Here is a 72089-nt window from a genome sequence, read left to right on the forward strand (position 1 = left end):
GGGAGGAGGAACAAGTGTTGACAGACTGGAAAGCAAGAAACCTCAACAACATACCAAGGAAAGAAGATCTGAACGGATGTGAATGCTACAGAGGCATCACACTACTGTCAGTACCAGCAAAGGTTTTCGACAGAGTTGCTAAACCGAATGAAAGATTCAGTAAACGACCAACTTGGAGATCAACAGGCCGGATTCCATAAGGATTGGTCGTGCACAGACTAAATCGCGTCAGTACGGATAATCGTTGAACAATTAATTGAATGGAACGCGTCACTATACATCAACTTCCTTGACCATGAGAAGGCGTTTGATAGTGTGGGAAGGAAGGTCTTATGGAACCTTCTTCGACACTATGGAGTACCTGAGAAGATCATCGACATCATCCGTATTTCATACAACCGACTACACTGAGAAGTTGTGTTTGGGGGACAGCTGTTAGACGCACTCCATGTCTACTCTCCTCCTTTCTCTTTCTTCTGGTAGTTAACTGGATTATAGAGAACCTCACATATGTGAAGTACAGAATACAATGGACAGTTTGCATCCAACTAGACGATTTGGACTTCACGGATGACCTAACCATTCTATCCCATATACATCAACAAATGATGGTCAAGACAAAAAATGTAGCGGCAGTCTATACATAGACAACACGGAGAACACCAACCAATTACACATTATGCAGAAGCTCTCGATTAAGCGGAATATCATCATCATCATGAAAAACGAGGATCTGATGTAGAGGTAAAGCCTTGTGAGTTTCTCCGTTTTTTATTTTTCTTACCCTGAAAATTTTACAATTTCATACTCCTTCATGTCCTTTGATTTGCTATTAGTCCTTACTTTCTTTAAACTATTAGCTATCTTCATAGCAGTGTGGTTTACTAAATGGACATCTAACCCATAATACAAATTCGTTAACTATCTGATTTGCTTGTAACATGGAACTAGTAGACACAGTGTATTCCAACCATGGACTTTGATTAAAGCTGTATTCATACTTACCACAAACGTAAGAGAGCCTAACATCGCGAAAGGAGGGAGGGTGGCGTTACTGACCAGCAAACATTATGGTGGGTAGATAACTTCAATCCACCCATGTCTGTGGGGCAGTACATCTTGTTTCATTACGGCTTCTTATGGTCTAGTGGAATGTCACGAACTAATGGTATTGATGCTGATTTATCATGCAAAATACCTCATTAAATCGTGTTTACAACTCTGAATTAGTTTCACTTCTTACTCAGTAATCCTATTACAAGCAAACTAGACAATTCACTAAGACACGAAGCCTACTCAAGACCCTATAAAATCTATAAAAAACTGTTATATAAATAAAGACTCCAATAGCTTCGAAAAAATGGAAGATAGCCAATTGTGTATCACAATACTGTTCTTATCACTATATTTTATGACTAGACATAATCCCATCCTCTCAGCTCCTTTCTGAACCACCTCCGTTTGTCAGCTGTTCATTCACTCATGCATTGCTCACACTTATCTTCTTTAACCTACTAGAATGCTCTTGCTTAGTAAATACTCTAATAAAAGAAAATTAGACTGAGTAATCATACCTTAAATTTTGTTTCATGAACATTGGCTGCTCTGCCTCTCGCCTTTTCTTTTACTTGCTCCCTTTTTCAGCCCCTCTGAGTTATGGAACGGATGACTTCATCCTGCATCATCCTTAAGGCCTCAGATATTCAAAAGGGATATAAGATTACGATTTCTATAAGCTCCCAACATCAATGAATCTATCCTTGACCAACTGTTGCACGTCGCGACGCAACATTCATGAAACGCGCCAACTGTGGTACTGAATAAAACTATCTACATTCATATCTTATAAAATACCAACCCAGCTTAGTAATTTACTACAGTGAAAATTGTATCATTTATAACAATTTGATGTTGCCTGTAAACTGGCATGCCTCATGTAACAAACCGTTATTTGAGAATAAATTATTGTTATTAGTGAAGGTGAGGATTGGCGAAGTAAGGGCGGTATTCATACAGTTGAAGAAAATAAGCAAATCACAAAATTGTCAACCAATACAAAGTCAGAATCCTCATAGATAATGTCAAGAAATTTCCAATGATGGTTGCTGAATCTTGGCGAACTATCAGAACAATCATCAAAAAGTTAACGATATTTATTCAGAATTTTCTGCGCAAGATACTAAATGTTCATTGACCGGACACCATCAGCAACAGCCTACTGTGAGGATTACCTATTAAGATTATTAAGCCACCGGACCGCGACCGAATAAATTCACGGCTGCCGTCAATCCACGTTGGGCCTGTCTGTATCTGTTTCAAGAGAATTGTGTCACCACTGAGGTTGGACTGTAACAATATTGTGGCTTTCTAGATATGAGGTGACGTAGATCTTGAATAGTGTAAGAAACAAATCGAGAGTTAGCATGAGCAGTTAACTTTGGATTATGTTAAGAGCAAAGCAGGCTGTGGCTAAACCTCTCTATTAGTTGTTACTTCAGATCAAGTATCCTGTTTGCAGCCGACCTGAGTAGCATCCGACCGGGGTTTTAAGAGCATTACAGGTGTAGTGTAGTGCTCACTATGACAGATACTCTGACCGTTGCCCTGTTTGTGGAAGACCAAGACACATCACATGTTGAACAAATGTATCGCATTTTTGCTATGCTATAAGTGTAGAAGACTACGAGCCAGTTGTTTGGGTTTGCTCACATAAAGACCAGTCAATCTGAAAGAAAAATAGTTCATGATTGAACATATGGTGCCAAAATTTTATGGGCAATTGCACTCTTGACCTGCTACACTACACCTGTAATGCTCTTAAAACCCCGGTCGGATGCTACTCAGGTCGGCTGCAAACAGGATACTTGATCTGAAGTAACAACTAATAGAGAGGTTTAGCCACAGCCTGCTTTGCTCTTAACATAATCCAAAGTTAACTGCTCATGCTAACTCTCGATTTGTTTCTTACACTATTCAAGATCTACGTCACCTCATATCTAGAAAGCCACAATATTGTTACAGTCCAACCTCAGTGGTGACACAATTCTCTTGAAACAGATACAGACAGGCCCAACGTGGATTGACGGCAGCCGTGAATTTATTCGGTCGAGGTTCGGTGGCTTATTATTCTCAATAAGTAATAATCGTTGCAGAGCACTAAGCTTATGACTGGGATCTCAATAGTTAGGTTATGAGAAGCATTGAAAAAATGTGTATTGAGCAGACTTTGCTAAAATAATGTGATGACATCTCTGCTTTAGGTATATGAAATTCAGCAATGAAAAGACTCGTTGCTCATTGTGCGTAACAAGTTTTGGAAAAACACGACACTCATATGACAGCCGTCTTTCGCCAGTTTTGCGGCTTCTAGATAGAACCTTCCTACATTTGTTTCGGATAGTTTGGTATTCACAATCGAGCGATACATGATCCGTTGTTAAGAGCGAATTTCGAAAATGTTTCCCGTGCCGACTAATCTGTTGAGATACCACAACCTATGATTGTCGGAAATTAGGCTCGCTGAGTATTCGCACGCGTGCAGTGGAAAAATATTAACACTGTCTGAGACCTTACGTACAATCCACTTTGATCACCGTTCAGAGGTAGAGTTAGTTACTGAATATCGACAATATCGTCAAAGTGGTGGGTGAAAGCTAGGTCTGACAATGACGATCTATATTCTAAATAAATTTGTTTTGTGTTGCAACACACTTAACAAGTGCTCACTGCATATTAGTTTGCTGCTGGGAAATATATGCTCTATCAAAATAATGGGTGACACATTGGAATCCTGAACATGAGAAAACAGTTGGCTTTGCTCCGTGTACGTATGCGGATGTTGACTGATGTAACTGGAGAACGAATTGCACATATGATGTGACACATTTCTGTGGCAAGAAATATGTCAAAACTTAATTATTCCACCATTGGGCTTAACCTGGACGTTGCGTTTTAAGACAAAGAGCGTTTTATGAATCATTCGTTCTACCCATACAGGCTTCAGAAGCGTTGACATCCAAGATACAGCTAAACAAAAACATTGAGAACAGAGGTTTGTCTCATTATTTTGTTTCTAAGTTTCCAAATCGTTGAGAGCACCCTTCTTCACAGTTAAATCCCCTGATGATCAATATGGCTGGATAATAGAATCTCGAGTAAGATTTTGCATTTGTGAAGTAATTTAACATCCCTTTTTCACATTACTTCAGAGTACTAACCTTAAGTTTCTCTGTATTTTGGCTTCGCTCTCAACTCAAGACTTGTTCACTTGGTTTTATGTACTACTATATAAAAATGTTCGAGAACGGTACTTTTAACGATAGTTAAGTCAACTGAACGTCCAAAGGTAAGTGAGTCTAACTGTAGGGTGATAAACGGAAGAACGGTAAGTATGGATACACGGATATACATTGACGAAATAAGATGCACTCAGCCAAAGACATGTGAAGAGTATTTCAGGGAACCAAATATCAATAAAAGCGTTAAACATAAGCTTTAATCTAGCTTTAATCTGACGCAACATAAATCTAATATTTCAGAACGTTGGAAAATTCGTTTTATTCACATCTTGGGTTCGACTCTTGGGTGTCAGACTGTGTACGCACTTCTGAGGAGTCTTTAAGACCAGCGGAAACGTTTTTAAATATCTTCAAGGTTTACAGTGATTGTTTAGTTACGATCAGTCCGTGACCAAAACTATGAATATCAGTCAGTGTGAAAGAAATGATTTTACCACTTTGCATTGCACAATTGAGTGCAAAAGCTTTTTAAATCTTTGATATGCCACAATAACATTGTCAACCTAATGTTAGATATTGTATGTTTTGTTTCACTCGCTGAAAATCGGAGGGATTTGAAAGTTCTTTATGTTACTGCGCTAGGTTGATGTGATGTTCTCGCGCTGTGGAAGTATCAAGAAGTCAAGCTCACATAAAATATCATGCGAAGGATCAACCTCAGCAAGTTTTAAGCAGTTTATTTATTTTCTCTTTAAAGGATATAGAAGGTTACAAATTCTCGTATGTACGATACATCTGTGTAATTATTGGTTGTATCCTAAGTGGTGGACTTCTACGGTTACTGTTTCACTGGTTTCCTCATTGGATGCTACGGTGTACACATAAAGTCTGTGATCTCAACGAAGCGAACAAAGTCGAGATAAAGGTTTGGGTACTTTTATTTTCAAAATGTTCTCTTAATTTTAATAGGATATTTCTGGTATCTATATCCATAAAGTTCAATATCCTACACGAGGAAAGCCAAGGTTAAGTTACTACTTGATTCATATTACTGTTGCAAATTATGGGCTGTGTGATAAGTAAAATGAACCTTTATTCTTTTTAATCAAGGTCACAATATGACAATTCGACAACGGACGGTTTTCTTGAAAACCAAACTGAACGCCCATATATCATACATAAAAAGCTAAAGTACATCTGGAACTTTGAGTCTGAAAATTTCGAGCTACTACAGTGAGTACAGTGCTTTAATAAACCGAAATATGTAAAATTTATATTTCTAAAGCAAGTAGTCTACTTTGTAACTAATTTTACATGTCAAAGTCTCTATAGTGTCGAATTAATGGTACTGTTAGTGTTTTGTCAGGTAAAATCGTGCTTGACGTTCTTTCACCTTCATATGTGTTCCGCACGTAGTGTAGGATATTTGTGTACCAAAAGTATGTTAGTCGCCTTTCCAAACGTTCCGTTTTGTAGTTTTACTAGATAAAGCATGAATTGAACAGAGTACATATCACTACTTGAGAATCACACTTATTTGCACATAGTTTTATTTGTTTGAAATCCCAGGGTTTAGTTTTGATGAAATAATCAGACTATGATTATGTACACTTTTCAAGAAATAAATTATACCTCGTTTTGTTTTATACAACTAGTTGAATTCTCCTGAAATATTGTTGAATTTTCTTTAGAAACTGGGATGAGCGTCCTTACGATGAAGTATTAAATGCACCCACCTTAACTACGGATCTAATTGAAACTCGTCGAAACTTGTATGGAATTAATAAGATAGATGTCAGTCTTACACCCATAATGAGGCTTGTTTTGAATGGAGTACGTTAATGATTTTATTACAAATCCATGTTTTTTTGGTTTTTATAGTATATAAAAAATAAGTGATAAATTATCCTGAATCTGGTATCAACTTAAAATGAATACTTCATAAATATCATCTTAAGAAGACATGTGTATATTTCTAATCTACAAAACACATTTGTGGCTGTTAGTGTATAAAAAAAGCCGTCAAGATGTAAATGTTAACTAATATACATATGAACACACAACTTTTCAATAACCAAGCAGTATACAAACCAAAATAATATCGAACAAGTCTTATGTTCATGGGGTTACTTCATACAGCTAATTACAAAATTACATTTTTGGTGCAAGTCAGTATTAAGTATGTACAAGCATCTGTTTATTTATGAACAAACCAGATTCGTACACACAAAATCTAGAAAAACATATCAAAGAGACTTGTCCGTGAGACAAACTGGTGACTTGAGGTCGTTTGCTTACAGTGATTCGCGTACCCAGCTCTTGTATGCTCTACAAATATAGTATGCTAGACGGAACATAACTAGCGTTTAGGGTTTTCTGATAGAATTTATTTCTAGAACATCATCTTTGTGAACTCGTGGTCATTTACTACAGTCAACTTGTTTTACTTTCATTCCAGTGTCTCACCCCGTTTCACTGCTTTCAAGTGTTCAGCTGTGTAATATGGTTTTGTGTCGAGTACGAAATATATGCAACGTGTATTGCTGTGTTCTCTGTAACATCACTTATTTTTCAGGTTTACGAGCTTCGTAAGGTAAGGAAGTTTACTCATGTCGCATTCAATATTTTCACCACAAAAATACCAAGCTAACCAAATCAAGGTTATATTATTTAAATGTGGTTTTACTAATCAAAAACATTGTTTTCAAATTGTTCAGTGTCCTTGTTATATATTGTTACGATATCACATAAAGCAAAAAACAGGGCTTACCTGTTGGTTAAAATACACAGAACTCATTTGATTAAAGCAAAGAGTTTTACTTCGTTTGAGGCTAAACCTAATGTACGAGGGGCGGTTATAGCATGTGGAATACACAGCTAAACTAGCTGTTGCGGTTTCCTGTGCTGGGGCTCATCGGTGAACATTCGATCATTTAGAACATTAGGCTATAGGAAATTCTATAGTTTACTGAATTGACATTTTTGAAAATATACAAAGCCAAATTATAAATAATGTAATTATCTCGATGTAGACATAAACAGATAAGTAGAAATAATGTAGCAACCCAAACAAATCTGTAGAACGCCGTAAACTAAGAGTTAACTGTTTCTGGTCTATGAGGAGAGGTAACTACAATTAGATTGTAAAAGAGAGGGTAAAAAGATCCCTAATTCCTATAAGATCTTATAGTTTAACGTTTACTTCATCGTACTCATAACCAGCTACTCCTACCTCAACGCGCATTAGGTTAGTTTGACGAAAGACCGGAAGGACTACGCAAATCAATTGTTAATATCTGAAATGAGCAGCGCCTGTAGTTGCAGATCTATCGATACAAGAGTTATAATATTTGAAGATCACAGTATCTCGTCTACATTTATTCTTTGCCTCACTTAACTTTTGGCCTGCAGGCTTCCCATTTTTTATGAAATTCGTTTCTTTTGGACTGATCTTTTATGTTTTCTTTACTACTGCAACCAAAATTGTTTTGGCTCTTTTGTTTCTCTCTTCGTTAATTATTATTTCTTACTTGCCAGTGCTGGGTGTTGTGACGTGGATCAATATACCTTTGTAACAGGTTCCATACTGTCTAAGACTAACTGCTGAAGTATATACTCAGGTCACTTACGTTGTTCAGATTTCGACTTTTCGTTTTAGCTACGTTATTGCACGATAGCTCATGTTTCCATTTTTATGGACAACACATGTATAGCCTAGCTAGGAGATTCTAAAAAGATAGTTTCAGTAAACCGACACACCTGTGAAAAAGTCTCTTAGTGGTGTTGACTGTTGCCATGATCCTAGGAAACTACATATATATATATATATATATATATGAAAAACTCGGATGTACTTGATCTTTTATTATTTTAACGCCGTTTCATAATCATATTATTTTTAAGAAGATTAAATTATTGTACGTTGTGCATTTTCAAAGAATATCAGTAGTCCTTACATTTTATCAAATAAACCAATCCATACGTAAAATTTAATTTATGGAATTTTAATTTTTTCATTTCACATGTAACTTCTGTTAAAATGTAGACTAAAATTAATTCCTTCAATTTCCTAAGCCACTCAAGACACTTAACCAGTTTTATTAATCTTATCGTATTTCCGTTCTCATTTGTCATTTCCGGGTTCAATCAAATTGGTGTATTAGTTTATATAGTACTTTTAACCTGAAGTTGAGTCAAGGGCATCTGAAGACTCCCTTCATGTCATTAAGTTAGCCTTTGCAGCCATATTCCATTCAATTAAAATAGTAATTCATCTTGTTATTGACTGTTTGTTAACATTAACAGCACCTAATTTTATTGGTTTTTGAATTCATCACATGCAATAAATTGGTTGTCGGTTTTAGGAGTCAACTAAACAAGACTCAAATAATAAATAAAAATGATTATTTATGTATGTAATGATCGGTAATTAATACTAGTTAGCTATGTAAATAGTTCATGCTTATTTTGGAAATTTTCCTGTGCATCTTTTAACATTACATTGATGCAACAACCACTTATCTATGTCAAGTGGCCAAAACTAAGTTCAGATGACAATCATACCACTTATTTTTTTGTAAACTGAATTTGTACCGACATCCCGATTGATTTGTGTAATGTAACACTGGACAATTATTTTCTGAATGAGGAAGCTGTCACCGAACGTTTCTAACTCAATAAAACTTTTAATCAGGACTTTGAGATTAATGGTTCTGCAGAGTTACAGACAATACGAAACACATTTTTACGTCAACTAGTTTTGATTATTAAACTCGTTAAATGGATATGTTTAGGAATTAGCATCAATTTATTCTTTATCCAATAACTTAGAATGAACGAGCTTTAAAGAAAACTGTATGCATTTCGTCTAAAGTTACTGTATGCAGACGTCGTGACGGGGAAGATGGTAAGTTTGAGCGAATTTCGAAATTTTATTTTTGATATCAAGATTTAAATACATCTTTAATGTACTTGTAATCGACTTAGTTTCTCTAAAACTCTTGAGGTACACAATCGTTATCTTTGTTTGATGTCCTCTCAATCTAAAGACATTTTTGGTATTTCACGTGGTAGTTTCGCTAGCACTGCATGTACAATATGTTTCCTAGTATACTGATCGAGATGATAGGCTTTGTAGTTTATTCCACTGCTACTCACCATCTGTCTCTACTTATAATGCACGTAACTTAAGGTAATATCGAGGCAGTGTGCACATTGCACAAGCTAATGTCTATCTGGACTCAGTCGCTAAGTGAATAGTGCGATTGCATTTGAAGCGAACAGTTCTAGGCTTGAGTTCCGGAGTGCACATGAACTCTGGGAGTCAGGTACAGCTGACGAAACGCGAGTTCTGGATTTCATTACTAGCCACCACCCATCTGCTTATAGTGTACTTTATCTTACCATAATCTGGTAACTAGTGTTCGTATTTCATGCATATACACAAAACAAGGTTGAATATTGAACCTAATTTAGAATTTGCTGATTTTTACACTAAGCAAATTTTAAAAAGAAGTTTGTGAATTTTAAAAATATATTTCCTTATGTTCAGGGAAGTTACACAAAAGTAATCATGCCGAAATTGTACATTGATTTGCAGATCTTAAAGTTTTTTGGTTATTTTTAATTAAACAAACCACTGAAGGTGGCGAAGTGTTTAACTCTAGATTGTTTATTTGTTCCGAAGTGTGAGTTGTCATACGCTACACATTTATGCAGGTCGATAGAATTTGTCACGGATCCATCAGTTTTAGTAACCAATAACTACATCTCTATTTACTATCTAGAGAATAGCATCTTTCGTCCAGAAATTTAGCTACTAAGAAAGTCTTGTTTATTGAGTCTAATAATTACTTGTCGCTTTCAATTAAAAATAATTTCATAGATTATATGAAGTCCAGCCAGATATACTTTCTATGGAGCCGTATTGAGCGGTTGCACATTTGATGTTTCATATGGTATTATTTCAACACTTTGACGACTTAAACCTTTTTGATCTAGTAAAAAATGTCTAACTCCACTATAGACTGGATGCAAAACCTGAATAAACTAGAAAGGAATTCTTCTACAAGTTTTCCTATCCTATGGACCAGCTGATAAATTGTTTTAGCTTTCATTCAGCCGAACATATTTTCCTCTTTAATTCGTATAAATTTTTTTAGAATTGGGTTTAAATATACTGATGTGAAGCTGGGTTCATTAAAGTTGAAGTATTCACTCACTTAGCAGTGAATTTAGAAATACAGATATGAAGGTTTTTGCTTTTGTTTTTCAGACATTGAATAGTATATAAACTATTCCACCAACTCACGTTTTCAATCATTTTGGGTTTCAATCGATCATGTTTTAACGACAAAATTAAATAAAAACGTGATATTTTGTTTTTGGCACCAGAAATGAAGTAGTAGTCTATTCCGAACATATGAAAAATGCTCCATGAATTTAATTTCTACTGAAATACTATGCATAATTGCAGTTAGATTTTAACCTTACTCAAGTGAATCACTCCTACAATTTTAGAGGTCACATAGTTTAACCGAATTTTCTATCGATCTCGTTAGCTAAAAAAGGTATTCTGTTATTATTTGTTATCATAAGATGTTTACGGTTCAAAGTATGCTAGTAAATAGCTGTAACCTTTAAAGTACAAGAAGAATCACTTCGCAAGTTTAATTAAGTACTGGGAAACTAATATACTTGAAACAATTATCATTAACAGTAGTGCCTGAAGGAGTTACCTTATTAGCTTTAATTACTGTTTAATGTATCTTGTTTAATAAGTCCTTTTTACGAAATTTTAAGGAAAAGAGTAAATTGGAGAACTCTGTAGTAATAAGAAATTTATCTTTTCATACCCGTCTTTCACTGGGTCTTTATCACTGGTTCTATAATATTCATGCCGTTACTTAAAACAAACAAAATATATCTCATGCTGTCAAAGTTTCTTCTCGATCGTCTTGTGATCTAGTACAATCTCTCATTTTGGTGGAGTTTTGTTCTCTGAGCTGGATGGTTTGGTCGTGGAGCTTTCATCGTTCTTCTGAACGACATCATCAGCACAAACTTCAGATAGAAGTGAAGTGTTCGAATTTCTCTCATTTAATAAGTTCACTAGCTTGACTTTCATCGCTTAACAATTTGTCTTAATGGGATCAATGGTAAAATCATAGATTTGTGGCCACTAGATTTTAAATCCTAGTCAAGTTAGTTTTACTACTTTTGAGTCCTATGTATTTTAAATGACCATTCCTTAGCTTTCCGAACAGTGAGAATAACTGGTAGATGCTTAGATAACTGAGTTCTGAATTTGCCTGCTAGATTCGTATTAGTTTAAGAAGAACCTGTCTGGTCAGTATAGATAATTGTGTTGATATTTTAAAATATTTTACTAACACCGCAATCAGAGACATTGATCTACAGTAAAGTTCTTTCCGTGTTTAACAAAAGGTGCTATAATTAAAAGCTTACATGATGTAGAGAGTAACAGATAATTTGCCTTGCAAAATGTGCATTCAAATTTAACTCTGTATTTATATGTCTTCATCTGTGTTTGCGACCGGTTGTTTAAGGTACACTGGATTTATTTCACTGAAGAAGTAGAAGTGAATGTACTTTTACTGGCTTCATAACATTAGCTAATTTGGAAAGCGCTAACTTCCTCAAGCAAAAGCTATCTGCTATCTTCACTGTGACTCTAGGAAACACCAAGTGTTAATTTGACCAAATATAGTGTATTATGCGACTGCTTTCTCTAAACAAGGCTAGGGAAAACGATTTATGTATATTTTTGTTCTCTAACGGTTAGATTTTATGCTTGTCGACTCAACCGAATTGGTACCAGGAGATTTAATTGCTATTCCGAGTAGTGGATGTTTGATGCAATGTGATGCAGTATTATTGATGGGGAACTGCATCGTGAATGAAAGTAGCTTAACAGGTAGGTCTTAAAAAATAGTAATTTTCATATCCGTTTAAAGTTGCCTTGATTTTAAGTTCATCATAAAAGTTTAAAATCGTTTTATTCACTTGTGTTCTAGTTTTTCTTTCGTTTTTAAGTCTAAAACGTAGCTTCATCCTTGTTGGTAAAATGCTACTATAGTCTTCGCAAGAAAAGGGAAGCAGACCGGCATTTCAAGAAGCCTGTTTTCACAGTTTATTTGGACAAGTACAGAAGACTGTCTCTTCGTAGTCTCTATCTACGCTACCACCGACTGCATGTCGGACAGAGTAAAATATGAGTTTTTAATTGTTGAAAAATTCAGATTATATTAAAACACATATGAACGGAAAATATTCTTTTCAATAATTTCTCATCAGGTTCTACAATTATAAATCCATAAAACTGGTCAGATTTAAGGCAGAGTACATCATTTCTTCAGTTCTTGATTCACATATTACAATTTTAAATTATTGAAAAGAATACTCTTCGTTCATATAATTGTGTATTAATATGAGTTTTGTTGATAGATATTAACCCTTTAAAAGCTAGACGCTCAGATGTAGTAATTGTAGCCGGTAATTTTAATGCCTGATTGTGTGATCTCAACCGTATCGAAAGACATTTAAGTGTGCACTACAGTGTCTCAGCTCAGCAAACAGATAATGCAGACCGGGTGCTTCTACTGTCTAGTTTTAGCGAGAACCAAATTTAAACAGAATAAAAGGCATCGTCCGGCCTGAAAACTTCGAAAATCGACTTAGTGGTGGACCCAAATAGACCTCATTGCCACTAGTCATCATTAGACAGAGTTTGTATAAGCCTGTCTCTCATCTTGGAGTACACACCTAAAGTCTGGTCACACTTACAAAGGCCTGTTTGTCTTAATGTTACTAGACATAGAAGAGCCACATAAAAAACCCACTTGATAATGAAAACCCAAGAGTGTACTACAGTAACAACTGGAGAAGCAGTTAGTCGATCATTAAAGTAATGTTCAGCCCTATGTATGATGGCTTGATGTCTGAGCGGCATATACCAAAAGTTGAAGAGATATCAGTTGGTTTCGGTTTCATTTATTGAACTCATAGGTGCTCAAAAGCTCATCGCGTTAGGGTCCGAACACGATAATTAGCGAAAGCAACTAAAATTCAGGTTGACAAAAGGCTTGTGTTTGGTTGTGAGTGGTGGTGGGTAGCGAATTTAGAGATGGGAAAGACTGCGGCTAAAGGTAACAGCAGACAACTCTTCAGACTTATCAAAAACCAGTGTTCAGAAAGTCAGGTATCAGTGAGACTACATCCAGAATAGATGAGACCTTAATCTACTCTCAATTCAGACTGTTGGAATGATGCGCGAACACGTTAAAGAACAGTTTAATTGTTTTCCAGTTACGACTACAAATAACCCAGATGGGAGATTCGACTTAGCGACATCTAATGAACATGAAAAAGCCTGAGCTAGTCTTAAGCGAGAATGAGCACCGCAGTATGATAGATTAACCTCGAAGACTACTTCTAATACTGCTAAAAAATTGTTTGTCTTTCTATTTCTAATCTTTTGAGGTATTTCTTTTCAATTTTATCTCGGTGTCCTTAGTTTTTAGCAAAATGTTGACAATATTTAGAAATATTAAACCATTTATGTTCACTCTATGGAATGAATATTTTGAAATAGTTCATTATACTGAATATCTATGGAAAAGTGTAGTCACAGGTGGTGATGAGTTAGTTGCCTTCGATATTGTGCTTATATTTCAGGGTGATCTTCGATCCTTTTTAAGGCTACATAACAAAAATACTCATATGCCGGTTAATCGGTATAGTGTCTCTTATGTTCCTTTGTTAGTAAACGCATGAGACGTGGTATGATCTGAGTAAAATTCATTTGTCTGTTTGGTTTTAACTTGATAAATCTAGGCCGAATGAATTACACAAGTATCTGACTACAGAAATTTCAGTATTCGTTTACGATCACTTTATATTTTTTCTTTTTCTATAATAAAGTAGGGTTTTTAGCTTCATTAAAATTTTATTAGATCAATTGGATGTGAAGATTTATTCTTAGTGGATGACTGATTCACTCTACTTAAATAGAGTACTTAAATTGACACACTGATTCTGTCACTAACCAGAATGAATGATTGATTGGAACGTCTGATCATACATTTCTGTCAGTTTTGCTTGTCTTAAAATGATCTCTGAATGATTGATTATCAAACTCAGGAGACAAATGTAAACGTCAGGTTAACACTGTCGTATTATTAGATTCTTCAAGATTTACATGACTCAAAAGTGACTTGTAAATACAATTAGCGCAGTTGATGACTTTTAAAAAAGAATACATTTAAATCATTTTTAGCATTACTAGATGCTAATATATTTAAAGTAGCTGTTTTGTTCGAGGTCAATAGTACGACCAATCAAAATTCATACATTTTCGTGTAGTTTATACTGTTGTATTCCAGGTTATCCTAACACCATCAACCCATTTCTAAGTTCTCATGAACGTCAGCTACTCTGAGTAGGTCACCTGATGAATTATATATGTATATAGCAACTTAACATTCCGTAAAAGTACTTGCTATATAGGCACAACTTGTACGGTATGAGAACATCAAGCCGTATTGTTCGTCAATGAGGGTAGGGTTATTACAGTGATTTTTTTATATACATACCATCGATCATAATAAAATTTGTACAGCTTTAATTTGGGAAACAACGTTGTATTTAAACTGTTACTAATATACCTGATACAAAAGAATGAGGAATCATTTACAATAATCGGTCAAATATGAATTGTGTTCCAGGTTAATTTTCTGGTATTTTTAATAAAAAAATTAATCAAATTAGACTCATAACCTTGATAAATTTTGTTAGTTCTATTTTCTTCTTATTAGTTTAAGTGGCCTCCTTGTGCTTTTTAAAATTGTGGCCACTTGTACACATTTGTGCAGAATCTACTGTGTTTGATTAATTTTCATATGGGGGCACGTTGAAATGTTTGTAATTCCAGGGTTTGGAATCCTCTTTATATGACTGTATGTGCAATTGAATGAACGGCTGTTTGTACAAGTAATTTAGTTATTTGAAATAATCACATGAGTATTTATAAAAAGATTTCCGTTATTATCTCACCATCCGTATCAATGAAGATAATAAGAACGCATTAAATGTCTACCATAATCGAGTATTATAGCGAAGAAACAAGAAATATATGTAAAGAACTAAATTGATTCATTCTAATCATATGGTGTTTTATTAGCTTGAAACAAGAAGGGTTATTGGGAGTAAATAATCATGGCATAGTTGAAATGCATGATTGTGTTGCAAGGATAAAAGCCAGACAAGTAATCTGGAAATAAACCGTGGAAAAATGAGTAATAATTTATCTGATATGATGAATAATTCACTGATTTGAAGTCATCAAATAAGCAAAACCAATCAGTTTAACAAACATACAACTGACTACCAAGGTAGCGAAATTTCGCTCACACTCTTTTTCTGTTAGTCATTTGAAGGCAATACAAAACTAGAAATATGGATTCATTTAATTTTTAAATCTCTTCTCTATCGCTCAAAAGATGCATGAAATTTAAGCTTTAGTTTTTCCATCAAGGGAAATAAATCACTTACATGAAGGTTCTTTTAAAGTAATCAATTAAAATATGTGCTAAATGGTTATCGTAAATGTTTTATTGGATATTAGGTGAAAGTCTTCCGATTACAAAAATCCCACTGCCCAATGGACAATATGAAAATACCACATTTGATTTTCGTTCATGCCCACGACATATTCTCTTCAGTGGCACATCTGTCATTCAGACACGTGGTGATATAAATAAGCGTGTTTTGGCTGTAGTTATCCGAACGGGATTTATGACCACTAAAGGAGAACTTGTGCGATCTATCATGTTTCCGAAACCTATGAAATTTAAATTTACTCAGGATGCCTATCAGTTTTTAGGAGCTCTTTGTGGAGTGGCACTTGTTGGTCTGTGTGTCTCTGTTTATCTCATGGTAAGTTCCTCATAGCTTTTATTACTAGTTTAATTCAAAGTATAAGAACAATAAAGCCAGTTGGAAAATAATATTTTTAGTAGTAATTATCATTTGATTTGTAGTGTTTCTTGACATTAGAGCTGTCTTCGTTTCGTTGAACAGGACTATTTTCTGGGGTTGTATATTGGAGAAGGGTGTGACTGAGAAGTTTATTAACATCTTGAAAGCCTTATATACTAACACTTCACGTAGAGTGAGAGCATGCAACCATATCGTTCCATTCAAGCAATGGGGTTAGGCAGGGTTTCCTCATCTTACCATTCCTCTTCAACTTTGCTATCGATGACGTTCTGGAAACAGCTCTGATGGATGTAGATGATAATGGTGTGGATCTCTCATTTGAAGAAAGACTTTTCGACATTGAGTATGGGGATGATCTTGTCTTACTGTACGGTAATACCTAAGCCATGCTATCCGCACTTAGTCAGTTGGCAATTAGTGTCCGTGGGTATGCTATGTGTTTTGCAGCTTCGGAGTGCAAAGTACTTTTTCAGGACCGACAGGACCCTGATCCTGCACTCACTCTAGGTAGTGAGCAAATAGAAGTAGTCGAGAAGTTCGTGTATCTGGGTAGCTGCATAAGTGCTAGTGGTGGCGTGAGTGATGAGATCAATGCACGAATAGTGAAAGCCGAATCGGCTTATGCCAATCTGAGCCATCTTTGGCTCATTCGTTATGTTAGTCTGGCTGTAAAAGGTCGGATCTACAACGCGTTGGTGAGGGCAGTTTTGATCTATGCTTGTGAAACCTGGCCTCTTCGAGATGAGGATGTTAGACGAATTTCTGTTTGACCATCAATATCTCCGAAGGATTGCTGACATCCAGTGGCAACATCATGTTAGTAATGCAGAGGTTCGGCATTGTGTGTTCGGGTACAACGACGATAATTCCATTAGTGCCACTATCTTGAGACATCGTTTTCGGTGACCTGAACATGTCCCAGAGAATTCCATGTCGTGCATTATTTGCCGACGCTGGTTTTGGTTGTAAAAAGTGGAGAGGTGGTAAGCGCATGACATGGTGTTGTGGTATGAAAGAAAGCTGGACATGACTGGGTTCTGTTGGTCCTTCACGAGTCGCTGGTTGGGATCCTAGAGATGGCATGACACAGTGGCTTGAGACGTTATCAGATATGGCTCAGAATAGAAGCCAGTGGTGATCCTGCTGTAACTTTCTTTTACTTTCGTCATGAAAAATGAACGTAACCTCTTTAACTGAAATAACTCTTTCTGGTTGTACTTTTGCTAACTGAACCGCGTCTGGCATTATTATTTCACTCCCATACACAAATTGCTGTTCGCTTTTGTTCTCTTTTTTCTTGTGCGCACTTTACATCCTCTATCTCTTCACATTCTGTTTGTTTTTGTGTGACACATGTATTTGGTGACCCTTTGTACCAATATTAGTGTTCATATAAATAAATAATAAATGCGATTGGAAAAATCCTATTAATTTTATGAATTATCAAAATATGTTACGCAATACTCCTGAATGCACTCTGCATAATTAAGTAATGTGGTCCAGTAGCTTGTATCACACATACTATTATCATCAGAACTGTGGTCATGAGTTATGGTTTAGCCAATTAACAGAAGGAATTTCATAGTGTACTTGTATGAATAATAAAATATCTTTTGAAATATGTATTAATGGTTGAATTCACTAGTCGATCTAAGCTCGACCACCATTGCGAACCTGGAAGCATTGAACAGCCGTTTCGTCATAGTCCGGAACTCCTCAGCAGTGCGCATCTACGACTCCGCCTGCAGGACTCAAATCCAGGACCTTCTGTCTCGCGCGCGAACGCTTGACCTCCAGACCAATGGCCCGGCATCCAGCGGTGTCAATGTCTAACTTTAATCGATCTTGCCCAAACCTTCATCCATTGTCTGAGGTGGATAACTGTCTCACCTTCGACACAGATTAGACTTCACTGGTCACTAGAACTCCAGGAAATCCATCTTGGCCTAGCTTAGATCTGGAGATATGAAACTAAAGATTGTACTACATATTATAACTTCGTTAAATTGAAATATATTCCTACCAGTTCTGTAGTTTTATTCTATGTACTTAAGAATAAATATTTGATTTTGCTTAATATTACACGTACAGTTTTTGATATGTTCTGGATTGTGTATAGAAGCGGAATACAAAATTCGTATTTCCTTTTACTTGGAAATTGTCAATTGAATATGTATTTATTCCATAGTTTGCACTCTGAATTGAACTCCGATCGAATTCGGTTCTGAAAATCAGCAACGAACAAATACAAATGATTACATGTACAACGTTTGTCTGGCTTCTCTGTAGTATGTCACACGATGGATTACTTTACATCTAATAATTTGTTATTAGTAACTTTTTAAAAATTAAAGGTTTCATAGCGGTTTCTTCGTTGCTAGCAGTGAAGTTAGTATTGAAGTAGCCATTTGACTTCAAATGGAGAAAATTTGTTTTTCTCCGGTATTGGCTTGAATCTGTAACCAAACATCGTAAAGTTAACCTGATAAATATTTCCAAAGTCGATTAATCTCAGTTGCGAAATGTTGTATTAATATTTTTATTTCCTTTTGTGCTAAATCTATGTACCATTATTGGATTTATTGTAAATGGATTGTCATTTAAACACTGGATTTACTTAGTAACTCATTATAATTTATCTCTTTTTATAAGGTTCATTTTGCAAATCTTTTTTAAATTTTAAATGTTGATTTCAACTAGTATTGGAATAAGAAGGAATTGTACTATATTATTTTGAGACCTTTGGACTTAGTAACAATTGTGATACCACCTATTCTACCAGTGGCGATGAGTGTTGGAATCGTTTTCGCTCAACGGCGACTTCGTAATCACGGTATTTATTGTATAAATCCAAGCGTTATGAATGTTTGTGGTGTGATTAATCTCACCTGTTTCGATAAGGTTTGTGGGTGTATATTACATTTTGTATTCTTCTTAGATATAATGTTTTTATTTTGTTTATCCGTTTATTTGTTTTAATGATGAGTGTGATCGATTCTTTTCACGAAGTTATCGGAATATTGTATTAAGATGAAGCAAAAACAAATTACTGAGTAGAAAATATACGTGTTGGTAATTGGAGATGAGTTATTGTTCTGCATTTGTAGCCCAATAGAAGTCTACTTTTTCTGGCTTGTTTTGTAAAGAAGTGGGAACATGAAGTCTTCAACTGTCAAACAATGAACGAAATAGAGTTTCGCACGTCAGAGATTCAGTTTAATTCATTATATATCTAAACAGCACTCTGGTATAATGTGGTAAACGAGCAACAAAATTAATAAAAGTTGAACCTTGCTAGCTGACATTTCATAATCCGCATTTCTTACTGACATTTCGAATGAACAAAATGATGAGAAACAACCAACAACCAACCATAATGACGTTATTGAATGTTGAGCTGTTCATAATCTGCAGAATGAAAAGTGGTAAACATGCTAGCATTGTTGTCGTCAAACTGCAATCGTTTCACCAAAGTCTCTAGATTGGTAGAGATTTTGGTTGTGATTACTACGCTAAATCATACACTTCTGACAAGGATTTAATGAGCTGATTTTCTGATGGCAAACTTTAGTTTGTTCATCATGTGGGTTTTGTATCCAACTATCAGTTCAAACATTGGTTAATGATAGATCACAACACCATCGATTGATTTGTCGCCTTTACTAGGATCATTTGACATGAATGCAGAAAGTCACAAAGGACGTGTATTTTAAAACATCTGGACAGTGACCTTATTTGGAAAATCATGTGTGTAAAAGAGTACTTGAAGTTGAAATGTTGAAATTGGATATGTTGATAGGGGAAAATTCTGATGAACAGTGTTTACCAAACGAAACTCGTTCACTCGTTGGTTTTGTTTTAAACATCAAACTTTTCTATAAAGCACATGAATTCTACTCTGTGTATATCTTTGACTTTTCGAAAAGAAATCAAGTTGTAGATCGAATTGGTGAGAATACGTGAACTTATTTTTTGCTCCCATGTTTGTATGGCAAAGAACTCGATTGTTTTAAAACACAAATTTATACCTAACTATCTAAGTTTCCAAATATTATAAATATTTAATTTTAATTATTTACGTACAATGTGTAAATATCACGTTGCGTGATCCTGATCATTTCAGTGGCTTGATATTTTTCGTCGAACAACTGATGTTTCAGTCTAGTATTAACCTCATAGATGATTGATGTATTACGCAGAAAGTAAAAATCAACGCGTTGTTAAACTATTAGAGGGTAGTTAGTAAATCGTATTAAAATTTGGAACTTCTGAATTCTCTAGGAAACTCAATAAACAAATAGAAACTTATGAATTTTGAGAATAAAGCATAAAGCGATATAAATTTCAATAAAGTTATTTGTATGCAACACCCTTTAAAAAAGTATAAAACTGTTCTTTAATAGTACTTTTATAATACTTCCAGTTTTGCTTCAGAATTTTCGAAATACCAAGATTTTGTTCGTTTTCTTCCCTTAAATCCATAAACTTAAGTTTATCTGGTACAATGATTTGATATTTTTTCTCATTTGAATGTTATGTATTCACTGAACACTAATCTCTTCTTACAGAGATTGTACTATTTTTAAAATATTGCATTTTATATACCTCGTGTGTACTGGTTGACATAATATGGTTTAGCTAGCTGTCTGTCGGTGGCATGATTACTAAAAGTTTCAATCCACGGATAACGTGGTGAATGTTTTATTGTGATTGACTGTATTGTTATATCCGTTTAGTTTAAAACGATTACCCCTATATTTGTACTGTTGGTTGTTTCACTGCTAAAATTATATCGTACAGTTTATTATACAGATAAATTGATTTGAAAATATCACTTAGCGTTTCATTTAAAGTCACTGTTCATAATTATCCTACTGTATCACATGACAAACAGTGCTTTGTTCATCTTGAATTAATGCGTCAAACACGGTTCTTGGAGAAAAATTTATTTAATCTAATTATTCCTTTCGATAAAAATTATATTTGCAACAGTAAGTTTTAAAATATAAATGTGGAACATTAGTGAATGAATGATCCACTATATATCGCAACATTTTGGTTACCGCATCTGTCAATACATTTCGAACTGAATTTTTAATTAACTAAGCAACATCAAAGTTAGTTGTTTTTCAAAGGAAATAGTTAAATCTTCGAATAGTTTGTTGTTTAATGCTCCTGATTATCTTTTTTTTGTGATATTAGACTGGTACTCTCACTGAAGATGGGTTGGATCTGTGGGGTGTCGTCCCAAACAGAGATGGAGTTCTTGGGAAGCCTGAATTCGAACCATCAAAGTTAGATTATGGACCTTTGGTTGAATGCATGGCTACTTGTCATTCACTGACTCGAATTGATGGCGTCTTATCGGGTGACCCCTTGGATGTGAAAATGTTCCAGTCTACCAAATGGGTAGGTTTTATATTTCCGAATGGTTAGATTAATTTATACATAAACTTCATATTTTGAAGAGACAAATATACGTACGTGATTTGCGTTCATTTCAATGTTGAGTAATTTACATTTACAAATGTTTATGTCAGAAGTCACTGCATCTATACTATTGATCTGATTTCGAGATCTCGTAACTGAACTCAGAACGTTACTGAAATTGTTCACTCAAGGTCAACCGAACACGGGTAAAGACAATTGGACGTATTTATACGAAATTACAGAACATCTCAATAAAATCTGAGAACTATATATTAAATCGTTAATTTGCAAAATGTCCACCAATTGTCTCAAAATGCCTCGGACTTCATTGTTCTTACATTTTCATACAAATTGCATTCTATTTCCGCTCTTGCTTTCTTGCTCTTCCCTCATCTTCTGCTGCCAGACATTACATTCCTGAATCGCATAATATGCTACTTATATCTATATAAGTAGCACGCATCACATCTATTGTAGTGCCCTTATTATTCTCACCTTATTGAGAACTACAACTATACTGAGCAAGTCTTTTACTTCTTTCATAATTATGGATAAGCTCACAATAACTGGATTCCATATCCCTGTATTTCAATCGTTGGATGTAATGGTTTTACAGGAATTAGAATAAATGCCTTTAGAATCATTTGTTGCGTTTACGTTTGATGAATGCAGCTGACAGGTGTGATATATAGTTTCCACAGAAATTTGTCTTGAAAGATCAGCTTTTAAATACAAGCATATAAGCCGGTGACCTCGATGTTCTACGTAGATGAAGGGATGATGTTGGGGGCTATTCGGATCTATTTATTCACAAATTTATGCCTGTACAGCAATACCAATGATTGTCAGGTACGATTTATTTTCACTCATAAGCCATTCCTTACTCCATGCTTGGTGTTTACAAGGATAAAAACATCACTTATGAGGTTCACTCTGTGGTTTTACTTTCTGGTAAGATTGTTATTTGCTTCTTTAATTCTATCTAAAGCTATAACCAAGATACACTTGGTATTGTTTTGCTTGTATCTTCCCATCAAGGTTTTAGACTGCAATTGATCAGTCTTTTATTGGCATATATATGTGCATACTGTGCGTATGCCTCGATATTGCCTTAATTCACAAGCTTTTATAAGCAAAGTTCGATAGTGGCTAGCAGTGGAATACAGGACGCGCGCTTTGTCCTATTTGCGACTCGTCAACTGGATGTACCTGCATCCCAGAGTTGATGTTCACTCTGGGACTCAAACCCAGTACCGTTCGCTTCAAACGCCATCGCGTTATACACTTAGCTACTGAGTCCTGATATCCACCTGCTTACGAATTAAAGCTATATCGAGGCAATCCCCACAGGATGCACATATGCCAACATGAGACTGATCAATTGCAGGCTTCACACTGTTGATTTGTCTGATGACCATCCCGATTTCCTCGATCGTTGATGGAGTGACATCTATAGGAAGGTCTGTGTGTACTGCTTCGATGTCCGGTGAGTTCATGGAACTGGTCTATTCAAGAGTTCCTCAAAGTGTTCTACCCATCTTTCCTCTGTACTTGAATCTCGGTGATTGTCTTGCCTTTTTTGTCCTTGACTGGTCTCTCCGTTTACTGTTTCCCTGTCAGTTTCTTCGTTGTGTCATATAGTTGTTTCATATTCCCTTTCGTTGCAGCTTTTTCCGCTGTCGTTGTTAGGTCTTCCACGTATTTCTGCCTGTCAGCTCCAATGCTCGTCTTCACTTGCTTGTTTTCTTCAGTGTGTTCAGCTTGTGCCTTGACGTTTTCTATTGTTGTTCAGCTGTTGTTAAATGCTGTCATTTTTAGCGATACAAACATGACTGATCCGATTTTCTACAGTGTGATCCGGTATGACCTATATAGCATTGTGTGGGAATATTAATACCCCTTTAACCATTTTGTTGAATGCACATAAATTTACAAATCTCTCATCATTCTCGTTCCCATGCAATGAGTCCTTTACGTGCTTCTTTGGACAGCATCAGAGCAACTCACTGAGTGTGCGGAGCATTTTCTTCTTGGGTGCAATGGGTTTCACTTATTCCGAGAACTGTCAGTTTGCATCTTCTCATTTCCGTAGCTCCTTGGTTGGCTCTCCCACACTGTCAGAACATTCCGTGTATTTATGTTAATTGTTGCTGTGGTTGTTAGAAGGAGCATCGGCCTCGTGACTACCGAAGAATCTCGGCTTCCACGATGAGGCGTCATAATACTTCCTTCAATTCCCAGTACAGAGTTTCAATGGTTTGATTTGTTTATTGTGGTTAGCGTTTTTTGAGCAATAATGTTTTCTATGGGATGGGGTTGCTGACCGTATTCCCAACCCTCCTGCTTTGTGTAGGATTAAGACCGGTAGTAGCCCTAGAAGAGCTACAGGTGGAGTTCGGTTATAAATTTCTGTAAATATATTCGAGCAGAATACGTTTCTTGGGGAATCTCTAACACTAATTTGAAAAATACAGCTCCAATATCATGAGGTGTTTTTAGTGTTTGAATTGACTTCTCCTTGTAAAGGTGTACAGATTGTTTATTCTGCTTTTATTTCTCTTATGTAAATATTTCTTGTAGCAAAGCTGTAACGTTAATAATGCAATTTAAATGCCCATAATGCTGTAGATCGTTTTTTTAATTTACTGGCACATTATCGATCTTTGGTTTGTAGGAATTTATCGAAGTTATTTCGGAAGATCAACATAATTTTGATTTAGTTATATCGGCAATAGTACGTCCCAAGGAGGATGATTGTGGCGACATATTTGAAGTACGTTTCAGTTTCAAGTAAAATTTTAACTAATATGGCTAAATACTGTTAATCTGTCTTCTTTAATAATTGTTCCTTATTAATTGGTGAAAAGGCTTTACTAATTCTCCATTTGGCGTATTTTCCACACTCCTTTTATTTTTCAGGAATATCTGGGTGCCAGAAGTTTTGTTATGCTGACGTAGTTTTTCACTGCTTACTCAAAAACCAACATGTATTTCTGTCTTAGGTATTCTTTTGTAAAAAGTGTTTTTCACATGTGCTTTCTACGTAGCGATATATAACTAAAAATTCCCCTCGATTTATCCGTGAAAAATCCAAAGTGTCTGTGTATGAAATAGGAATAAAGTATGTGTGCTTTTAATCTTTAACGAAGCGTATGACTAAAAAAATATGCTGCTAAGTTGAAATATTTGACTAATCTGATATACGTCCTTAAAAGGATCGCTATTTATTCACAGGTATTGGATATTCAATTTGCAAGCATGAACAACTATTCTACCTCCTACGAAAAGTTAGACTGGGCTCACCAGTGAGGATGACTTTCTGACCGACTTCAAGAAGAAAGAATTTTTCAGAATATAGGATTTAAATAAATCAGAAAGTAGCTTGTTCTTAAAGTACATTTTTACTGTAGGTTATTTTTCATAGGTTGTAATCTAAACTTAGTGACTAATTTATATGCATTTCGTTTTTAGAAGATACCGTATGAGATCGGTATAGTACGTCAGTTTCCTTTCAGTTCGTCTGTACAACGGATGTCTGTGATAACACGTACTTTAAATGAATCTCAATTTCATGTATATACAAAGGGCGCTCCAGAGACAATAGAAGTTTTGTGTCGACGTGATACAAGTAAATAATCACTTTGATGTATGAACACATATTGTGTTATTTTATAATTTTTACAAATTGTATTTCCTTTATTTTGAAAATATTAAGAAGGAAGTGCACATGACAAATCTAACTATATAGAAGTAAAGCTAACCGCATTCGAAAGTGTACACGAGTTACGTGTAAATGTGGAAGTTCTCAGCTTATGAAATTCTTATCATGAGATAACACATTGAACCGCCGATGTATGAAACGTTTTTTTCTGAAATATCATCAGGCTGTGTATTTTGTTGCTGATAATCTGTAATTCAGTTTACGAGGGCACAATAATCGTCTAATTGAAATAATTGTTTCCATCGGAAGTAAGCTAAACGTTTAAGCCAAACTATATTCTTCTGATAGATTAAATGATCTCATTTTTTATTAAAACCGGAATATTTTAATGTTTATAACACAAAAGTTGAATTATAATTTGATTCTTTCAATGAAATTCACTTCAGTATACCTACATTTTTAAGTCATAAGTTTACTATTGTACTTTACAGTAGTTTCTAGGTTCGTGTGATTAAAAATCGCTGTCATATACTCATTTGGAGTTTTGAGAATTATAGCGTATTTATAGCATTGGTTATTCAAAATTCCGTTTAATATTTTTCCATGTACTAAAGTAAATTGCAATAAATCTCTTGAAAATGTATCTGCTTGTTGTAATATGATCATTACAGTTAATTTGACTTATTATTTGTTTTACAGTAGCCTTGTACCTACACTTATTAGCAGCAAATAATGATAATTCATGAATTGAACATACAACATGTAACAGTAAATGTTTATTAAAAATCATGTATTATAATTTATTATAATGAGTATTGTTGAATAAACGTTTCTGTTGCAGTACCTTCTAATTTCCACTCAAATTTGTTGGAATTCACTCGAGAAGGCTTTCGCGTTCTGGCATTGGCTTGGCGACCTATCAAGGCATCATATTTACGTATTATGCGCATATCGCGTGACCGAGTTGAACATAATCTTTTGTTTCTGGGACTACTGGTGATGGAAAATCGACTGAAACCTGAATCTGGTCCGGTTATTAAAACTTTACGCCAAGCGAATATACGACCGGTTATGGTGACAGGTGAGTTCAGTAGTGTTTGCTCCCAAGCATCATTTTAGGCAAATAGCTGATAAAATTTTAACTACGTATGAGTGGGACACCAACAGTCTACCTCACTATAGGAAACATAAACATTGTGGTGGAATAGATAGCGAGAGGTCGTACAGTCAATCGATAAATCAACAAGAGATACAGTCCAATAACGAAAACAACCGAGGTCGATTATGTTCAGTTAGGAAGATGCACTTTACTTTTGTGAGATATATAGTTGAATACCATGAGGAAATCAGTACTAGGTTTTATTATGAGCTATATATGACTGTCTTGGCTCAGTGAATTTTATACTATGAAAGATACCACTTTATTAACTTTCTTTTCTTTTTATTCACTCAGTACAAAAGTCTGTGAATTATAGACGGTATTGAAGTTGCTGTAACGATATTTGTAAAAGTAGATCCAAGCGGTCAACTCGAGGCAACGATACCAAATAAGTTGTAATGATTAGGTCTGAATACATTACCAAAATTCATCATCACTTGTATGTATTTACCACCGGAAGCAAGCAATCAATCGGAGATAATGATGATGGGATACGGAAGATCGCCAAATATCGTCAGTTGAAAAAGACTAGGCTGAACAAAATTAGAGTATAAACCTTTTTCTGAGAAACCGGTGTCAGGACATTACTAAAGACGGTCCTCTTAAGACGGTATATAGAAAAACGTTTGCAGTGCTAAATGCCTCAAACTGAAGCAGGCGATCGTCTTAAAGGTTTTCAACTTATCTTTTTGGACCATTTATCTCCACCAACCTGGTTTAAATAGTGAACGTTCCTCTTCATTCCTCCTTTAATAATAATAATTTATATTCTGTAAATAATAGTTACAGAATTCACGCCAGTTTACAGGCATGATCAATTTGATATAAATGGTAGCATTAGATGTACAGAACAAAAATGTGATAGAAGAAAGTTTTAGGTATACTAGTTAAGTGATTGTTTAGGTAGTACATGTATTACAGCTATCCAATGCATCAGCTGGGAATTTTTTAATATTTCTTAAATGGACAGACCGTTGATTTATGAACGGAGTAATTAAAGTCATTTCGTGTGTCAGATCGAATTAATGATAATTATCTACAACTAGAGAAATTAAAATGAAAACAGAGAGCACGGAACAACGAAGCAGTAATTACTAAAATATGTCAATCAGGTCTACCAAAATGCGTGTGTCATGTGACACAGTGATATACTGTTGATGTTATTCAAATTAGTTAAACTTTCTGGGAGTTATCCAGACATATGAATGTTCTGTGGCTCTTTTGGAATGGCCAGCTATGTGAGGTTATTTCTGGAGGAATGTTAAACTCTTACCTAGTTCGTTTGTACTGCTCGACATGACAACAAGTAGATTCGTGAAGAATCTTATTATTTAAAGAAGACATGTGTGTCCAACTGATATTGGCTGGTGAATTATTGGAATACAAACCTAAATAATTACTTCGCCCTATTTTAGAATTAACCATTATTCCGGATCATCCTGGTGAACACGACATCATTTAGTCTCTGAATCTAATGGTAAATGCTTGAAACTTCACTGCTTCGATCCACAAATTCTTTTGGAAAGGGAGTTTAAGAGATATTGGTTAATCAGGTTATTTCTTTTTATTTTCATATGCTCTGACTTACCTTCAGGCAGACGTACGTGTACCGTAAGTATGACAATAATAATCTAAATAACCATCAGGTCATAATTGCCTTCCTAACTCTTGGCATTTTGAACATCAGAGTATTTTGTTAGATCCTTTTGGGATAGAAGTGTTGATATAACAGTATGAATAGATCTGAATTTATAAATAAATTGGCATAAATTGTCTTATAGAACTAGACAGTAGTAGTGATACAGATCAAAGATATTTATAAAGTTGTCACAAAGATAGAAGCTTTGTGAAAGGATGTAAAAGTGCATTGGCTCATGTCTTGTTAATTTCCATCATCATAGCATAATAACTTAAGATTGAAACATTGCCAACTAATATACTTATAATAGTCTAAACGAGGTATATCATTTTTAAGGTGAAGAGTTTATAAGTTAGTTTGTAGCGTCATCTGTATATAATTTCGACTCACACATAACACTGTTGACTGCCTTTAAAAATTGACGTGGACGATACTTTAAACTAATTTCACAAATTGTTTCCTGTGAAATGTTTGCCACTTCAATCAGAAGTATAAACCGGTTTTGCGACCCAAGTAGTGGTAAGTGTAAAAAAGTGAAGTTTTCTGCCAGTCTGTGTCTATTTACTTCAATGAATTGATAATTGCTTTTTGGCTTAAAATCGACAAAAGTACTCATGTATCTTTTATGAATATTCGTTATAATCCAAAGCTTTTATAGTTTGTCGATATAGACTTATTTTAATGATACATATTTAGCAATAATTTCTATTAGTTCTGTCAAATATTGTTTTTAGGTGATCATATGCTTACCTCTCTTTCTGTGGCACGAGACTGCGAAATGATTGATGAATTAGATCGAGTTGTCATTGTGACAGCTCGTCCACCACCTTGTCCTGGTAATGATTTTGATTCAGATGTGTTAAATGAAAGTCAACCAATCCCTGTACCAAATATTGGACTTTCTACTGAAAAGAATCCAAACAACATTCAGGATGCTACCAATGAAGGAAATATTAAAAATTTCTCAGATGATCTTATCAATTCCCTTGTTCAGTTTCACTATGCAGAAGACTTACACAGACCGGTTACTGAAGTTGCGACAACTAACATTCAAATGAAGCGAAATCTAACTAAAACTGACAACAGAGAGACATCGAAACAGTCATTTTCCAAGCGATTGAAAACAAGATTTAATTTTGGTCGATTACAAAGTCCGTCAAAAGCTTTTACTAGGTACATAAGTGTTTTATATTTGCTTTGACCATTCAAACTTGCGTATGTCAGTAGTGTTGAGTTGAATAAATCATCATTGGTACTATTATTGCTCTAAATATAGTTATTCTGCATTCATAGTCTTGCATCCCTGTTAAATAAAGACTTAATCTGCCAAATGTTTTTGGGAAAACATTATTCATATTTAACTAATCAAACTAGATGTAAAATAAGTAATTCACTTAAGATGCGGTTCCTTACTGTTGTATATTGTGGAACTAGATTTCTATTCTATTTATCATCCACACTATGTTGACATTTTTATTTTGTATATGGAATACTGATATATGTTGTTTCATCCTAGCAGTGCCCATCTACTACTCCTTTGTAATCTCGTAATACGATGAAAGAGCTATCCAGTCCTTTCTATTTTTGAATGATTGTCTATCCGGAGTCAGTGTCTACTGTGAAACTTCAAATCCAACAATGATTACAACACCCTGTTTTAAAAATATTGGTAACTGTGCTTTAAAGTTTTGTTGCGAAGTACTGAAAGTTTTTGACCATGCCCTACAGTCTATTGTTACATGTTATGACATGTCTATTTGTTTGAAATAAGTTTATTTCAAATTATGTTTGACTTCTAGGAAATTTGAAATATCCCGCTATTAATGCTACAACAAAACGTATGTATTAAAGGAATGATTAACTGACGAGTTATTTAAGCCTAACATCATTTATCTTTCTAGCAACGCGTATTAGGTAGTGAAGGATTGAAACTCAGTTGTTTCTCATTGTTTGAATATCATTTAGACTGATACTTGACGAATAGAAATAATTAATGAAACCGAGTAGAATTCTGAATTTTGAAAAACAAAGTTAAATTATGACAGGGTATGAATGAAACTGTAAACGAACAACGTACTTCTTTTAGATACAAGGTAGATTTGAAACGTGAATCACCAACAATTTTCTTGAGATTACAGTTCACTAGGAGTTTTCTTATGACAATTCAGAAAACAGTTTCTTTCTAATAGAAAAACCATATTGTGATATTTTTATACTTGTAATGGTACTGACAGTCTTCCAGGAGCTGTCTATAAATGAGTTGGAATTAATTTAGTTCGCTTCATTTCATTAACATGAGTTTCAACAAAATTAGTACTTTATAGGAATATCTATGGTTGAATGCGATTCATACGTTTGGCCGTTCTTTTGATATTTATGCATTTCATAAACCGAAAAACAGGCTTTGAACATGATAACGTTTTTCAACTGAACCTTGTTCGAATTTGACAAAATCAAGTACATAATTGTATGATTTCATATAATTTTGTTTATATGAATCTTAATTATCTCTAGTTTAGAATATATTATGTAAATGAAACGAGTGAAGTTAACAATTAGTAACTCAATTTTAATTGTTCAGTTTGTCCATATTTCGTCACTATTCGTCTTAACAAAAATATTTGAATTGGCGCTTCATAATGTAAATTAAATATGATTATGTCAGCCATTTTCTAGCTAATTTTAAAATCTATATGTTTAAACTGAATTATCACATAATTACGTCTTGACAACCGTATTTTATTGTAAAACATTTCACTGAGCCTTGATAACTTCTGTTTGAAACAGTTAGACAAGATTCAGGAATACTGCGAGCACTAACGCTATAAATGATCAAAGGCAATTTAAAATAGAGTGGTTCTATGAATAGGAAAAAGTTTTGACAAGAACCCAAAAGTACTCGACTGATAAATAACGTTGCGTTAAGTACCAAAACACTGACTAAATTAATACACTAGTTATCAACATTTGGAATGAACAAAGTGATGAGAAAAACATAGTTAATTCGCATTGAGTGTTGAGCTGTTCATAATCTGCAGAATGAAAAGTGGTAAACATGCTAGCATTGTTGTCGTCAAACTGCAATCGTTTCACCAAAGTCTCTAGATTGGTAGAGATTTTGGTTGTGATTACTACGCTAAATCATACACTTCTGACAAGGATTTAATGAGCTGATTTTCTGATGGCAAACTTTAGTTTGTTCATCATGTGGGTTTTGTATCCAACTACCAGTTTAAACATCACTGTTTGGGCATCGCTAAACATTACTGGTACATCTCAGTAGTCCTTCAATAGCATTAATATTCATATGTATATAGCATTCCGTGTTACGTTGTGTTATCTGTAACCTCGGAGAAGTAATCTGAAGTATAGTGTATTAGATTGTTGTATAATTCTGTATAAATGGATAGTAAGTCATTTTGCTGTAGCTACATATATTATAATGGAATTGTTATATGTAATAACATTTTACATATCTAATTTTCGTCCATAGGACTCTATCTACAACATTGTAGTTAATAATTTTTATTTATAAATGCCGTTCGGACCATTTTGAGCAAAGATAGGTTGTGGCTAGCAGTGGAATAAAGGACGCACGCTTTTTCCTATTTCCGACTCGTCAACTGGATGTACCTGCATCCCAGAGTTGATGTTCACTCCGGGACTCGAACCCAGTACCACTCGCTTCAAACGCCATCGCGTTATACTTTTAGCTACTGAGTCCTGATATCCACCTGCTTGTGAATTAAAGCTATATCGAGGCAATCCCCACAGGATGCACATATGCCAACATGAGACTGATCAGTTGCAGTCCTAAATAACAACGGCAAGATACAAGTAAAAAAACAACACCAAGTGAATTTAAACTTCAGCCCATTGCACAAGCATGTGGCTATCAGGACTCAGTAGCTAAGTGTATAACGCGATGGCGTTTGAAGCGAACGGTACTGGGTTTGAGTCCCAGAGTGAACATCAACTCTGGGATGCAGGTACATCCAGCTGACGAGTCCCAAATGGGACGAAACGTGCATCCTAGATTCCACTGCTAGCCACTATCGAACTTTGCTTATAAAAGCTTGTGAATTAAGGCAATATCGAGGCATACGCACAGTATGCACATATATATGCCAATAAAAGACTGATCAATTGCAGTCTAAAACCTCGATGTGAAGATACAAGTAAAACAACAACAAGTGCTATTTGGATCAGTTTTCATTTAAATGAAAAAATCCGGATTTTACACAACTGAATTCGTATTGGATACAGTTAGTTTTCTCAAAAAATCGACGCATCAAAGTTCATGAAACCAAATATTTAGCGTCACTGTAGTTGCTTTACTTAACCTGACTTTTATAGAGTAATTAAAAGTTACCTTCTTCAACGTCTGATCTTTGAGACCACACTTATATGTAAACCATTCATCACAGCTTTTTACTTGTAGTTATCAAAGGGAACTCCACAAATGGTTTGAATGAAACGTTTTCTCGTTCTTGCAAAAGTACCACATCTAAGTGTCGATCCACCAGGGCTAAATGTATTCCATTGAAATTGAAATTTTTCGAATTCATGATAGTTTTATTACGGTTTTGATTCTTCACAAGATGAATAACCCATTCACTGCTGTAACGTGATAATTTGCACTATTCAATTACAGCCGTCTTTTAATTTCATTGACGTTTGTTTTAAAACTTCACATTCTCAGATGGTTGTCAGAAACGTTTCTGGTTCAATGGTTTTTAAACGTCAGTCAACGTAACAGAAATTAATTGCATTTTGAAGTACTCATATTCTTCGGTCTTCGTTGTTAAGCAGATCTTGTTAACGTAGTATTTAGATGATGGAAAACTGAAATCCATATTGTCACAAAAGTTTATTTAGTCCTAGCTTAACGCTGTAGCCGTTTTTGCCTATCTATATTCTTTTATTTTGTAATTAAGCCTGTATTTTTCATGAAATTTCCGGATCGTAACAATATTCTGTTTTCATATAACTACAATGGTAAATTTTAAATGTTTTCTTTATGTATTTCATTCATAGTTTGTCTGCGCTAGGCAATAGTGCAATATACCACGCCGATTCTGAAAAAGTAGACAATCATATCGATTATGAAAAATGCCTGTTTGATAAATTAGACAAACATTTAGATAAGTCAGATACTTTTAAGTACAAGGATTCTGCTGAAAACCGTTATGCACTTTTCATTCGAATGATCGATAGACCTGATTTCCATCTGGCAATTTCAGGGAAAACATGGTCTGTTATTCAGGAGCACTATCCTTGGCTAATACCTAAAGTAAGCTCTCTTTGAGAACTAATTAATATTATGTATCACTGTCTTTTATGGTTTAGCGTCTGGTTTTAGTTCTTAGCATTTGACCACGGATCTCATTTTGACAGTCGTTCAACAATATTTTCGTTGGTAAAAAATCATACTCAACGAGCTGTAATTTCATAGTTCCACTAACCGAAGTATGACCATTCAATTGTATTTTAGCATTGATTCTCGTTCTAAGTGATATTCCAAATAGATAACGAAACAAGTAGCTCATTGACATGACCATTGTGTTAATTTAAGTTCATCTAGTCTTGATACCATTTTTCCAGTCACCAAAACTGAAACTTAGGTCATTAAATTAAATAGAGAACATTTGCCTGTCATTCAAACTGAAATTATGTTTTAAATAAATTAATATATTTGTAATATCCTAATGACTAGAAAAATAATTTTTTCTGACATTTCGTGACTCAATGTAAGTCATTTCTTCAGAGAATAAATTAAAGTTAATCCAAGTTTGTGTTTATCTCTCCGAATAATATTCTAAAGTACCAGTATGATTGTTTGATTTTAGCTGGTTGTGAAAGGTACAGTGTTTGCTCGCTTCTCTCCTGAACAAAAAGCACAAGTGATTGAAGCTCTTCAGTCAGTTGGTTACTTTGTTTCTATGTGTGGAGATGGTGCAAATGATTGTGGAGCTTTAAAAGTAGCTCATGCTGGGATTTCCTTAAGTGAAGCAGAAGCAAGTATTGCTAGTCCTTTTACATCAAAGAAACAAAATATAAGCTGTGTACCTATGCTTATAAGAGAGGGTCGTTGTGCTCTTGTAACAAGCTTTGGAACGTTCAAATTTATGGCTGGTTACTCCCTTATTCAGTCATTTTCTACAATTATACTTTTTGCGGTAAGTTAAGTTACATTTAAAATAATATATTTCTCCCTCTACTTTGTTTAGCTTAGTTCATTTTTGTTTTACGTTTGTAATCAAATAGATGAATTCATTCGTACAACTACAGTAGAGCAACGTTGAATTTCCTTTTCTCATCTTTTAGAAATAATAAGATGTTTCATTGTTGGTTGATTTTTATCCTTTTTTTATAGTTCAGAAACGGAAGATTTGAAACAGTACCTAAAGTTTTTAAATACTAAGTTTCTACCTTCAATTACGTCAAGATCTTGATCTAATGTTATATCGTATTTATTTGTACAGTGAATTGTTAAAGACATCTTATTTTCCGTTTAATGAGGATATACTTGAGTTTAAAAAGTCATCAGATATGATAAAATATGCTGAAGTACAGCGTTGACTTCCGTTTTTCTCTGATTATGTTCTGTTTTTCTTTCAGATCGGAAGCAATTTGTCCGAATGGGAATTCCTTTACTGTGATTTTGTCATAATAACGACGTTAAGCTTAACATGTGAGTTGTTATTTATTAGACTTAGTGTACTGTATAAATCCCTTTCATTTTACCTGGCTTCTTGAGACATTCTCAGTGGGCTTAAGTATTTTGTGTCCATTATCCAAAGGTGGTAATTATTTTAAATTCTCTTTGATTCATGATTCGAGTCCAAATTTCAACAGTTAAAATGGGATACTTGATTTTAAAAAGTTTCTAAAATGGTCGGTGTGACTGCACTCATCAATTATATCAATTCAAAAAATCCTAGAATACAAAACATCCTTACATCTAACTTAACATAGTAAAATACTAAATAAATTCATATTCAAAATATTCAAGATAGTATGTCTTCAGAGGAAAATCAAGAGATTTCATTTCTGTTCACGATATCGTTTGTCATTTTCGGAAACTATAATGTATGCGTTCTAGTTAATGTTATCCTGTGAACCCTTTCAATTTACTTTCTCATGTTATGGGAAACACTCTAAAACGACTTTAAACATGCAAATAAACACTCAGCTGATGCGAAACGTTAAAGCGGTATTGAGAAGTGAAGTAAACATACCAATCTTATCAAAATTTATGAGGTCGATTTAAATCCGGAAGTACAGTTGATGAGTTGTTTAATCATTGTTATGGACTTTTTCAGCCTAAAGATTTGTTTTATTCTCTATTACTGGAGTTTGATTCAGCTCCAGTCAGCATGTACACTTTGTGTTTTCAAATTAAAAGTATGTTTTTAATAAATATTTATAAAAATTAAGTGATTTGGAGCGAAATACAAAGTTTACATCAAGAATACCTGAAAGGTATCGTCATTTTAATCTTTCAGAATAGCCTTATATTTTGTTGTTAGTAATATCAATAGATTCCTAAGCAAACTTTTATATTCACAATATTCTTTACTTTAGTTTGTAATATTTTTTGTACATATGCGCATACACTTTATGTTGTGGTGTGAGGAACCTAACTTTTATGCTGATGAAAGATAATTTCATGAATTTTGTTGCTGTTCCAACTTATTAGTTTGTAAATAATCACGACGTCATTGAGAATGACCTCAGTGTAAAATAATACAAAAATGTTACAGCATACACTGAACACTAATATCACATATGTCGAAAGTAAAGTTTGTGAAGTTTTTAGAAGAACATCTACATTCGTCATAGCTGTTAGACAGTACATCCATTTTAAAAAAGTTCGGATATTGTCCCAATGTAATTTGTAATAATGAGGCTTATCATTCATTTAAATTACCGTTTCAATCCTCTCCATAATTAGTCGATGACCTAAATGGTGGTCTAGATGTTAATGGCTTTATCATAGGTTTATCGACTTTGCATAAAACTATTATTAAACGTTTCAGGCACCATTCCTTTGTGCTTTAGTTGTTCAACCTAATTTGGTTTTAACAATATTAGTTTTAGTGATGTTTACAAAAAATCACATAACAGACTGTTTTCTTAATGTTTTCTAATTCCTGGTTGGATAAGAAAAACAAAGCTTTTTGGATGAACCCCCTCAATCATTTTGTCAAATAAATATATCTGATTGCGATAATTTAATTCTTTTCAATTGATTGACACATTCAAATAATGCAAAAATTTCGAATGATTTTCAAACTGATCATGTTTGTTGTGTTGAGTAAAGTACAGAATATGTGATCACAAACGAATATATTGACGAAGGAGCGATTTTTTGTACAGTTCAATCAATAATTGACAATAAATCAACCGATGTTCTACAATCACTTATTTATTTTTCACATGCGTCTCAAGTTGTCGTTAGCAAAACATTTGTTGTTCCAGTATTCAGTCGTGCTTCATTTTGACTGCAATTGGTAATTTTGAATACGAAATTTTCACTTTTACGTTCTAAGGAATTCTTACTGCACTAAGTTTGGAAAGCATCCTCTCACACTCTGAACTTGATTGGTGATAACCATTGTATTCGCTATCAATATAATGGTTTTCTATATATACATATATTCTGTATATATAACATCAAATAATGAACATTTTGTGTTTGCTTGTATAAGTAATTTCTTATTGCCAATGGTGGTTTTAGTAGATGAGTTGTATTATTATCTCTTAGGTAAAATTCCGGCTCAAAATCTAGTAGCAGTCACGATTCTAAACAATAAGTAGTAGTTAATTGTGCTTTCGTAGACTAACTGGGAAGAATTCTTAAGGTGACTACAAAATGCCGTTTTATTTTCTGACTAGTTCAGGTTTAAAAAACCGGCTCATTTAAATTTCTAACCTACATATTCACTACAGCCGGTTACCCCTCCCTGAGCACAGGGTGCCAACTACAGATATCCGAACAACTTTTTTCTTATTTCCAGTTGTTAATTGTCATTTGTTTTGATGTCTACTTCCAACTACTAACACCATGGATTATTTGGTCAGTCAGGATTCCAAAATAGGTCTTACCTTGTGATTCAGTTTGGTGATTTTCGTAAACTATGCCCCATTCATCTCCAGTGTCTGATTCGCTCCTTAACTAGAAGATGAATTGTTTTCTTCCAGAGTAGAGTATTTCTGATCGACTCTTTCCAATAAATCTGGAGTATCTTGCGTAAATAGTTGATATGAAAACTTGTAACTTTTCAGTGATGATGGTGATATTCCCCTACTTTTTAACGTTATCGTTAAGAATTCTGACTTTTGTGCTGGCTGACAGTACTTTATAGTTGAAGATATTAATTAATTAATAATCACCTTTAAGGTTGATTCATTGATTAGAAAGAATTCCAGTTATGTCGTTTGCACCATGAAAGCTTAACTGCACACAGGAAATGTGTTTTTCTCAAGAAAAATCTACTTTTATTCTTTCATTATAAAATAATCTATATATTGACTGCTTTAATTTTTTCCATTTTATGTTAATGATCTTCACTAGTTGGATATACACATGCTTATCCATATCTTTCTGCTGAACCGCCTACAATGAGACTTTTGAGCATGGTAACAATGATTTCATTATTTGGTCAAGTGATAATTGGTTTTATTATTCAGGCAACTGCATTCATATTGATTCGCTTTCAATCTTGGTATGCGATTTCGTTGAATTTTATTTCTGACTGCACGTTGTTAGCGAATTTCATTCGTCACTGTTCTTTTGTTAGTTGCTTGCATTTTCATATTTTTACATAAGTTGTAGAAGAAAATGTAAATGCCAGTTAACTGTAAATGTATGTAATACCAGTCCAATACCTTGCTCATGAATATTCATATTATGAGAAACATTTTGTACATTCACTTTTATCCCAGCTATATTGAAGAACTAAATAGAAATTCAAGTTGACTTTTACACATTTTGATGTATTTGCAAACAGATATTGAATCCATGTAAGATGGTTGCATGCAGTAGATAAGATACTTCAGATCTAGGTTTGGTGTCGCTTTGTACTTGTTAGTAAAATTCTTAAACCATGAAAAGCACTCTTTTTGTGAACATGATTGCATGACTAGGCAACAAAATTAAAGTTAATTGGAAACTTGGAACTTAGCTTACAAACTGAACGGAAGCAGAGTTTAACGTTTGATTGAAGTTGTTTTATGCATGCATTTTGCCTTTATGCGATATGCTTTTTCCTAAAATTTATGGTGTGATGTGTAAACCAAGTAAGAAAAATGTTTTTCAATTGTTTTGAATGTAGTGAATTATTGGTCGATTTATTTTTCACAGACGTAAACCTTCGATCATTTACTCTTAAATTTTTGTTCGATCTGTTTGTAACATTGAGGAAATTTACCATTCTTTGATCATTCTTTTAATAGGTATATGCCGTTATATTCGTACTCTAATACAGCTGAGTATAAAAACTACGAAAATGCGGCTGTATTTATAGTCTCCACTTATCAATATATAATTTTGGCCATCGCCTTTTCAAAAGGAGCACCATATCGTAAATCAATTTTAACTAATTGTAAGTTGTTTGTGTTTACATAAGTATTTATTAATGACGTAGATTGTTAGGTATTAAAAACGTGAATTTACTGGATGTAGCAATGTGGTAGTGAGATTTCAACTTATAATTTAACATACAACGATCCCTTTGTGATGATAATGTTAACACTTGTTTGTTGTTCTTTATCCAATGGAACTAATTAGTGTATAATTATCCGGTTTTATCTTAGATTCGGTTTCTTTTTATCTCTAGGTTATTATGCAGAGATGTTGCTACACTACTTAGTTCAGGTAGAAATTATTTCATCAAACGAATTGGGAAAATTCACACCATTTGAATTGATGCGTTTTCAAACTATTTCCATCGCACAACGTTTCTTTGAATTATATTCATAGGGACTTAGTAGTTCTTTAGTTATTATAGTATTTACCAAGTAATTTACATATGTAACTCGGACTAGTTAATTGTATGAAATATTCATTTCATTACTATGTCAATAGTTTTAAAACACTATTCGATGAATATAAACTGGCTGCTTCTTACTAATCAGCGTGTTATTTAAATTTCCAATTACGGTCATCTAATCCGTGTTTGACTATAGTATCCACTTTTGAATGATTCCACGACTTACTTCACACACATATGTTCTTGTTTGATCTCTAAACATTTATAAAGATTTACAATACACTAATCTTTTGTTTCTCTTGTGTTTTATTTCAATAGATGCATTTGTGCTGAATATTTTGGTGTGTTTTGCGTTAAGTCTTTACTTGACAACTTATCCTGCTAATTGGATAGTTGAACTTTTACAAGTAAGTTTACGGAAGACTAGCGTTTCACCTGAAGTAGTATACAAGTAACTTGGTTTCAATACCGGCTATAATTTTTATTTGGGTCAGTCATAATCAGCATAAAGCCTGGGACAATAAAACTTAACGAAGATAGACACAGAATGCATATTCTCACTCTCGCTCACTTGATAGCCAGAATAGATCACAACGCAGCAAACAGATAACGTCGAATCATATAATATATAGTTGCTTCCTGACCACATATCAACACTACTAAGAAATTAAAATATAATCTCAATGATTGGTCCTTAATCAAGTAACAGTAGTTTAACAAACGCACAACACATTGTTTTATACATCACGTCAAAGCTTGTAATTCGGCGAATACCAAAATACAACAGTTTATGTATTTAATAATCATGCGACCGAAATGTAAACAGTAACCTCAGATAGGATCGGTCCGAAAGTTCAACTTTTCTTGATGTTTATTCCGTTATAACGATAATGTAGTATCAATGGTAATGAGTAGAACTAAATATTGGGAACTTGGTTTGTAAAGACTGAGTGGGAATCTATATTTGGGAGAATACTGAGATTCAGAACCTAGAGAATTTGAAGTGATTGGATCCTTTCCATTGTAACTAACTCTGAACCATTTTATCCAACGTTTCTTACCATTACTGCAAACAATGCTCATATCGACAGTCAATAATTTCTTTTTCTGACACCCTGTCTAGGTTTGGCGGCCTTTAGCTTTCTTCTGGTTCACTCCTACTTCAGATAACATTGGAGTTCGAGGTAGTTGATAGCTGTTCATACGAAATATGTATACCAGCCACCTCATTCGATGAAGATCTACAATTTTATCGACCTATTGGTATCTTTGTCTTATACTCTATGCCTAACCTTTTTATTGCTCACTCGATCGTCCCATTAAAGTGCGACACTGAAACGAAGATAACCAAAATCAAAAGTCTGTAGCCTATGCATGTCTTCTACTTTTATAGGCTATGTATCACAGCCATAGAGCAATTCAGAAAAGACTGCCACTCCGTAAACTGGCCCTATGGTTAGCAGAAGTAAAGAAACACAATTAAATTCGGCATTTTTCTTTCCATACCGTGGTGATTTATCTACATTTAACCGATACATTGATTATTAGTTCTCAAACTAGTTTAATTTTATTCAGTTTGCTGTTCATAGGTTGCAAATTAAAACCGAGTGATTATATGGGTTAATATTTTAAGACACCATGCCAGTCAATCCGATTCCTCTTAATTTTGCACAAAATAATTTCAGTCCCTTCTTATCTGAGATCAAAACCGGTTACATGGGATTACATCCAACTCCAAGTCGCTGGCTAGTACTTAAGTGCTAAAACTAAACAACCATGCTTATGAACTTCTGGAGTTCACTTATCAGTTTCTTCTGGTCTCTCCTACTCCAAGTTAGGAATGGTTTTTTAAATCCCACTAAGATCTGGGGGACTTCTGCTTATTCTCATTTACGTTGTTTATGAAAAGTGTGTAACTGAAGAATAGCTGGAGGCTATTTGAACTGTTCCTAACAATCTTTTGCTAATCCTTCAGATCTTCTCAGTTTTGTCTTTTTCTAAATATTATGACAAATAACTAGCTTTTCGTACCCATTCCCTTGTTGACTCGGGTCAGTTTCCTACAAGTTCTCAACTTCTCTGCTTTTCTCTTCTATTTTTTTCTTTGCCCACCACTGCTCATAATCACAAACAATATTCCTTTTGATGACCTAGAAGTATGTTCACAAATCCCACAAGACAGAGTGATGAAGCAGATCCCACTTTTCATGGGCAGATATTGATGTGTATGTTCCATAAATTCCAGATATTACTGACAGTGATGGAAATCCGTAGTGTTAGGTAGGGGCATAGTGTTGGGATACTCAGAAAAATATCCCAAAAACAATTATCCGGTTAAGTCTAACGCTACCCTTGAACGTTAAATGGTGTCATTTCCCTATTGGTCGTTTCCCTACTGATCAATATTTATTTCGCGTGTCATTTTCCTATTGGTCAACATTATTTAACGTGTCATCTTTCGGTTGGTCAATATTTATAGTAATCCTAACTGTATAAATATGCATTTGTTTGTAAATCATTATTCTGCTGCTCCTGACCCCATAAACGATTTTTCATCTACGGTTCGTGTTCTGATATATTGGAGATTGGGAATAGTATTGGGGTCGAACTGGGATATCAGAAGCTTGTCAGTCGGTAGAATTTAGAGTAGCCAACTCGCGATTCACAATAAATTGGCGACGGAGATTTAGCAACAAGTTGGTGAATAACTATGGATCCAGCCAAATTAGAAAAATTGTTCGAACAGCAGCTGAAGCTGATGGAGATGATTACTCAGACGCATATATCTTCTCGAGTCCCAACTACACCGACGATTCCTGAATCAGTTGATGGTATTACCAATAGTATTTCAGAATTTCTTTATGATCCTGATGCCAACATTACATTTGATACCTGGTTCAGACGTTATGAAGACCTTTTCAAAGTTGACTTTGCTGACAAAGATGATTCGTGGAAGATGCGTCTTCTTCTTCGTAAACTTGGTCCATCCGAGCTGGATAAGTATTGCAACTTCATTCTACCGCAGAACCCACGCGACCGTTCATTCGACGCCACTATTCAGTCCCTTAGCCAACTTTTTGGTGATCATCAATCACTCTTCAGTACCCGATATCGCTGCTTAAAATTGGTCATGAATGAGTCCGATGACTTCCTGACCCACGTCGGCGTTGTTAACCGTGAGTGCGAACGGTTCAAGCTCAGATCCCTCACTGAAGACCAATTCAAGTCCCTAATACTCATATGCAGTCTTCAGTCACCCAAATTCTCCGACATCAGAACTCGGTTGCTTAACCGCCTTGAACAAGATCCAACACTGACACTTAATGCGATCATAGACGAATACCAGCGTATCATCAATCTGCAGCGTGACACCACTTTGGTCCAATCTGGGGGCCAGGGTGGTCCCGAAGTTCATGCTGTTCAGCACCAGAAAAATCTTCGAGATCGACAAACTCAAGTCCTTCGAACGCCAGCGCTGTTTCTATCTCTAATCACTCTAAACCGGTTCAGAAGAAGCCCCCTCGCCATGTTGGCACTGTGGAGCCTGGCATTACGTGAAGTTCTGTCCATTCAAACAGCATATGTGCGATCGCTGTCAGAAAGTTGGTCACAAAAGCGGCTTTTGCAAACCCAACCGATCCATTAACCGTCGAAATGCACAGACGCAGCGTCGTTTTCACAAAAGCCGATTACCTCATCAAGGAGTTTAGCAGCAGTATTCCATACTCATGCCGCGACTCTACGCAAATTTCTGACCCTCTCAATCAATGGTCAGCCAGTTCGTTTGCAGTTGGACACTGCATCAGATATCACCATTTTGTCGAAAAGACTTGGCGAACCTTGGGTCAACCTCCCATCAAACCATCCTCTCAGACAGCCGTCAGTGCCTGTGGGGGTCATCTCCGCCTTCATGGTGAACTCTATTGCTGCATTTCATTCAGAGGTACAACCTTCAATGGGACATGCTACATCACCAATTCCCCGCTCAACCTTTTAGGGTTAGATTGGTTCGAAAAACTTGGTCTCGCTGATCTTCCTATTAGCGCTATCTGCAATCAAGTCCAAACTACTGCTTCTACACAACACCATGTTGAAGACCTTCGAAAACGATTTATTGAACTATTTAAGCCTGGTCTCGGACTTTGTACCACAACTGAAGCTGTTTTAAAACTGCAGTCAGAAGCTACACCAGTTTTTCGCCCAAAGCGTCCAGTCCCATACGCATCTTTACCTCTGGTTCACGCTGAACTTCAACGTTTGGAAACTGAGGGTGTCCTAGTACCTGTTTCTTATTCATCATGGGCTGCTCCAATTGTGGTTGTAAAAAAATCCAATGGTTCCATACGCATCTGTGCAGACTTTTCCACAGGACTCAACGCAGCTCTACAGCACCATCACTATCCGCTGCCGATCCCAGATGACTTATTTACTATTTTAAATGGTGGTACCTATTTTGCTAAGCTGGATCTGGCAGATGCTTACCTTCAAATTCCAGTCGCTCTAGAATCCAGAGAGTTGTTGACAATCAACACCCACCGAGGACTTTTCCAATATACCCGGTTACCCTTTGGTATCAAAACTGCTCCAGCGATCTTCCAGCAGATCATAGACACTATTCTGGCAGATGTTTCTGGTGTTGCTACATACCTTGACGATGTCCTCATTGTCGGCTCAACTGCTGATGAATTGAATACCAGAACCCACTTAGTTCTGCAACGCCTCCAGGATAATGGTTTTCGCCTTCGCCCAGAAAAATGCCAATTCTTCTTACGTTTCGTTAAGTACCTGGGATTTATCTTTGATGCTTCCGGACGACACCCTGATCCTCAAAATACTTACGCAATCCAACAAATGCCTGCTCCCACTGATGTCTCCTCACTCCGATCATTTTTGGGAATGATTAGCTACTATTCAGCATTTCTTCCATCACTGCATGACGTACGATATCCATTAAATCGTCTGTTAGAAAAGAATGCTACTTGGAATTGGTCAACGCAATGTGAGTCAGCCTTTTCAAAACTTAAAGCTATGCTAAGTTCCAATCTTCTGCTAACCCACTACAATCCGAAACTACCCATTGTGGTTGCTGCTGACGCTTCAACGCATGGACTGGGTGCCGTACTCTCACATGTCTTTCCCGACGGGTCAGAGAAAGCAGTGATGCACGCTTCGAGAACACTAACACCTGCTGAGAAACGCTACGGCCAGATAGAGAAGGAAGCGTTAGCCCTAATTTTTGCTGTCCGGCGATTCCACAAATTCATTTACGGGCGCCGTTTCACCTTGCTCACAGACCACAAGCCGTTGTTATCAATCTTTGGATCAAAGAAAGGCATTCCTGCCCATAATGCTAATCGTCTTCAACGTTGGGCGTTGGCGTTATTGGGGTACGACTTCGACATCCAATATCGACGTTCCGAAGATTTTGGTCAAGCAGATGCACTGTCCAGACTTATCAGTAACCATTCTACCACTGATGAGGACACACTCATAGCCATAGTATCAACTGAAGACGATTCCGGTCCTACGCTATTAGCGAATGCCGTTCGAGCAATGCCTGTTACCGCTGAAGATGTTCGGGAAGCTACCAGAGAAGACCCGATTATCCAAGAAGCGATCACCTATGTTCAGAGCAGATGGCCAGTTAAGCAGCTGAGTGGTGATATGCAACAACTAGCGAATCGTCGCAGCGCTCTCTGTGTTGTTAACGATTGTCTGATGTTCGGTGATCGCGTAGTAATTCCAACAACCCTACGTTCCAAAGTCCTACGCCAATTCCATTCTGGACACCCAGGGATAAACCGTATGAAATCCATCGCTCGCAGCCATGCATATTGGCCGAATATGGACAAGCAGATTGTCGACTTCGTCAAAAGATGTTCACACTGTCAAAAAGCTGCGAAAAATCCTCCTAAGTTGCCTCCAGTACCCTGGCCAAAGTCAGAAAAAGCCTGGTCGCGAGTGCATATTGACTTCGCCGGACCCCTAGGTGGTACCACATACCTGATACTGGTTGACTCCTACTCCAAATGGCCGGAGATATTGCCGATTGCGCCACCCTCTACAACTCAAACCATCAAACTCCTTAATCAGATCTTCGTTCGGCATGGTCTTCCAGAAACAATAGTAACAGACAATGGTTCACAATTCACATCTAGCCAATTCCGAGAATTTTGCCTGCAAAATTCGATCAACCATGTTCGCTCTCCGCCATATCACCCGCAATCTAATGGACAAGCTGAAAGGTTCGTTGATACATTTAAACGAGCCATGCTTAAAGCACGAGGGGAGGGGACCACAGAAGATATCATAGAACGTTTCCTAGTTGCGTACCGGACGACCCCGCATGACTTATTACCAAACTCCAAATCCCCTGCTGAGATGCTTATGGGGCGAAAGCTACGGACAGTTCATTGTGCGATGAAACCCAAGCAAGTGGCCCAGCAAAGCCCCCAGATGAAGAATACTCGAATTCCCTACGAAGTTGGTACAAAAGTGTATGCGCGAGATTATAGACACGGATGCGATAGATGGGTAGAGGGTGAAATCACACAAAAACATGGGAACGTCATGTATGATGTCAAGGTGAACCAAGAAATCTGGACCAGGCACCACAATCAACTCAGGTCAAGGGAAGCGAAGGAGAAAGAAGCAATTACAAAACACGTCCCACTCGACTTGCTGTTGGACACGTTTCAACTTCCGCCAATACCTCTAACAGAGACGACTAAGTCATCTACTCAAGTAGAACATCCTTCTGGTTCTGTATGGTTGCCTCGGAGGTCGGATCGCAAAAGAACACACCCAAAGAAACTTCAAGTAAATCCTCGGTTACGCCGCTATTAACTTCTCCAAAGGGGAGGTGTTGGGATACTCAGAAAAATATCCCAAAAACAATTATCCGGTTAAGTCTAACGCTACCCTTGAACGTTAAATGGTGTCATTTCCCTATTGGTCGTTTCCCTACTGATCAATATTTATTTCGCGTGTCATTTTCCTATTGGTCAACATTATTTAACGTGTCATCTTTCGGTTGGTCAATATTTATAGTAATCCTAACTGTATAAATATGCATTTGTTTGTAAATCATTATTCTGCTGCTCCTGACCCCATAAACGATTTTTCATCTACGGTTCGTGTTCTGATATATTGGAGATTGGGAATAGTATTGGGGTCGAACTGGGATATCAGAAGCTTGTCAGTCGGTAGAATTTAGAGTAGCCAACTCGCGATTCACAATACATAGGCTTATGAATCATCACTTGCGCATTACCATTTGCTTTGAATTCTAATACTGTTTCTTAATCATTGACGAGCACCATTTTTAAATAAGTTTTTGTTTTTTGTAGGTAAATTTCATATTGTTGTAATTTATGAATAAATGATTATTTTCTCATACAAATGTTGATATTCATGCACAACTGGTACTCAGTCACCAATAAAATTCATCTTTTATTGTAAATGGAAGAATGCTTTGTGCTCAAAATATGCTAAGTTTTACTGTTCATATTTAATTTCGATAAAGAATATCACTCTGAAATCTCAAACATTGTTTGAGTGAGCTTTGCCTTTCGGTCATTACTAAATTGTATTTAGCAGTAAAAAATAAAACAATCTCTTTTCCTCTTGCTAAACTGTTATGTTTTAAGTGTTGGTATATTTGATGGATAGTCACTGTTCCAGCTGGTATTTGTACTCAACAATCATAGCTCTGAGCACTCGATCATTAATCTCTAGGATGATGAGTTACAGTAATTACGTCATGTTCAGCATACATTATTATTCATTCTGTTTCTTAAATCCATACTATTCAGCATGTGTTAACACATACGTCATATGACTACGATTTCCTATGTTGTATACATTTTTGATCCTTCCAACCAATTCTTTCTACCTAAAAAAAGGAATTGTTATACCAGTCTCCATTTTAAAATATCGCGTTTAGTTCTCGAAAAATTTTGTTATCTACAGTTCTGCTTCCTTATTGAAATGTTTGTTAAATATTACCGATTCGAAAAAGGTCATTACCGTTAATGGTATACTTTGTGAATTCTCAAATCGTGTCTAAACCTGGTATCTTCTATATTTTCGTTTTGCTAATAATCTTACAATTCATTATTGACAATGAAAGTATAATTTCGTAATAATTAATTCATAGAGAATGTGATCTAGCACAATCATCACTAGTTGATGTAACGTCTTTTTGACAAAATTACCTCATTTAAGTTACTTAAACACCTTAGTTTAAAGGACTTTATTGTTTGTTTGTTTTTTGTTTTAAATATATATTAAGACGTTTATGTTACTTATAAAATGATTTACTACATTTCTTCAAAATGAAAACTGTTGTTGTGGTTACATTGAATTGACATAATGAGTGAAAGTTGCATAAATTTATGTATTTAATCACTAGATAGCGAACAAAATGTTGGTGAATTCTGTTTGTGAAAATTTTTATCTTGAACCAGTGAATATTTAAATTGTCATGAAGAATTCCCTTTTACGTGGCTTCATCTGTTTTTCAGAAGAAAGTATTTTTATGCCGATAAAACTCACCCAATACCTTTGTTCGTGTTCGAAAATAGTAATGTTAGCTGCTTAAAGTAACCCTTTGAAATGATTCTAAAGCAGTTAAACATGTAATTTTGTTTTACCAACAAAGAAGTTTGAATGTTAATTAAAGTTCCACTTTGTAACGTGCATAAGCCTTTGTCAATTTAATTATATATATATACATTTCTTTATGAGTGAATTCCTGAAACGTAATAGATAGGCATTCTGATTATTTATCACGTTGTACAAAAACTTTCTTCTTCGCGTGACCAAAGGTTCAAACTTCACTGTAACAACATGACAGTAAGACGTCATCATTAATACGTAATTTTTTATTCGATTTTCGACCGAACAGGCTTTTTCCAAACCATGTGTAATAAACCGTTTTGTGATCCACTAGTGTATTTCTGATATAATGGAATGCTGTTCAAGTGTTATCATAGTTGTATAACCATTTGTTATTCAAATCAATGGTAATGAAATGTGTTTTCTAGTGAGTTTCGTTAATAAATCAGTTTTGAAGAGTTTAGTTTGTCCTCTTTTCATTCAATTCAGATTTTGTTATAGGGCAATCGACATTATACTGATAGCCACATAGTCAATGGTATTTCTGTATTTATTCTATTCTCTGAAATGATTTATTATTTGCAAAGTTAGATTAGAACTATTAAACAAGAAGACTAAGATATTCAGTCACTATGTTTTCAGTTACAATGAAAATCGTTTATAAAATATGAGGATATTTTCAGAGTCGCATATATTGAAATTGTTTTTATCGATTATAGTTAGTCCGAATTCCTTCTATTTGGTTCATACTCATTTTACACTCCATGGTTTTGGCGAATTTTATGGCTAGTTATATTGTTGAATCAATTGTTGATGGAGTCTCTTTTCGACGTCGTATACGTCGCATTCGTCGAGCGCTATTTCCAAGGTTAGTCACACCATACATAGTAGCTTTGTACGACTTCGATTCATGTGATAAATGCATCAAGAAGAAGTAGGGGTATTTCATATTCGTTAATTTATTTTTACTTTTTAAAAGATGCTTAGTGTGAAATCAAAATGTCTGGACAGTATTTATATGATGTACATGAGTTATCATTACGGAATTTATGGCTGTCTTCGATGAAGCGTGTTATTTTCTCTGAAAAACCAATAAACAGCGAAATAGCGTAATTTTGATTTCACGAATCTGAGAATCTTCTAATAGTTCCTGTTGTTCCTATTGTTGCCGAGGGTTTACCGAGGTGAAACACTTTTGTTCATCGTGAATAACAGGAGAAATTTTTATTTGGAATCGAAAATACTTCAAAGTAACTTGACGCATATTGTACAGATTTATCGTTCATACGATCAACACTACACAAGCTGACTGACAGATCAGAATCTAGTTTATAAATTCAGCATTTTGGCGAAAAAATTAATGTACTGCAAAAAGGCGTAGATAATTTTTTATAACAGTCTATTTGAACGAACTGAATCAAAGAACTCTCAAACTACTGAATTCAAATTAAATAAAATGCTACTATAAATGCTAATTTCTCGGGCTCAAATGAATGTAAAATGTTTTGAATCTTTGAATCAGTTGTCATTTTGTCGATAAGACTTCAACATTTGTATCCGTCATTTTATTTCGGTTAAAAAGTCGCTTAGATCTATTAAAATACTCTTCATTAAAGTGTTTCATACTTCATTTTAAACAAGTAATAAACTTCTAAATCCAATTAATTTTCGATAAGATGAATATACTGTGACATTGACTAGTTTCAATTTTACAGTTACAGGTTAGCCGTCTTGTTCAATGACTGGAAACAACTAATAGACTCCTTGCAAAGTTTTTATTTCGGAAACATATTCCAAATGTCGAAACCTGTAGGAATAATAACACTGAAGCTACATGGTCTGAGAAAAATGAACCTTCCTTCGACCCGTCAGAGATATGAATAACTTAGACTATTTTACAACAGCGAATTGGCTAGTATAAATTCTCAAGGCGTTAAACAGAGAAATTTTTAGGTACAGTGTAAAGGATTCCCTGGAGTTCGTCGATCATCTAAGAAATTTGTTGATCAAAATAACTTCATGATATTACTAGATTTAATGTCTGTATTCATTGACTTTCTTCTTCTGGAAACTGGGAATTCCGTTTGCAGTTAGTCTATATATATAATAATGCACAGCAATGATAAAATACTAACTGTAAAGTAATTTTTTCTCTCAATTTTCATTTAATTTTGAAAACGTGTAAAGCTTTGAATACTTTCTATAATGTTCACTTATCGTGTAAAGTGTTTTTAAAATGTCCAAAATATTTAACACGGTATTACTTTTATGATCTAATCAAGACGTGTGGAACGCAAAGCTTATGAGCGAATTCGAGAAGAAATTGACAGGTCAGCTGGTGTTTGGCCTCCTCTATTAAGATCTGCCAGTCTACAAGCATTACCACGGGATCTGTTCACTGATGAAAATTTAGACGTGACTACTCGTCCTAGAAGTAGACGGCTCTCTTCTGCAGTATCGAATGACACAGATGTAGATGTTGCCTCTGTTCAAAGTGAAATAACTGACAGACGACAGCTTCCCTTTAGCAGTACAGACGGTGATATCGGTCTGCATAAAGTTGTCAGTAAACACTTTTCTAATCAAATGAGTGTAAATGAAAATCCAAATCAAACTTTTACTCTTGGTGGTTCTTTAAAGAAGCGCAATCTTTCAGTGGTAAGGAATTTATTTGGTAATTACTTCATAACTATTGTGATATTTACTATACATGGTATGCAACCTGGTGTAGATACTATTATTTGCGTAGTTTATATACCATATTGAGAATTCTTGATTTTCTAAGAAAAAGGGCACAGTTTAACTACTGGACTTAATTCCTATATAATTCCTTCAGGAAGATTTATCAATGCTTATAGGTAGGATTGTTCATTTCCTTAAAGCAAAAATGTACTTGTTGAAGAAAGTTGTATTGATTAGTTTAAAGAATGTTTTGTCTTAACCTGATAACAAACATATTTTGTATATAAATAGGAACTTTTGGAGATTAAAAAAGTGAATAAGTATTTAACACTTGTTGCAATCACTTCAACATGTCATGAGGTTCTGGGCCACAATAAGCACCATCACAAGGAATGGATCACTGTTGATACACTGGATATGATTCAAGAAAGGAGGAACAAGAAGGCAGCAATCAATACCAGCCGAACAAGAACAGAGAAAGCCAAGGCACAAGCTGAATACACAGAAGTAAACAAGCAAGTGAAGAGGAGCATTAGAACTGACAAACGTAAATATGTGGAAGATCTAGCAAGGACAGCGGAAAAGCCTGCAAGAGAAGGAAGCATGAGAGAACTGTATGACATAACAAAGAAACTCTATGGAAATCACCGTAAACCGGAGCAAACAGTGAAAAGCAAGGAAGGCAAGGTAATCACCAACATTGAAGAACAACGAAACAGGTGGGTAGAACACTTCAAAGATTTGGGATGAGGAACAAGTACCAACAGACTGGAAAGAAGGACTTCTGGTCAAAATACCAAAGAAAGGCGATCTCAGTAACTGTGATAACTACAGCGGCATCACTCTTCTGTCAATGCCGGGAAAAGTCTTCAACAGGGTATTGTTAAACAGAATAAAGGACTCCGTAGACGCCCAACTTCGAGACCAACAAGCTGGATTCCGTAAGGATCGATCGTGTACAGACAAAATCGCAACACTAAGGATCATTGTGGAACAATCGATTGAATGGAATTCATCACTCTACATCAACTTCATTGACTACTAGAAAGCATTTGATGGCGTGGAGAGGACAAAACTATGGAGGCTTATTTGACACTAAGGAGTGCCTGAGAAGATAGTCAATATCATACGGAATCCCAATGATGGACTAAACTGCAAAATCCTGCATGGATGACAGTTGACAAACTCGTTCGAAGTAAAGACCGGTGTCAGGCAAGGTTAATTACTCTCACACTTCCTCTTTCTCCTGGTGATCGACTGGATCATAAAGACGTCAACATCTGTGGGGAAGCATGGGTTACAGTCGACATTTAGGATGCAGCTGGACGATCTAGAATTCGCAGATGATCTGGCTCTCCTATCGCACACGCAACAACAAATGCGGAGGTCTCAATGTACACAAAGGGAAAAGCAAGATTCTCCGATACAACACAGCATGCACCAATCCAATCACAATTGACGGAGAAGATTTAGAAGATGTAAAAACCTTTATATATTTGGGCAGCATCATTGATGAACAGGGTGGATCTGATGCAGATGTGAAGGCACGGATCTGCAAAGCAAGAGCAGCATATCTACAATTGAAGAACATCTGTAACGCAAAACAACTGTCAACCAACACCAAGGTCAGGATTTTCAATACAAATTTCAAGACAGTTCTATTGTATGGGGCGGAAACTTGGAGAACTACGAAAGCCATCATCCAGAAGATACAGGTGTTTAACAGCTGTCTTCACAAAATACATAGGATCCGTTGGCCAGACATTAATAGCAACAACCTACTGTGGGAGAGAACAAACGAGATCCCAGCGGAAGAAGAAATCAGGAAGAAGCGTTGGAAGTGGATGGGACACACGTTGAGGAAAACACCCAACTGTGTCTTAAGGCAAGCCCTCACTTGGAATCCTCAAGGTCAGAGGAAAAGAAGAAGATCAAAGAACACATTACGCCGGGAAATGGAGATAGACCTGAGAAAAATAAACAGCCATTGGATAGAACTAGAAAGGAAGGCCCAGGACAGAGTGGGTTGGAGAAAGCTGGTCGGCACTCGTAGTAACGGGCGTAAGTAAGTAAAATATACCTTCATCAAAGCGTTTGTTCAGGATGTAGGTCTTGATAATATCTAATTTTAGTTTAAGATACAAAATGTCTTGAAAGGTGTATATCATATTTTGTATTTCTGGTCGTTCGTTTCATAAAACTCTTCAAATGTTTTTTTTCCCATTGACTGGTTTATGCCAAAAACTTTGAATATATTTTATCAAATATTTGGATTATTTAATTTTTATTTTGTGAGCTCTTAATATGACGACAGCATGAAAAACATCTTCGACACTAGATGATAGTGTTTACAAACTTTACTTTTTGAGATTTGTCAATATCTTATTATCCTTATTTTACATACTTTTTACATGAATATTGTTCTTTCATGGTGTAAATTTATTGCACATCAAAGGGTTTCCTGCCAACTACTTACAACTAATTAACATCAAAACAGTGTGACTGATTTCAATTCATTTATACTATTTCTACGTTTCTTATTGATGGATAGAACTCGATCAGTACTAAGGACTCGATAAACATGAATTGGTTACTACTGATTGGTCAATCCGTGTAAAAGTAGTCGTTTTTATCAAAAATATCCATGAAAGTAGTTAAGGTTATTTTCAGTTTAGTATAGGTAAACAATCGCATTTTTATCTGATCAGGGTTCAAGTAATTCTCACAGAGATCACTACCTGTTTATATTTCTGTATTTAATTGGTAAAGTATTGACTGGCACTTTTTCATTTGTGTTCGGTTATTTGAGAAGAATAAACTGCTTTAATCTTCAAGCTTGTTGTCCAGTCGTTTTATGAGTCTTTCGATTAATCACAAAATGAGATTATTTTCAAACTGGGTGATGACGAAGCCCAGCATCACATATCTCAGGAGAATTATATAATCAAATCATTCTCTGTGATAGTTCCAGTCAATATTTTGCCATGTACTTTTCCCAAATTAAATGTTTTTTAAAAGTGACTTCATGGAAATTCTGCATCTGTACTTCTTGTGATTTGATCAGCTTTGGACACCGAATAAGCTGGCGCAAGTGTGTATCTCTTAGTTGCTATATCGCTTCAATGGGATTCACATGAATATTGAACACTGACAGTTAATTACTTTGCTGTATATTTGTTTGAATTAGTGATCCAAGTTAATACTGCGTCTTCATCATATCTTCAACATATGAGTGGTTTCTCAAAGTATTTTTGAATACTTATTTTCGTTCTTATATGTTAGAATCAGTCTAACATTCTAAGGCAAACTAAGCGTATACGCTAATTCACTTCGATTGGTACAGAAATTTCGAAAAGCATAGTATTCTTTCATTTGAGTCAATTTTTTATTAAAATGTTAGGAAGCGAAACGTGTATTAGCATAAAACAATATTCATTATGATCAGTGGTCCTCTTAACAAACGCCTAAAAGCGAAACAACATTCCCAGGAGTTTTTGTCTCACATAACCTAGTGCTCATATTTTTATTGTTGTTTAGGAAATTTCCTTTACTGCTTTAGAATTAAGTACGTTGATCGATTCCATCTAGCAACCAGTTCGTGTAAATAATAAATGATTCAAACCTGTGAGTGCTTCTGGGAAAGAAAATGTTATGAAGTTCCCAAATTTTAATTGGCAAGATATGGATAATTTATTTGAACAGGTCGAGTTTTTAATGAACCAAAATGCCATCATATTCAAATAAACTGAATTGCTCAAAAACGGAATAAATATTTTTACAATGTGTCATTATTTTGGAAGATTTTTGAAGTAAATAGATGTAAATGGATGTATGTATATTTATGTAATCCCGTGTACTGAAAACCGTTTATATCAACCAATATTGTCAGTACCATATATACAATTATATAATATACCCTTGTGGGTCAGGGTAATTTTACATTGGTTTTCAGGAGAACCAGACACCATCCAGACCTTCACGTGACAACCTAAATAGTACGGCTCAATCCCGTTTAACAGGAGAGCCAAACACCGCCCAGGCTTAACCCGAGCAGTACAGCTCAATCCCACTTGCAGGAGAGCCAGACACTACCCATATCTACAATCTGAATTAAATAAGCCACCATAGTTTTCAAAAGCCGATACTTTATAGTTTCATTTTATTGATAAAAAATATTACTTTGCTTTACAATCACCAAGAACGAGCTAATAATAATTCAAAAACCAAGTTGTTTATTTAACAGAATGACAGGTTCATTTACTACTCTACTGAAGTTATTGAAAGTATAGTTTATAACCAAAAGCAGTTAGTGGTAGTGGCTAGTTTTACCAGTTATTTCAAGCAAGAGTGTAGTTCGAGTCATGAGGTCATATGGAATCTATTAGTAAGCATCTGTCTGATCTTGTTCAGTGGTAATTGTTATTCTACCCTTAGTTGTTCCACGCATTATATTAGCTTTGGCTCACGTTTAAGTTTTTGTTCCAATCATTATCTTCGTTTCTATTGTTTGTTTTTCTTTTCTATAATGTTGTTCAATATAAAAACGAAAAATAATATCTTACTTTTGAAATTTTTATATTATCGGCTGTTCAAAATTCATAATTTTGACTTTTTAATTAACATAGTATCAAAATTAAAATCCTGATTCATCTACTTTCGACTTGTATTAGGACTCACTACAGCATCACACTGTTTATGATCCAGATGTATTTGATCATTCTTCAGTGTCAAGTACACCTTCAGCTTTACAGGTTCCTGTTATCGAAAGCATGAGTTCACATTTGAGAAATGAGGGTGAAGAAAATCGTGAATAAGAAAACTGTCGGTGAATTATATGGTTTTTTAATTATAGAAGTTGAAGTGTTTTCCTGTAACAATTCGCTTCACTTTTTCCAAAGTCAAGTTATATTTGCACTGTCATTAACCTTTTATTTTTCTACAAGGTTAACATAATTGCTTATGATATATTTAAATGCCAAGATTGTGTACTTTTTATACAATGTTCGTTGTAATATTGGATTTTTAATATACTGAATGACTTTACCCCTTGTCACCTGCACATATTTTGATTTATTTGCTCTCTTTAAATGCCAAAATGTTTACTTCGATACTGTATTTTTTTCGAGAATCCCAGATAGTGTTAGCATAAAACGTATTTTGCAAATGATATTTGGTAAATTAATAACGATGTTTACTATTTCCAAAAAAACAATGTATTTCATTGCTATCTAAAAATGTTAGCTTGACCTAAATTGCTAATTGTATTACAACGAATATTTTGTAGAATTTCATAAGAAATGTTCTTTAAAGGTGAACAGTTTATTTGTGTTTTTATGACAACTTATTCCAATAGATTATTCCCTCATTGATAATATTTTGGCACAATACAGTTACAACTTGCTGGTTTGCCAGCTTATTAGAAGTGTAGCACATTTTTGTTTCTTTTAACTCGTCTAAACTAAAGTAATTAGCTTTCATTGTCAAATATTCTGTGCAACATGGAAGCTTATTTCTTTGTTCTGAAATAACGTAATGGTAAGTGGATACTGAAATAATATATGCATGTAAACATTTATATCTATTTTGAATTAGTCAGAAATGCGGAATTTCCGTTTGTTAAGGTTCTATGTCATCGATGATCAATTTGAAATAATCTGCAAAAAATTTATGCATTTGTGAAAGAATATGATTTTATAGATATGATAACTGACTCTGCGTTGGATACTATAATCCTACTTTCTATAGTGTTATTGGTACCCATTGTTCAATAAACTTTCTTAGTTGGTGCATATAATGTTGTCCGTACTACTAGGTTTCGTAGTTGTTGCATGTATTTTTACTCATTTATTCCCTTTTGAAGTGCATAATTAACTGTGAGTATTGTCAAGTTTCTTGTACATCTATCTCCAAATAAAGATGTTCATGGGTTGACTTGACTGCAGATGAATAACACACTCTTAAACATCGATAGACATAATAGTAATACACTTGTTAATCAGTTTCTTTTATCTGAATGATGGTAAAGATAATCCTAATCACCCATTGCAAGGTAAGTTACTGTCCGTTTTGTTCTAATTGTAAGCTGTTTTATGTATTTTGTGATAAATCGTAGAATGTTTAGATCTATTACGAAATTTGTTTCTTATCAGAATAGGGATTTGTGTAGATTGTAGTAATTTTAATAGTTGAACTCATGAGATGATCTAAACTAGAACACCATTGAAAACCTGGAAGCACAGACAATGGATGAAGGGTTGCGTAAGATCATGGATCGATTGAAGTTAGATACTAACACTGTTGGATGCCGGCTCAGTGGTCTAGAGGCTAAGCGTTCGCGCGCGAGATCGAGAATTCTAGATTCGAGTCCTGTGTGCGGGATCGTGGGTGTGCAGAGCTTAGGAGTTCCAGAATAGGACGAAGGGGCCGTCCAATTCTTCTAAGTACTCAGTGGTGGTCTAGCTTAGATTAACTATAGAATTCAACTATTAAAATGTGTTTTGTTTGAAAGGATTGAAGCTAGATATATGATTTATACAGCTTATGACCGGGATTGGACTTTTACTAATGAGGTTACTCAATGAGTACACTTCTGTGTATAAACCTTATGTTCAAGAATTCGAAAAATTGCTGGAATTACAGCGCTGAAACTATCAAATGGTTTTTAATGTAAGACTCACATCTTGGTCTCCTACTGTCTGATTAGCAAACAGATTCTAATGAAATGGTGATTGAAAGCTACCCTAAAAATATCAGTGCTTGACAAACGCGAAATTGATTCCTAACTTAAATACACGCAGTGCATATTGTGAACTCTACTTATTGTCTGTTTCATTGTGGTGCTACGTAAAGTCTCACCTGAATCTAAAAATTATTATTATTTATTTGGTTTCCACACTATCTTAAAATTCCAAGGTTTCAATAAACGTTTTGAATATCTCAGATGGTTAAAGTACTTACACAAATACAGTTGGTTAAGTTGACGAGAGATGTAAACAAATTGAATTTAATAGAATTCTTCATAATAATAGGTCGTCAATTTTGTCGATTATCATTTGTTCAAAATCGTGGGGATTTATAAGTAAATATATATAAGTTAGATTTATCTCGACACGAATTTATTATTGAAGACCATCTTACTAGATATATTTGATGCATCTGTCGAAACAATATCTGTAACATGAAAGGTGTGGAGTACTAATGAAACCCCAGTTGTACGCTACATTGTTGTTACTTCTAAGCCTTGACCGTGTTCAAAGCCAACTGGAAGCTTATTTTGAAACCAGGTCATTCATGCATTTCACGTCAAGTCCCATACATTTCATACACGAATTTTCATTTAATAAATCTAGAAAATCACTTTTATCGAAGGAAAGTGTAAACACCTGGGGTTAGATCTGACAACAGATACTTAATTATGTACTCATGGAAGGAACATTGCTTTGAGGACTACTTCAAAATGTGATTAGAAAAACCCATGACTGAACACACGACTGTTTATTAACAATTTCTGGCGTTGTTTAGATTAATCAAACTAACATTTTGACGTACCATAATCCATTGACAACTTTTATAATTCAGCATGTATGATCTAACTTTCCAGTCAGTAGTAAATTGCGGATGAATGATAAAGATGTTTTAAGCTTGTACTGTGCCATGAAACCTAACTGAAAACCTTTGACACTGACCTAGCTGTATCAGACAGAGTCGGTTATTTTTCGAATTGCCTCTTTTGCTCTTCTAACAATTGAAATGGGAAAGCATGACTTGATCTTTAATCAGTATTGATTCAAATATCATCTGGCTATCGAGATATAAATATAGATAAACGAAAGAAAACAGATTTATTTGATAAATTGTAATAAGTACTACAAATGTTGATTTAAATTACTTCACTAATCCTACTTAGAGTATCTACTAGTCTTTAATGTGAGATTGAACTTGTGAAGAATTTGTTTATGGGGAAAAGAGAACATTTTCTGTTAGTCTCACGTAGAGACTTTCTTTAATACTAAGGACGTTCTTATACGTCCAAATTATATGACTGGTTATCTATTCAATTGTTAATAAAAACAGTTCATATCATGTAATTAACTTTAGTTGCAAACAACTCCTAGATGGAAGCTCATCTACTCCGGTCTAGCAATTTTTTATTCATAAATCTATTGAATTCCAAAAGTAAATCATCCTTTGAACTGAGTGGATCCTTTCTGTAATTTATTGTAAACTTAACATTATCAATGATAAGTTTATTCAATATTTCATGAACAATGCACACATTTTCATAGTGTTGTGCACTTGGTATTTATTACTCGGCTTTGAAATGAATGTCTTAGTCATTATGATAAATTGCAAAAACTTGAAAATCTGATTTTAAATAAAAAGAACACTTACATCATATGCATTTACTGTCTCAAGATTATATCGAAAAACGTGGGGGTAGCTGTCTATGGCTCACCCTGGATTGCGTGGTTGGCGTTTTTTATAGTAAGGTTTTTTTTGAGGAATGAATTTGGTAAACTCTTGCCAAATTCACCTCCTGTATGTTTAAGAGGACAACTAGTAGCTTTAGAGGGGCTCTAGGAGGAGTTTGAAATTTTCAACAACTAATGTATCCTAAGACAGAATCGTCATCAGTTTATCAAGATTAGTTTAGATCTCGGTCAATACATCGATCCATAGTCTACTTATGAGTTGTGTATACAGAGCCCAGACACTTCAGCCACTGTGGATGATCTTAGTGTTAATGCACTTATACATCATTGTATTTGAAATATTGATGTGGAAGCCATCAAGGAGACTTCAGCTATCCTAGTATTTACTGGTGACAAGTCCGTGGAGTAATGAGGAATTCTCAACAGTACTATATATCCACTGTTGGTTTTATTGGTTTTATACCTCAGGAAGGCATGCTAACATCCTCAAACTAATTCTACTACAAGTTACTATTCCCCCATCCGTACAAGTTAAGAATGAACTTGGAAGCAATGATAATATAATGGTTGTCTGTATTCTTCCCGTTAATATTAACCCTACTGATAACCTTTCCTTAAAAAGAAAACGTCAATATCGGGACTATAAAGTGTAAAATGGGCTTAATGCAAACCTTGTTAAGATGCTCATTTTTCAACGACTTCTCGAGAAATAGTTTCGTATATGTTCGAGACATATTTTATCATATCGACAAATCATTTCTATTTGATAAATAAAGAAGGAACGAATTGAGCTCAATTCGTTCCTTCTTTATTTACCAAATGGCAAAATGGGAATTTTCACTATATTGAAATCATTTCTGGATTCCATTGCACCAGTGAAAACCTAGTACTGCCTTCCCATTGTCGACTTGTCTGATGGCCATCCCGATTTCCTCGATCGTTGATGGAGTGACATCTATAGGAAGGTCTGTGTGTACTGCTTCGATGTCCGGTGAGTTCATGGAACTGGTCTATTCAAGAGTTCCTCAAAGTGTTCTACCCATCTTTCCTCTGTACTTGAATCTCGGTGATTGTCTTGCCTTTTTTGTCCTTGACTGGTCTCTCCGTTTACTGTTTCCCTGTCAGTTTCTTCGTTGTGTCATATAGTTGTTTCATATTCCCTTTCGTTGCAGCTTTTTCCGCTGTCGTTGTTAGGTCTTCCACGTATTTCTGCCTGTCAGCTCCAATGCTCGTCTTCACTTGCTTGTTTTCTTCAGTGTGTTCAGCTTGTGCCTTGACGTTTTCTATTGTTGTTCAGCTGTTGTTAAATGCTGTCATTTTTAGCGATACAAACATGACTGATCCGATTTTCTACAGTGTGATCCGGTATGACCTATATAGCATTGTGTGGGAATATTAATACCCCTTTAACCATTTTGTTGAATGCACATAAATTTACAAATCTCTCATCATTCTCGTTCCCATGCAATGAGTCCTTTACGTGCTTCTTTGGACAGCATCAGAGCAACTCACTGAGTGTGCGGAGCATTTTCTTCTTGGGTGCAATGGGTTTCACTTATTCCGAGAACTGTCAGTTTGCATCTTCTCATTTCCGTAGCTCCTTGGTTGGCTCTCCCACACTGTCAGAACATTCCGTGTATTTATGTTAATTGTTGCTGTGGTTGTTAGAAGGAGCATCGGCCTCGTGACTACCGAAGAATCTCGGCTTCCACGATGAGGCGTCATAATACTTCCTTCAATTCCCAGTACAGAGTTTCAATGGTTTGATTTGTTTATTGTGGTTAGCGTTTTTTGAGCAATAATGTTTTCTATGGGATGGGGTTGCTGACCGTATTCCCAACCCTCCTGCTTTGTGTAGGATTAAGACCGGTAGTAGCCCTAGAAGAGCTACATGTGGAGTTAATCCTAGAATACATGTCGCTTATTGTACTTTGTGCATGCATTCTAGATAAACAGTTTTGAGTCTGTCTGGTGATGATTTTCACCTCGTATGCTTGAGAGCGATTGTAATTTAAACTACAAATCCAGATCCATTAAGTTATAACTTGCTCCTTTATAGAAGCAGCGACTTAAATAATAAATACTAAACAAACTGTATGTTTCATTGATGGTATTCAGTATGTAGAATCACCGAGTTACAGCATTCGTAACTGAATGTTAAAAGTAAAATTGTTTCATTTTAAACCTACTCTCGATATGTAAATTTGTTTATTTCCCTTGTTTTTATCCCGATGATTTCATCTAATGGTATCTCATAATGTTATACTCTACATTAATGATAGAAAAAATTAACTAAAATTACATGCTATTAGATACAGGATTAATTCAGTAGCCTTTTAGCATGTTCTTTTAGTTTGAACGCAAACGTTTATTCCATACTTTTGTATATTACCGATAGGCTAAAGTATTTAAGCTAACATTTATCTAGCTAAAATTTATATAGAAAAAATTAGTTTCCACTTAGATATTTGTTACTGTAATATTGTATAGTATTGAAGGTGATTGTTTTAAATTATTAACCGCATCTGAAACCTACTTTTAAATTCCGAAAATTACTCAAAAGGACAATATCACAGCATTGAGTATTACCTGGATTAAAATTGATAGATTACATTAAGCGTAAATGCTTTCTATTTGATTCATTTTCTAAATTCTTCTCCATTTTGAACTTTTATTATGTACAAAACTATTAAATACTATTGACAGAGTAACGCTTCTAAATAACAAAAATGTTTAAAATTTAAATAATCACGTTACTAACTATACAGATTCAGTACAACTTTTACAAATGCGTTTAATTACGTGTTAAGTTTGTAAAAAACAATGAATCAATGGAAAACATTTGGTGTATTAGATTATTTCAAATATTAGAAAGGAGATTCGGAGTTAACAACACTATGATCACTGATGATAAATATTTTTCCATCTCAAATCTCAGTTGGTTAGTAAGAATGGTTTTTAGAAAGTTTAACAACACTGTAAAGTGTGAGAGCAATAAATTTGAGCAGGATAAACTATAATTTCATTTATTTCAGTTAGATGATCGCTAGTTCATTACAATCTAGATTATTTTAATGTGAAAAGTTATAGATCTACTCTACAATAAAACTATTTTGTAAAGGTTAGAATAATGGCACTGTTGGTTTTGAGGACTGAAATTGGTATGTCGTTTTTACTATATGTACATCTTGAGTAAATTACCTTGGCATTTTCATTAAGAAACGTTTGATGGTGGCAAGCATTGAGGTTCAAGACTCGCGTTTTTCCCTTTCCAAACTTGTCAGTTGGCTGTGCTTACATCTATGCTGATGTTCACACCATAACTCAAACCCAGTGCCAATATCTAATCACGCTTAAAAATAGTAGTTTGAAACAAGTTACGGAAATGAAGTTGATTAAGCGGTAACACAAACTCTATTCTAATAGTGTAGCCAAGACCATTAGACTACAAGTACAGTAAAACAGGATTGGATTGATGCAACTAGCTTTCGGGGCTAAGAGAAGCTTTTCGAAGATTTAAGAGGATTTTAACCTTCTTCAAATATCACTCGTTCGTGCTATCATTTCCTAGCCAGGTTATCTGAACTCGGTTTTATCCCAGCTCTCATTAATCTGTGCTCATTTTCCACTTTATGAGACAACTAATTACAAACACTATGGTGAAATATGGTGTTCCTTATGTCTTCAAGATAATAAAGACAACTATGTATATGATGCAGAAATTAGAAAACAAAACGTCCCATTAAAATGCATCGTAAATTTTCCTAGTAAATTCAAATATCTTTGAGTATGTTGGACAACTGTATTGAGAAATTTGTTGAAATACTACTGATATTAGTACATGTTATTAATGAATTATCATGTTCATGGTACATGTGTTCAACTAAAAACCGTGGATAAAGTTCAGATTAATCTATCCGTCTTCATCATGGGTGATACACTTTTGAATAAAAATATAGGCCAGGAGTTTTACTCCCTATCCATCAAAAATGTCGATATTTATTTCGAAGTATGATATCGAAAATACTTAATATGTGACCTCTCAAGTATCTAAACAGCTGATGTCCGTATCATACTACTTGTAACTTGTCAGTAGTTAACAATTTTCGGTTAAATTCTCACGCACCACACGATAACGAAACCGGTCACAGAACTTGGGTATCAGACTGTAGGAATCTGTTAATAAATCTTTTCAGTAGACAAAATAATTAGGTTAATATTAGTGGATATAAATCCATAGTTCTTAGTGGGTAAAGTGACTGAATGTCCCTCTTAGTGCGATTCATTTCGGGTAGTTGGTGTAGGTCGTTAAAGTAAAGTCACAAGTCTCCCCAACCAATAACCTTGAGTAAACCAATGTTTCTTTAGCGAATCCCATCAGTATCATGAAACCCACGGTTCCTTTAAAGTTTATCAAAGTCCTTTATTCTTTTACTAAAATCTTTGTGAAGTATTTCAAAATTGTTCCATTTGTTTGGACAATCTAAAACAATCACTCAGTGAGGTAACCATTTTTTTAACACTCAAGAATTGTTGTTTCTATTCATGATATCTTTTTCCTTCATCTAACTTCCCCATTTTTTACAATGTATAATCTCCATGTAAATGTCTTTTTAATACTAAGAACACGACAAATCAGAAGAATGTTAATGATTTTATTGTCACCAAAGTGCCAACATTGTAATACACACTCAATGAACATAAGCTTCTCCAAAGTATGATCATTCCGCCGAATCGTTTCACTCTTTGTTGATTGAATATATTTCAGTTTTTAGAATAGTTAACTGAATGCCCTTACAGTTTTCCATTTTATTTTCTTAAGTTTCCCTACTAGTTACGGTTTGATGAGTTCCAGGTTTCTAATTAGTTACTAACTGGCTGTTTCAACTAGCATCGCTTAATAACATTTAGGACTTTACGAAGTCTATTGTGCTAATAAAATATCCCGTTTATTAATCTTACTACTATTACTTCCAGACTTCTAATTAACTAAATATCACAGGCTAAAAATTTTATGGTGATGAACCGTTTTATATCCTCTGAATTACCGATACGTTATTACAGTTGCTTGAGTACCTAACCAACTAAGAAGTAATGAACTCGAGTTAACTATCCTTTGTTTAATTGACAGTTTTGCTTGATAAACATTTCCAAACTGACTTCAGTTAAAAACACTGAATATTCAGATTAGACGTAGTTGTTCATAGGTTTACATACTCAAAATATACTAGTGCCTTGTTTATAAATTATTATTGCTAAATAATAATATGAACTCAATTGAAATCGTTAACGTTCTGATGAATTATCTGTAAAATTTCTGGTATGATTTTTGTTACATCACTTTGTAAAACTGAGTGATGTGGGTTGTATTTTCTGAGAAACTATGAGACTTTATTAGGAGGGACTTACACTGACTCCTGTAACTGGTCATGCAGTGTATAATTAGCGTTTTTTAGGAGCCAATCAATAACAGATGACTAGTGCCTTATCTACGAAATATACTAGTTAATTGTACTATTCATAATCAACAGAGAGTTTTCCTACTTATATTCATGTTATAAAGTAATAGAAAGTTATAGTTAATTTATCCATGATACTGGAGTTCTCTCATCGATTAACCCTGAACAGATGGATTTTAAGAGTCGCTTAAATTAGCTCACTTTACTATTGCAGGCTTTTGTAGAATAAATTTATCAATAATTTGTTTGATTCCAAGTAGTTCATCAGGCTGTTGAATGAAGCAACTTTCAAACACTAATCATCTATCACTGATGATAACTTCCGGGATACCAGAATGAAAAATACAAATTTCGATTGACATCGCAGCTGCTATTTTTTCTTAATTGTCGTTTGGCAAAACCAGTCAATATAGGCAAGAATTAAGTTACAGACAATTGACAGATTGTTGTAACGTGTGAGACTGCAGGTTTTGGTAAGCAGCGTATTTATATCAATCGAATCAGTGACAGTGACACGTAAACACGTACGGACGTCCTAGTGCCCTGATTGGCCCTGCTTCGCTGTCTGTCCTAGCCAGTTGAGTCAAGAACACAAGTCTTAGCCTCTGAGTTATGAATCATTGTATTTCAGACATACTCTATTTATATACCAAACAAACAAACCACATCGTACCATAAAAAAGAAAACAACATTTACAAAATATTTAACAAGTGAGATAAACATAGATCAATAGGAAATGTACATTTAAGGTCCAAGGCCACCATAGACTTAACACGATAATTATTGGTATATTTTCCCTCAGCATACTAACACAGATAGATAAGAATGTTATTAGAAATGGCATTAGGGCTATAAAAATGATAGTGAAGAACTCATGTGGTAGTGAATCTTGACTTTTTGGCATGTGAAGTAATTTCACGATGCAAAATAAAACGCCCACTGATTGGATTATTTAATGGCTCTAATTCCCGAGTCTTATATGTTGTGTATCGTCTCAGCGACAGTACGTCTCTGTGAATTTGAAACAGCCTAACGAATTACTATTGATCTCAAGTAGGCTAGAACTTCGACAATAAGAAATCAAGAAGGAGTCCGAAGTAGACAGAATGAAATTGTATTTTTATAAAATTAAAACGCAAAATAAAATATTTGATTGTACAATAACTGTTAATTAATCACCGCAATCCACTAACAGCAAAGGTGACAGTCACTAAAAATCTGATAAACAAAGTTCATCGGGTCGTCGTTGATATGCTTGGATGGTATTACGAGTTCACCTTACTCGGTAAACGGAACGAAGGTCAAGATACAGTGACACGATAGGCTGTTCTAATCCGTTGTCCCTGGTCCTGCTAACTAGACCAAAAAGTCTTGATGAGGCGTAAAGAATGTATTCTACAAACACCCAGAAAATACGAGGTCACTAAGCACACAAATCAAGCTTATTTATACAATGATAGGAACGCCCTTGGCAGAGCCACAAAATAGCGTACTAAAAAAATCCGTCAACCAATGACAGTCAAGGATTTCCGAGTGGGAAATGTAAGCTGTAGGTCAAACTAAGAGTCTCTTGGCGCAAAAACATAAAATCCAAATTTTCAAAATAAAATTATGAAATTAGGACCTTCTCCAAGTGAATTCTGAGGATCTAACGTCTTCAACTGTCGTAGAACCGGAAGACAAAGGAAAAGGGTTAAATTTGGTTAGGCCTATATTTATAATGTATTAGATGGTGGTTGGAGGTAGTCGACAGGAAACCCTGGACCCAGGTTTCGTGCTACTTGGCGCTCGTCAGCAAGGTTTACCTGTAATCTTGATGGAACTGGTGCTCCCTGACGAATTCGGTATTCATAATGTATCGTCATATAAAAAGCTTTATAAAGAGAATAATCAAGAAGGCCAAGAAAAAATGAAAGACCGACTAAAAAAATTGATTAGCTATTGGTTAGCACATACCCCAAAAAGAACTTCGGTTGGAATCAGAAGGATCATATATCATAAACCATCAAAATATGAAACCAAATTTTTCAATGAACAGCAGTTTTATTTTAGCAAAAGTCAAAAATACAATATCAAGTAAAGAACAAGTTTCGTGCCCATGAGTTCAAATGGACTAACTGTAGTTCTGTAAATGCAGATGAGACATCATGAAAGTGAAGGAACACAAACTATATTTGAACCATATTACTAAATCTAGAAAAAATCTACGATCGCACTATATCTTGTAGAAAGAGGATACGTAATCGAATTTCACGGGACACAGATTGTTTAGAAAGGTTTTATTTCTAATAAAGATTGACAGCCGAAAATCTAGGCATATGGGCAAACCTAGATACTCCAAATAATGATATGGAGAACAATTAACTGGATCACGGTGACTAATAATTAGAAAATATAAATGAAATACACTGCCTTTTTTAATCTGTTTTGTGAAGAACAACAGCGTACAAACATATTTTAATCAGTTATTTTATTTGGGTATCTCATGAACAATCAGTTTAGCACGAATACGCTTTTTTTATTCTCATTAAACGAGTGTTCTGAAAAGCTTGATTTGTGACCAATTTTATCTTTTAAAAACAATCAGTAACCTTTTCACGTCAGATCTTTAAACACCCTTTACACTATTTCAATACGTTTCACATCAAACGGCTCACATAAATACTTGGAAGAAGTCCCATGTGTCAATATTTTAACATGACTGGATAATTAGTGAACAGCTATTTTCTGGACCCTACTAATATTCGGTAATTGTGATCATTTCCCTGAAGTTCGGACTAAACTGTCGAGAGAATCATAGGAGCTGTGTCCGTTTAAATTAGACGGTCAGATTTAGAGGTATCCTAAAATTACTTTTAACAAAAGTCAAAAGATGGTAGCTCGTCTTCTACATCTCCATTTTCGATAGTGAATATGAAGTGAACTGGAAATGTATTTATCAGTCTGAGGAAGTTCCGAACAATAACATTTGACCTATTCAAATATCGCACTATGAACATAAATAAAAATTAACTCATTTACATTATCAATATCATTTTTATGCATCAACTTACGTACGCATTATTACATATAAAGACACTCACACATTGCATCACACTTGACTTGAATGACATGATATTGGTATTGTGTTCTATAAACTGTTAGTTATATCACGTGATTAGATTGCCCAATTAGAACCAATGACGGATAAACTAGTGCGAACAGCCAACTCTGAGTCCTCATTGGTCCTTCCGCCTAGCCGTGCCTGTTTGAGTTCAGAACAACGTTTCTACTATATGAATCATGTATTTCAGACATACGCAGTTTATTTACAAGCAAATCAGACCGCATTAAACCATAAAACAGGAAATAACAATTACACAAGATCAGACCCAAAGTGGTTGTGAGTGTGAGATACTGTAACTAATATATTGGAAATAACTTAAGAATACTAAATCAAATAGTAGTCAATGGGTCAAATGTAAGTTTATGATAAAAGGAATATGAATATGCATATAATATAGTTACTTAGTAGTTATCCATAAATAGATCCCAGAAGCCACTCATAATTTAATCTTTGCTAGGACATAACAATTAGTATAGTCAGATTTATTTCGGTTAAACTTTGATTTGTTTCTTTTTACTATCTAAATTTATAATAATTTTATTCGCTTATTAATTCAATGGAAAAGCAACTCTCACTAAGTCGCGAAACAGCATAATTTTAATTTGTCACTCAATGGTATATTACAAATATCCTATAACCTTATAGTTATAAGTAATTCATGAATATCGGTTGTTTTTTTATACTATCAAGTCAAACATTGGTATTGATACTGATAGTTGATCACAAAGTTGATTTCGTCCATTTCTAATATTTCCTAGTATTTACTCATTGTGTTAGTGGTTTTTTCATTCATCAGTTTATCACTAAGTTAATTTGTACAGTTTTTTAATGTACAGAGATTATATTGTCAAATGCAATACTATGATTTACTTTATGGAAAATTCCTACGTGACCTATTAACAAAATATATCGTCACTCTCTAATCGTCGTATATGGAGTCAGTATACCTTATCGGACACCCATTTCATTCTGCTTCAGGTTTCTTTGTGACATTCATCGAACAGAACTAAAATGGTTGGCGTTGAGCTACATGGTGATTATCAACCTTGAAGACCAAAAACTTCGAGAAATATATCTGTGGTACTTCTAGGCCAAGTTATTACAGTTTTAAACGGTGAGAATAATCAAAGCTCGACGAACTGATAGCCACCAACTTCTCCATAAAGTTATACTATTTTTTGAAATACTGAAAGCCCGAATTTCTTATACTGAAGGACATAAATAAAAGCTTGGGAGTGATAATAAATGAATATTAAGTATGAAAAATTGAAAGAGGGTATTATTAACCAATTATTGAGTATGAGAAACTAGAATCTGTTACTATAAGTTAATCATAAAAGAGGCTGCATCAGGTGCATCTAACAACAATATTATCAAGGAATTATTCGAATTTATTTTCACTGGGAAAGTAACAGTAACAACTTATCTCAAACGTCATCCGAAGGGTTTTAAGAAACGTTTATTTATCAATATGTGCCTATTTTAACATTTCAGATAATAATACTGACTGGCCAACTATAAAATATAACAAAACATCCCCATACATTCGTATACAACAAACTGAGTCACACTCATATTACGATGATTAGTAGTCCTTGTCTGTTCAGTCTAAATTAATTGGAATTGGTTCTAAAGATTAAAAACGTTAGTCAAACAAAAAAGCTTTCTTAGAAATAATTGAGCTACAATCGAAAGTTCGAAAATTATGCATGACTATGTTTACAAAACATAACAAATAAGAAATCGTATTATTCGGAATTTCTTGACATAATTGGATAATGAGGGGAGCGGATTCAAATAAACCTTCGAAAAACGATTGAAATTATTGGACTGAAGTAGAAAACTTGTGCATCATGAGATGCCCATTAATTATTTCGTCAAACTGATATACGAAATTCGAAAGAAACATAATAGCTTGTGGTTCAAAACAGATTATATTTAAAGTTAATAAGGCATCAAGAAAATATTAACAAAATAGCAAATACTCTTTAGGAACATCTCGAGATATTTCTGTTCAAAATATTAAAAGTACAGTCACTATAAACATTAAAAAATTGCAAAACAAAATGAAAGCCCTTTAATCATGACAGTGATATACTGACTCGGAAACATGTTTATAATACCCGTTTAGTATAGTGGACTGTACTAGTTTCACGAAGCATATTTGCAGCTGTTTCTGGTAGTAAATCTCGCTGGGTTTCCGCTAATAACTCGAAACCAGACATGAATTTTTTTACTGTAGATGATCTTAACAGGGGAGGTAAATACAAAGCATGTAACTGCCAATGTTTATATTTACTTTTTAGATCTCCCAAGGACTCCTCTTTGGAGGAGCACATAGGTGCCTGATACCAACCCATAGAATATGGGAATTGTGTGCTAAATAGATTATCATAACGAACAAGTAAATTCTGCATTACGGAGGCGAGGTCATATTTCTCATCTTCAGTTAATTCGTGTAACCAGAGAATATGACGTTTATGAGGTAAAATCATTGTTTCAAAAGGCCAACATGCCCACCATGGAACAATAACGAGCCAATGAGTTGAACAGATAATTATACGCGAATCCGATGTACAATTATTCATATTCACTTTCTCTTGCATAGCATAATCCAACAGCAAAGGTATACCATTATGTTGCAGAGCATAATTCTGTTGATTTTTATCAAGTCTTAACACTTGCGATGGCATAAAACCACATGCCCAAATCTGTAATAAAAACGAAAAAAGATTAGCAATAAAAATTAGCAATCCAGGAGAGATAGTGATTAACACTAGAAAATATTACTAAGATATATTTTGTGATACTAATTTAAGTGGTTTTCTTTCATCCATACTTAACTGAGTTACAAAATAATTGTGGTCCGAGACCATTTCACGGAAACGTAACGATCCCCAATGTATTAATACTTTCATCATCAGCATTTGTGACTTGGTCAGTCAACCAGATAAGACAGTGCAGACGAAGGCCTCAAAAGTACTGTAATTTTGCTACTCATGAAAATTGAGAACAAAATCGATATTCTGTACAAAAAGCATGAATAGTTTGTTTGTTGACACTCTAACTCTGTATAGGAGCACTAAGGCGCCATAGCAGATGTTAAAGATGCCCAGCTGGATCTTAATTATTTTATTTGAGGAGAGCTACTATTTGAAACCAAAAAGAGAAAACACTAATGTTGTACAAATGATTACGACTTGGAATATAAAGAATACAATCTAAACAGCATGAAACTTGTACAGATTTCAAGTGTTTTACTTTTTACATGTGGATTACACCATCATTATCAAAAGATAAAAGAATGAAGTATTTAGTACAGACAACAATTTTAAAAATTTCATTTACATTTGGACTAAGAAATAATAAGATACACAATAAACATAATGTACTATAACAGACTAGATCAATGAGGATGAGAGTACTATAAGAATGACTCGATTAACTAGACCCCCATGAGGTCGCATAATGATACAAAGAAAAATTTATCACTATGAGTCAAACATCGTTGTTAGCTCAGGAAGTGTCTGCGTATATACTGATCAAGGTCAATGTTCGGAAACTTAAATTTCCTATACCAGAGCCACAGTAAAATAATGAACTTTAGACTAGAATTTAACTCCGCCTGGAGCCCCTCTTAGGCTACTGCCGGTCCCAAGCCCAGATAAAGAAGGAGGGTTTGGCATGGGGTTAGCGACCCCGTCCCGTAGAAAACCAACTCGCTAGAAAACGCTAACTACAAAAAACTATTAAAACCATTAAAACTCAACCCTGGGAGTTAGGTCTCCCATTTAGAAGAGTTATACACAAGGAGTTGCATTGATGCTATCCGAACAAGCACAAAATGCACTTATAGGATGTGAATCTCATGGACCAAGGATCATCAAAGCCTCCTTCAAAACAAAGAAAGAGGGCATTACAATGAATGTCATCCAATGCTATGCGCCTACCAACGACTACAATGAAGACGTTACAGATCAATTCTACGATAGACCAGTCAATCGTCGAAAAGTGCGCAACAAAGGACCCTAACCATTCTGATAAAAGACCTAAATGTCAAGGTTAGAATGGACAACACCGGATACAAAGACATGGGACGACATGGACTAGGAGAACGAAACGAAAATCTTGAGAGATTTGCAAACCTATGTGCCTTCAATAAATTGGTCATAGGCGGCACTATATTCCCACATAAACGCATACACAAAGCCACATGGACTGCACCGGGTCACACTGCACAGAACAAAATCGACCATATCTGCATCAACAAAAAGTTCAGAAGGACGATGGAGGATATGAGAACCAAGAGGTAAGCTGATATAGCATCAGATCATCAATTGCTGGTCGCCAAGATGAAATTGAAACTCAAGAAGCACTGGAAAACAGGGTGGACAACATCACAAAAGTTTAATACGGACTTTCTTCGGAATAGTAACAAACTCAACGAATTCAAGATAGCCCTCAGTAATAGGTTCCAGGCCTTTCACGATCTACTCAATGGAGAGGGAACTACTATGGAGAGCAACTGGAAAGGGATAAAGGAGGCAATCACTTCAACATGTCATGAGGTTCTGGGCCACAATAAGCACCATCACAAGGAATGGATCACTGTTGATACACTGGATATGATTCAAGAAAGGAGGAACAA

The 72089-nt window shown here is 34.9% G+C and overlaps 2 protein-coding genes across 3 annotated transcripts in view; one reads left to right on the forward strand and one right to left on the reverse strand.

Moving 5' to 3' along the window:
- Positions 1-4717: 4717 nt before the first annotated feature.
- On the forward strand, positions 4718-59360 carry MS3_00003409 (uncharacterized protein; the record flags this gene model as incomplete). 2 transcript variants are annotated; one of them, XM_051211199.1, is made up of 16 exons in its annotated part: positions 4718-4958; positions 4996-5163; positions 5208-5471; positions 5930-6071; positions 6697-6831; positions 9069-12174; positions 15883-16193; positions 18957-19157; positions 21459-21665; positions 24361-24459; positions 25158-25314; positions 26189-26428; positions 28880-34324; positions 34767-48629; positions 50044-50419; positions 55114-59360. In XM_051211199.1, exon 14 carries the CDS (start codon positions 42797-42799, stop codon positions 45986-45988), a length of 3192 nt encoding a protein of 1063 aa, XP_051071237.1. In that variant the 5' UTR covers positions 4718-4958; positions 4996-5163; positions 5208-5471; positions 5930-6071; positions 6697-6831; positions 9069-12174; positions 15883-16193; positions 18957-19157; positions 21459-21665; positions 24361-24459; positions 25158-25314; positions 26189-26428; positions 28880-34324; positions 34767-42796. The 2 variants fall into 2 exon arrangements, with proteins under 2 accessions (XP_051071237.1, XP_051071238.1); XM_051211200.1 differs by lacking the exons at positions 34767-48629; positions 50044-50419; positions 55114-59360 and having other exon boundaries at positions 4831-5163; positions 5208-5263; positions 5349-5471; ... (2 more) ...; positions 28880-29318; positions 33183-33438.
- Positions 59361-68667: 9307 nt separating this feature from the next.
- The window catches only part of PDRG1 (p53 and DNA damage-regulated protein 1), a 16389-nt gene continuing 12967 nt past the window's right edge, over positions 68668-72089 (reverse strand). The window contains exon 4 of the mRNA XM_051211201.1: positions 68668-70152. Within this exon, the coding sequence (XP_051071239.1) occupies positions 69556-70152 (597 nt within the window). The 3' untranslated portion in view covers positions 68668-69555. The remainder of the gene's footprint in view (positions 70153-72089) is intronic.

The sequence above is a fragment of the Schistosoma haematobium genome, chromosome ZW (genome assembly GCF_000699445.3).
Source record: "Schistosoma haematobium chromosome ZW, whole genome shotgun sequence".
In the NCBI taxonomy this organism is placed as follows: domain Eukaryota; kingdom Metazoa; phylum Platyhelminthes; class Trematoda; order Strigeidida; family Schistosomatidae; genus Schistosoma; species Schistosoma haematobium.